Here is a 72089-nt window from a genome sequence, read left to right on the forward strand (position 1 = left end):
TGACGGTGCTGGAACCCGGTTACTAAGCAGGAGGTACCTGTGCTGGAAAGTACTATCAAGGACCAGCAGACGTTGCTGGAACTCGGATACCGAGAAGGAGGCACCTCAGCCAAAGGCACTGCCGAGAACCAGCTGACGGTGCTGGAACCTGGATGGGTAGCAGAAGGTACCCATGAAAAACAAAGTTGCAAGGCCGCGAGCTGGCCGCAGTTACCGAAACCCACAGTCCTACAGGGGGTGCTTGTCCTATTGGCACTACGGAACCAGCCTTTGTTGCCAGATCCCGCAGCCCACATAGGAAGCCCATAAACTGCAGGCACCATAGACTCGGCTAACCCGACCGCAACACGACAGGACAACGTATTGGTGGCAAAGTGACATTAACACTACCCGGAAACAGCAGGCGTGCTGGAACCAGGCTGGGCAGGAGGGAGTACCTGTGCCAAAGACAATGCCGGGAAACAGCTGACGGTGCTGGAACCTAGGGAAAATACTACAAACAGAGTGGAGACAGAGGCCTAATTGGAGCAAGTTTAAAATCTGTAGTTGTGTGAGTGTGGACAGAGCAGGAGAAATTGCCGGACACACATCAAGGGATCAGCTGATGTTACTGAACCCCAGTAACACAGGAACAAGTGTTGATTGTGCAGACGGCACTTCTGAGCAGCAACTGGCGGTGTTGGAGGCCAGGGTAAATATGAGAGACAGAGTGGAACCAGAGGCCTAATTGGAGCAAGTTTGAAATCAGCAGTAGTGTGAATGTGGAGGCAGCAGTAGACATTGCCGGACACACAGCAGGGGAGCAGCTGGCATTACTGAACCCCACTAACACAGGAGCTAGTGTTTTTCTCTGTGCAGATGGCACGTCTGAGCAGCAACTGGTGGTGTTGGAGCCCAGGTTCAATCAGGGTTTAGGCTGAGGCCTAATTAGAGCAAGTTTTATATCTGATGTAGTTTGAAAGTGGAGGCAGCAGGAGACTTTGTCGAACACAGCAGGGGAGCAGCTGGCGTTACTGAACCCCACTAACACAGGAGCTAGTGTTTTTCTCTGTGCAGATGGCACGTCTGAGCAGCAACTGGTGGTGTTGGAGCCCAGGTTCAATCAGGGTTTAGGCTGAGGCCTAATTAGAGCAAGTTTTATATCTGATGTAGTTTGAAAGTGGAGGCAGCAGGAGACTTTGTCGAACACAGCAGGGGAGCAGCTGGCGTTACTGAACCCCACTAACACTGGAGCATGTGTTTTTCTCTGTGCAGACGGCACTTCTGAGCTACAACTGGCGGTGTTGGAGCCCAGGTTCAATCAGGGTTTAGGCTGAGGCCTAATTAGAGCAAGTTTTATATCTGATGTAGTTTGAATGTGGAGGCAGCAGGAGACTTTGCCGGACACACAGCAGGGGAGCAGTTGGCATTACTAAACCCCACTAGCACAGGAGCTAGTGTTTTTCTCTGTGCAGATTGCACTTCTGAGCAACAACTGGCGGTGTTGGAGCCCAGGGTCATTCATGGAGTAGGCTAAGGCCGAATTGGAGCAAGTTTAATATCTGATGTTGGGATGAATGTGGAGGGAGCAGGAGATATTGCCATACACACAGCAGGGGAGCAGCTGGCATTACTGAACCCCACTAACACTGGAGCATGTGTTTTTCTCTGTGCAAACGGCACTTCTGAGCAACAACTGGCAGTGTTGGAGCCCAGGGATTACAGTTCAGGTGGTAGAAACATGAACACAACAGGAGACCTGGATACTGTTGCCAACCAATTATTTATTCTGGAAGAGGACTGGCAAATTTCGGCGAGATCCAGGCCTTGTTCATTTTCAGAAAAGAAAGCCGGTCAACGTTATCGGAGGATAGTCACGTGTGACGCTCTGTTAGTACACCACCTGCGGCACTAAAGACGCGTTCCGATAAAACACTAGCAGCAGGGCAAGCCAGCACCTCCAATGCATACCGGCTAAGCTCTGCCCATGTATCCAGCTTAGAGACCCAAAACTTGAAGGGGGAAGAGCCGTCTAGGAGTACACTGAGAGGGCATGACATGTAGTCTGTCACCATCTGACGGAAACGTTGCCTCCTGCTGACTGGAGCCATCTGTGATGGTGTAGACATTTGTGGTGGGCACTCAAAACTGCCACATATGGGCCATACTAGTCTTGCCTTGTGCTGAGGTGCTGCCTCTGCTCCCTCTTTGTACAGAGCTTCCTCCACTGCCTCGATGCACAGAGCTGCTTTGTAAAGCACTAACAGCACTGCTCTCGGGTGGAATGGAGAACATAATGGAATGCACCAGTGTGTCTTGGTACTCCCGGATTTTACGCTCCAGGTTCAACGGTGTTATGAGGTTTTGTAAGTTGTCCCGGTAGCGAGGATCTAGGAGTGTGTAAACCCAATAATCAGTCGTGTTGAGAATGTGGGCGATGCGGCGGTCGTTTCTCAGGCACTGCAGCATGAAATCAACCATGTGCTGCAGACTCCCAACTGCCCAAGAAACGCTGTCCCCTGCTTGAGGCGTGATCTCTGCCTGCTCTGCATTACCCCACCCTCACTCTACATACTGACTACTACAGTATTGTGCATGTCCCTCCTCTGGAGAGATGTCTTCCTCCTCCATTGACTCCTCCTCATCCTCCTCACAAAGTGTCCCCTGCCTAGGCCTTTGTGAGGAACCACGTTGCGTAGACTGTCCAGAAGCAGATAGCATTTGTGACTCCTCATCCTCCACCTCTTCCAAAACCTCCTCTCTTAGTGCTTGCAGTGTTTTTTGAAGCAGGCAGATAAGGGGAACAGTCATGCTGACTAGTACATCATCTGCACTCGCCATCCGCGTGGAATCATTGAAGGCATGCAAAACGTGGCAGATGTCCTTCATAGAGGCCCACTCAGTGGTGCTGACGTGTGACCGGCGCACAGTGCGACTTGTTTGCGCCTGATGCAGCTGGTACTCCATTACTGCTGCCTGCTGCGCACACAACCTCTCCAACATATGTAATGTTGAATTCCACCTGGTGGGTAGGTCACATATGATGCGATGTTCCGGAAGGCGGAATCGGTGCTGCAGAGCTGCAATGCGTGATCTTGCCATGCTGGAACGCCGCAAGTGAGCGCACTCAATGCGAACCTTGTGCAGCAGTGCATCAAGATCTAGGTAGTCCCTCAGAAAGCTCTGCATGACCAAGTTGAGCACATGTGCCAGATATGGGATGTGAGTGAGGTTGCCTAGGCCCAGAGCCGCCACCAGATTTCGGCCATTGTCACACACTACCAAGCCTGGCTGGAGATTCGCTGGCAGAAACCACACGTCGCTCTCCTTCTTGATGGCATTCCAGAGCTCCTGCGCTGTGTGGCTTCGATTCCCCAAAGAAATTATTTTCAGTACGGCCTGTTGATGTTTGGCCACGGCTGTGCTCATATCGGGTAAGCGTTCACGGGTCCATGTGGAGGTAGACCGTGACAGCTCCTGCAGCGCTGAGTCAGAGGAACTGGAGTATGAGGAGGAGTCAATGTGTACAGCCTGGATTCCTGCAATCTTTGGAGTTGGCAGAACACGTACAGCGCCACTCTCAAGATCTGTACCCGGCTCTTCAACATTGTCCCAATGGGCAGTGAGGGAAAGGTATCGTCCCTGTCCATGGTTACTGGTCCACGCATCGGTGGTCAGGTGGACCTTGCTACTGACAGCGTTTGGTAGCGTATGTTTAATTTTTCCCTCCACATGCTTTTGCAGGGCAGGGACGGTTTGATTGCTGAAATAAAAGCGGCTGGGCACGGTGTATTATGGGACTGCCAATACCATGAAGTTTCGGAAGGTGTCAGTCTCCACCAGCCTGAATTAGAGCATTTCCAGGGCCAGTAGTTTTGCAATGCCAGCATTCAGAGCCTGTGCTCGGGGATGGTTTGCCGAGTATGGCTGCCTTTTCTCCCATGCCTGTGCTACCGATGGCTGTAGAGTGGCCTGGGAGTGTGAGTATGACAGGGAACGTGGTGCTGTGGGTGGAATGTCACTGGGTCTCTGGACAACAGTGCCAGAGGTTCTTCGATGGCGATCCTGTGACGAAGCCGAACCTGCTGTGTGTGAGCTGGAGGAAGAGGCTACAACACGAGCTGAAGAGGTGGTAGGTGGTGCCGTAGGTTGGCCTACGTCTTCAGTGTGTCTTTGTAACTCCACCACGTGCTTGGTCCGCACATGTTTCCACATATTTGTGGTATTGAGGTTGTTGACACTTTTCCCTCTTTTGACTTTATGATTACACAGCTTGCATTTGACAAAGCAAATGTCATCTGCAACTGTGTCAAAAAAGGATCACGCGCTACAAGTCCTGGGAGCACCCGTTTTGGGTTTGGAAGAGGAATGCTCCTAACAGGTGCCGAAGTGGAGGCTACAGGCAACCAAGTCTGCCCCCTCCCTCTCCCTCCTGTTTTGGCCGTTCGGGGAATCTCTTCCTCAGAGCTGCTCTCACCACCTTCCTGTTCTTCACGCCATGATGGGTCAAGTACCTCATCATCTACACTCCCCTCTTCAAACACCTGCTACTCCTGGGTAGTCTCGCCAGCACAGTACGCACCAGAAAGTGGCACCTGAGTCTCATCATTTGATGCGTACTGAGGTGTGCTGACCATAGGCACTGGCCCACCCGCCTCTTCAGATTCCGAGGGACAAAGAAGTTGCGCATCACTGCATACTCCCTCTTCTTCACATTCTAGAATGCTGCTTGGCTGGCCCCCTGTTTCCAAGCCAAGAGATTCAGAGAACAGAAGTAGAGATGGCTCCTGTCCAGGGCTCTCTGACTGCCTGTGCAATTTGGCAGGTGGTGAAGAGACAGATGGTTGCTTTTCAGTGCTCTGGCCCTGAGAGGATGTGGAAGCAATTGAAGTCGATGCGTTAGCTGCCATCCATCCGACAACGGCTTCAATTTGCTCATCCCGCAGCAGTGGGGTACGGCGAGGTCCTACAAAGCTGCGCATAAAGGACTGTTGCCTGGTAAAACTGGGGGATGCTGAGTCACTGGTGCCCGCAGCAGGCACAGAATCCCCACGTCCTCTCCTTGCTGAAACTCCACGCCCACGACCACGTGCCTTACTCCCTGCCTTCTTCATCTTGGTAGACTGATAAAGATAGGCAGAAAAGTACAAAGGGGGGGCTTAGTGTGCTTATTTCTGAACAGCTGCTAAAAGGTATAAGAAACACTAATTTTATAAAGTGTGGACTACACTTTAATATGAGCTAATGTGACCTACACAAGTGTCAAGTGGAGTGTTTGGTGAACTTTATTTACGTGGTTTTTTTTCAAAAAAACTAAAAGGATGTGACCAAAGATGTGAAAGCGATAGTATCACAAACTTTTTGGAGCTATTACAATGCAGGAAGGTAACCTACAATGCAATAGATGGGGCTCCAAAAATAGGCTAATATTAATCTGGCTGCAGCTGCAGGGCACAAGCCAGAAAAAGGCTCCTCTATCTACTCCTATATAGTGTTTGCAACCAACCAATGTAGATGGATACGGATGGAAGCACACTAATAGGAGAAAAAAAATCAGGAAAAATGAGCTGCAATAAAACTAAAAAAGGACTATGTATGAGGCAGTGACGCACGTTGAGCGGACTACAACCAGAGGTGACTGCAGAACACACTACAACATGAGCTGCACTCACACACAGAGACCTCACAGACAGCCGTGAACAGTGCAGAGAGCTGGGCACTAGCACTGAAAGGCTGCAGAAAGGCTCCGCTGTCTACTCCTATAGTGTTTGCAACCAATGTAGATGGATACGGATGGATGCACACTAATAGGAGAATTAATGAAAAATGAGCAGCAATAAAATAAAATTAAATATGTATGAGGCAGTGACGCACGCTGAGCGGCCTACAAGCAGAGGTGGCTGCAGGACACATTACAGCGTGAGCTGCACTCACAACTCACACAGACCTTGCAGACAGCTGTGAACAGCGCTGCAAGGCAAAAGAAAGCTACAGTGATTGATAATGTAGCCTGGGTAAAGCACAATATTATATAGCAAATCGCTATCTCTAACTGTCCCTCAGAGTCTTGAACAGCAGCCTGTCCCTAACTGAATTCACAGCAGAGTGAACCCTAAATGGTGGCGGCGGCTTTTATAGTGCATCATGACATCATTTCAGCAGCCAATCACAGCCATGCCATTAGTTAACATGCCTACATGCCTAACAGGATGTGCCCACACTTCTGAGGATTCCTCATTGGCTGAATCAAATCAAACTGGCTCATAGCATTATGGGAACTTCCGATTCCGGTATTCGATATGCAAAAAGTATCCGAACTCAGTATCGAAATTCCGATACCGCGAATATTGGCCGATACCCGATATTTGCAGTATCGGAATGCTCAACACTAGTCTGCACACATCCATCACCCTTACTCCCCGTACTCTGTCCACATACATTTTTCACACCACTACTCATTCTGTGTCCGCATACATTCCCCCATTCGCTCCCCATACTGTCTGCCCCCATGCACACTCACCATACTGTGCCTGCACCCATCCCCCTATACTGTTTCCTCATACATGCCCCCCATTCCGCTAAATACTGTTTCCTCATACATGTCCTGCATCTCCCCCTTTGCTCATTTTGTGTCCTCAAATCTCCCCACACACATTAAATCCCCCCATTCCCCACACAGCCCATCATCACCCCCACATCACTCCTTCTCCACACAGCCCCTCATTACCCCCAATTCCCCACACAGCCACTCATCATCCCCCTAATCCCCACACAGCACCTCATGATCCTCCTAATCCCCACACAGCACATCATCATCCTCCTAATTCCCACACAGCACCTCATGATCCTAAACCCCCACAGCACCTCATCATCCCCCTAATCCCAACACAGCACCTCATGATCCTCCTAATCCCCACACAGCACATCATCATCCTCCTAATCCCCACACAGCACCTAATCATCCCCCTAATCCCCACACAGCACATCATCATCCTCCTAATCCCCACACAGCACCTCATCATCCTCCTAATCCCCACATAGCATCTCATGATCCTCCTAATCCCCCACAGCACCTCATCATCCCCCTAATCCCCACACAGCACCTCATCATCCTCCTAATCCCCACACAGCACCTCATCATCCTCCTAATCCCCACACAGCACCTCATCATCCTCCTAATCCCCCACAGCATCTCATCATCCTCCTCATAACCTCTTCTCCACACAGCTCCTCATCATCCAATTCTCCACACAGACCCTCATCATCCCCCTAATCCCCACACAGCACCTCATCATAATCTTCGCTATGCAGCCCCACTCAAGTAACAGCAACCCCTTTCCAAAATCCATCCTTAGAGTACTCACACTGAGTCTTGAGTCCTCATTCCACACAGCTCCAGCCCCTCGGTTTTCTCCTCACACAGCTCCAGCCCCCTCGGTCTTCTCACATAGCTTCATGATGTAGCCCTCTCATTTCCTGCTTCTCCAGCAGCCTCATCACAGCATGGACTGAAGGAGGGCCAGCCCCTTCCGGTGACATCATCGCAAGCAAAAATTAACTCTGTTCTGGGAGCTGGCTCAGCTGACAGGCTGGAGCTTTCTGTGGGCTGAGAACGGCCGACTCCCGGTTGGGGGAGCGGCAGGTGGCCGGACTGCGCCCCCCTGCTGGCTGCACCTGGGGCAAATGCCCTGGCTGCCCCCCCTAGATACGCCTCTGAGAAGGGCTGCAACTGCAGTGCGGCGTAGGACACTGCTGCTCGACGACAAAGCTAGAAAGCAAGCGCAATGTCGGACGCTAGCATAGAGCTGCGGTGTGCACAGTGGCCTAAGGCTTGCCACTGACTGGCGCTGACTGCTGAACTAATTGCCTATCCACATACGTAATATCAGAGGGAAGGGGTTTTATAATGAGTCAGTCACCAGAATCATACATCCGTCACCATTCACACATAGCAAGTATAGTCTATACTAGCGCATGGCCGAATGGTCATGCGCGCTTTTTATAGCCGTGCGGGACCTTCCAGATCTCCGAAATGGACCCATGAGATCTGGAGCAGGACCTGGGCACATGACTCCCGATCTCCAATGGGAGATCGCCTTGTGAGCATGCCCAGTAGGAGCACAGAGGGACTTAGTCTCTGGAGCGGTCTGCTGCAGTAGAAAGACAACAGGAGACAGCAGAATGTGAGGCTCTGGATTCCTGCAGAGCAGACGCAGAAACCTGACGCCTAACAATCTAATATATAAAGCTGAATGTCTGTGTGTGTGTATGCTTGTATGTGTGTATGTCACATGTCTGGACCCCGAGCGCATCATAAGCTATGTTGTGAGGCGAAATTTTAACCCTGCGTGTTACAATTCACCAAACAATTTTGCCTATTATTCTTATCATTTCTATGGTGTTATCGTACTTCTGTAAAGCTGGAAATAACACAATTTTTTACCGTGCCAACAGACCACCCTCTGACACAGACTGCAGGGGGAGCCCAGTATCACAGAGGATAGGATTAGCTACATGGCTCAGCAGTCAGTATCACACAGGAGAGGATTAGATACACAGCTCAGCAGTCAGTATCACACAGGAGAGGATTAGACACACGGCTCAGCAGTCAGTATCACACAGGATAGGATTAGACACATGGCTCAGCAGTCAGTATCACACAGGATAGGATTAGACACACGGCTCAGCAGTCAGTATCACACAGGATAGGATTAGATACACGGCTCAGCAGTCAGTATCACACAGGACAGGATTAGATACACAGCTCAGCTGTCAGTATCACACAGGATAGGAGTAGATACACGGCTCAGCAGACAGTATCACACAGGATAGGATTAGATACACAGCTCAGCACACAGTATCACACAGAATAGTATTAGATACACGGCTCAGCATACAGTATCACACAGAATAGTATTAGATACACGGCTCAACAGTCAGTATCACACAGGAAAGGATTATATACACGGCTGAGCAGTCAGTATCACACAGCATAGGATTAGATACGCAGCTCAGCAGTCAGTATCACACAGGATAGGATTAGATACACGGCTCAGCAGTCAGTATCACACAGGATAGGATTAGATACACGGCTGAGCAGTCAGTAACACACATGATAGGATTAGGTACACGGCTCAGCAGTCAGTATCACACAGGATAGGGTTAGATACACGGCTCAGCAGACGGTATCACACAGGATAGGATTAGATACACTGCTCAGCAGTCAGTATCACACAGGATAGGATTAGATACATGGCTCAGCAGTCAGTATCACACAGCATAGGATTAGATATGCAGCTCAGCAGTCAATATCACACAGGAGAGGATTAGATACACAGCTCAACAGTCAGTATCACACAGGATAGGATTAGATACATGGCTCAACAGACAGTATCACACAGGATAGGATTAGATACACGGCTCAGCAGACAGTATCACACAGGATAGGATTAGATACACAGCTCAGCACACAGTCTCACACAATAGTATTAGATACACGGCTCAGCAGACAGTATCACACCGAATAGGATTAGATACACGGTTCTGCAGTCAGTATCACACAGGATAGGATTAGATACATGGCTCAGCAGGCATTATCACACAGGATAGGATTAGATACACAGCTGAGCAGTCAGTATCACACAGGATAGGATTAGGTACATGGCTCAGCAGACGGTATCACACAGGATAGGATTAGATACAATGCTCAGCAGTCAGTATCACACAGGAGAGGATTAGGTACACGGCTCAGCAGTCAGTATCACACAGAATAGGATTAGATACACAGCTCAGCAGTCAGTATCACACAGGAGAGGATTAGGTACACGGCTCAGCAGTCAGTATCACACAGGAGAGGATTAGGTACACGGCTCAGCAGTCAGTATCACACAGGAGAGGATTAGATACACGGCTGAGCAGTCAGTAACACACGACAGGATTAGATACACAGCTCAGCAGAAAGTATCACACAGGAGAGGATTAGGTACACAGCTCAGCAGACATTATCACACAGGATAGGGTTAGATACACAAATACACATGTTGTTTATCAAAAGGCTCTTGAATGAGTTGAAAATAAAATACTATCAATACTTGGGTAATCGTTTAGTTAATTTGTGTTGCAAATCTGTAGTGTTGAATATATGATGTGAAATGTTTTTATGTACAATATAATCATTATAATTTGTTATAACTAACCACAGTTGGTTACTATGCCCAGGCAACGCCGGGCTCTTCAGCTAGTATCTACTAAAGAAGATCCCATACACCACACCCAGCACCTTTTTAAAAAAAACAAAAAAAAACATTAATAATAGTAAAATATGTATATTAGGATTTTGTACAGGTATAAATGATGGCATATCACTAAGAGGAGCCATGGTTCATTAATTGACCATGATCAGGATCCTCACCAATCCTCGGAATCAAGGGTTCACCTGCTGTTCACCATGCCATTACCTGGAATGGAGCCATGTTGCAGGACTCCAGAGAAGGGTGAGTATCCCAAAATTTGTTAATATATTCGCTTGATTCAGCCGGCTGATTTGATTTAGTCCAAATTAAATTATGTGGATCAAAAGTGCTCTGAGACACTAAATAATAGTCAACGGATGGTGGGAAGGGGTGAAAAATACTAAAGTATCATATCCCTCACCCATCCTTGCCACTCACCTAAATTTATGTCATCTCCACCATAACACCCCCTGTCTGTGTCCATCTCTGGTTCTACCATCACCCCCTACTAATGCTTAAACCAGTGATTGGTGTCATATGGTCAGATTTCATTGAGGATTGTCCACAAATGGTAATAATGTTTTACTGCTTACTTACACGCTTGTATTATGGACTTAAAAATAATGTTTGCGGTAAAAATGACCTATTGCCATGAGTTTTTTTTTCATCTTGATTCAGAAATTTGTAAAATAAAAAATTGTAATAATATATTTCCATCAATGGAGCGGTGTGCAGGCTTGTTTTTAGATGGCAAGCTTATATTGGTATCATTCTGGGGTACATACGATGATTCGATCATTTTAATTTTAATTTTTGGAGAATATTCTGCTATTAAAAACATTAATTCTGACTTTTTTATTTTTGTGTTATAATTTTATATTTTCATAGATCAAAAGTTTACAGACACAGTGATGATACCATTTATTTTTTTTTTTTTATTTTAATGTCTTTATTTGTAATGGCGGAAAGTGAAGGTTATTTGAAATTTTGTGTATTTTCATTTCTTTAGTCCCCCATAGGGGACTTGAACCTAATATTATCTCATTGCTTATACTACATACATAGATAAAATCATGCCACCACAATACCAAAATGACAGTCATAGGAAGTATTCAGCAGGGGCATCGCAAAATGATGCACCCCCAGGACCTTAGAAATCAGCATCAGTGGTTAGGGATTAACAGCAGCGACCAAAACTGAGTTCAGATTGCTGCTTTTCCAGGAAGATGATGGCAGTGTAGCACATCACCTGAGCCCTTTCCAAAAACCTGAACCCGACATGTGCCCTGCACATTCGGCAAGTGTCAGGAGGAGGTTAATGAGATGAGTTGTCACCGACATTTGATGGTATGAAGCCACTGGCTTCAGTAACAGAAGAGAGCACTGGAAGAACCGAAGACCAGCGCGGAGAACCAAGGAGCTGCAGCAGAGCTGGCGTAAGGAAAAGTGAGGACTTAGTACAGGTGAATATAATCCACCGTATTATTTTAACCACTTCCCAAAACTCAAAAGAAGATTTAAAAAAATGGAGTCTGGCATTTATTTCGCTGGATTTGTTCGAATCTAATGCCAGATTGGCAGGAATCTAAAATTTTGGGGAAATTTGTGACAATTTTGATGTCATTCCTTATGGATCAATTCAGTCATCTCTAGCAGTACCCTAAATGGCTTATCTATAAGAGGTTGATTGTATGGAAAAAAGTTGAAGCCTTTACGGTGGCCATAGTTGTTAGTGGTTTGGCTTCTCTATCCAATTCCCTTCCTTGTATAAACATGCAAGCTCAGCACTGACTAGCATGTACACTTTCTGTAGGGGAAGAAAGGAGTAAGCCGCTGCCAGACTCCTACAGTTATCTCTCATGAGGACAAAAAGGATAGTGCATGTTGAAATGTGACATGTCCCATCCTTTGTTCTTGCATCTGCTATAGGGTAGAATTAGGACACCCCATGATCAATTGAATTTACCAAAACTAAACACAAAACAAAAATCCTGGGGATATTTAAGCTCCCTTCCTGGGGCCTCCCATGAACTCTTGGTGGTGAATAAATGAACAAGATTGGAGGCCACTTTGACGCTAGCAGTGGAACAGTCCTAGGAGAGGGGTATACAATATTTTATTATAACCACTTTCTTTAAAAAAAATTCTATCTTAAGTTTTGTCTGTTAAATGGTTCTTATACGTTGCTTGTACAGTTTACCAACTTGTGCTCTGGCTCACTTCTTGCTCTAGTATCTTGTACTTTGTACATAAAGGGAACTGTCCCCCTTTTTTGAGCTAGGCATTTAGTGTCTGAACACTCGGACCTGAATCCTGCTCTGACCCCATCTTCATTGAATTAGTCTGACACAAGGTGAGGTTTTCGTATTAGAGGATAGGACCATCCCGATTTGGGTACACCTTGTTGTGGTGGGACTATTACACTTTTTTATATCAAAAACAGTGTTCACTAAGTACCCCATGTTATAGATGTGCACTATTACCATTTACTTACTTTCAGCAGGGTGTATGTTTATTTTATTTTTTATCTTAGGTTTTATCAAAATGGCAGCTGGCTTAGTGTCATTTCACTAGATTCATGCAGAAAAAAAGGCTGGATTCTGGAAAATCTGAAATTTTGGAAAAATTCGTAATTAATTTTATCCCTAATCACGTTTCAGAAACCTCCTGCGGAGCCATTAAATATCCCAGCGATATCATCAAAAATGTCCACCATAATACCTATATCTAGGTGATTTGACTAACTTTTAATTTGGAAAATTGGAAAGTTTATTTTATGAAACCACCTCTCTATATAAGTCAGATATTCCTTTCTCCTCCTCTAGCGATGAGCTCAGCGTTTCTGGAAAATCACGTGTATTGTTGTTGTTTTTTGATTTTTTTCCCCCATTTCTTTCTTTTCTGAAGGAGAAAAAAAAAAAAGGAATAAAAAAGCTGAAAAAAAATGACAGAGGCGTCTGGCCAGACCGACCACGTGAAGAGGTGGGATCCATTGTAGGTGTTGACAGTTTAAAATAAATCCAGGCCCTACCTAACATTTACAGGAAAGTTATAAAATCAGTGAAACAGCGGGAGCGCGTTACCGTGGAGACCAGACACACACAATAAACAGCCACTGTGACAGGCTGCAGCGAGCGCACTAGGCCTGAAATCCATCACTGAGCACAGGCTTTATACGCTGCCTGACGAAAGCGCTATATTCTACAGGCAGCCGCGTGCTGAAGTGGTAAGACCTATTAACCTGTTCACAGCCATGCCTGTATATTAATGTCTGTGAAATAAATATATATATAATATATATATATATATATATATGATACTGTGCAAACGTTTTAGGGAGGTGTTTAAAAATTGCTGTAAAGTAAGAATGCTTTAAAAAAATCTAAGTTGTAATAGATTATTTTATCAATTATCAAATTTCAAAGTGTATGAGCAAAAGAGAAATCTAAATCACATCAATATTCCATGTGAACACTGTTTGGCTTGAAAAATATGTCAATTTTCCCAGGTATACGTGCACATAGGGACTTTGCAGGATAATAATCAGGTGTATGAGTAACCAATTATACCAAACAGGTGATGATAATCATCATTTTCTTAAGTAGGTGGAAACACGGTCATTAACTGAAACAGAAACAGTTGTGTTTTCAGGCTTAAAACTGCATCAGCAAGGTATCTCACAAGCAAAAATTTCAATCCAGACAGAGCTTTTAAGATGTGCTGCTCAAGCAATTTTAACCCCTTCACCCCCAAGGGTGGTTTGCACGTTCATGACCGGGCCAATTTTTACAATTCTGACCACTGTACCTTTATGAGGTCATAACTCTGGAACGCTTCCATGGATCCCGGTGATTCTGACTCTGTTTTCTCGTGACATATTTTACTTCATGTTAGTGGTAAAATTTCATTCAAATAACTTGCGTTTATTTGTGAGAAAAACGGAAATTTGGCAAAAATGTTGAAAATTTCGCAATTTTCCAACTTTGAATTTTTATGCCCTTAAATCACAGAGATACGGCACACAAAAAACTTGATAACTAACATTTCCCACATGTTTACTTTACATCAGCACAATTTTGGAACCAAAATTTTTTCTTGTTAGGAAGTTGTAAGGGTTAAAAGTTGACCAGCGATTTCTCATTTTTACAACACCATTTTATTTTTAGGACCACATCACATTTGAAGCCACTTTGAGGGGTCTATATGATAGAAAATACCCAAAAGTGACACCATTCTAAAAACTGCACCCCTTAAGGTGCTCAAAACCACATTCAAGAAGTTTCTTAACCCTTTAGGTGCGTCACAGGAATTTTTTTGAATATTTTAAAAAAAATGAACATCTAACTTTTTTCATAAAAAAAATACTTCAGGTTCAATTTTTTTTATTTTACCAAGGGTAACAGGAGAAATTGGACTGCAAAAGTTATTGTGCAATTTGTCCTGAGTACGCTGATACCTGATATGTGGGGGGGAACGACTGTTTCGGCGCATGGCAGAGCTCAGAATGGAAGGAGCGCCGTTTGACTTTTTCAATGCAAAATTGGCTGGAATTCAGATTGGACGCCATGTCACGTTTGGAGAGTCCCTGATGTACCTAATCAGTGGAAACCCCCTACAAGTGACCCCATTTTGGAAACTAGACCCCCCAAGGAACTTATCTAGATATGTGGTGAGAACTTTGAACCCACAAGGGCTTTACAGAAGTTTATAACGTACAGCGGTACAATTAAAAAATCATATTTTTTCCACAAAAATGATCTTTTCACCCCAATTTTTATCTTCCCAAGGGTAACAGGACCCTAAAAGTTATTGTGCAATTTGTCCTGAGTACGCTGATACCCCACATGTGGGGGTAAACCACTATTTGGGCGCATGGCAGAGCTCGGAAGGGAAGCAGCGCCATATGACGTTTTTGGCTGGAATTGAGATCGGACACCATGTCGCGATTGGAAAACCCCTGATATACCAAAACAGTGGAAACCCCCCACAAATGACACCGTTTTGGAAACTAGACCCCCTAAGGAACTTATATAGATGTGTGGTGAGAACTTTGAACCCCCATGGGCTTCACAGATGTTTATAACATAAAGCCATACAATTAAAAAATCATATTTTTTCCACAAAAATGATCTTTTCACCCTCAATTCTTATTTTTCCAAGGGTAACAGCACCCTAAAAGTTATTGTGTAATTTGCCCTGAGTACGCTGATACCCCACGTGGGGGTAAACCACTATTTGGGCGCATGGCAGAGCTCGGAAGGGAGCAGCGCCATTTGACGTTTTTGGCTGGAATTGAGATCGGACACCATGTCGCGATTGGAAAACCCCTGATGTGCCTAAACAGTGGAAACCCCCCACAAATGACACCATTTTGGAAACTAGACCCCCTAAGGAACTTATCTAGATGTGTGGTGAGAACTTTGAACCCCCAAGGGCTTCACAGAAGTTTATAACATAAAGCCGTACAATTAAAAAATCATATTTTTTCCACAAAAATGATCTTTTCACCCTCAATTCTTATTTTTCCAAGGGTAACAGCACCCTAAAAGTTATTGTGCAATTTGCCCTGAGTACGCTGATACCCCACGTGGGGGTAAACCACTATTTGGGCGCATGGCAGAGCTCGGAAGGGAAGCAGCGCCATTTGACGTTTTTGGCTGGAATTGAGATCGGACACCATGTCGCGATTGGAAAACCCCTGATGTACCTAAACAGTGGAAACCCCCCACAAATGACACCATTTTGGAAACTAGACCCCCTAAGGAACTTATCTAGATGTGTGGTGAGAACTTTGAACCCCCAAGGGCTTCACAGAAGTTTATAACATAAAGCCGTACAATTAAAAAATCATATTTTTTCCACAAAAATGATCTTTTCACCCTCAATTCTTATTTTTCCAAGGGTAACAGCACCCTAAAAGTTATTGTGCAATTTGTCCTGACTGAGTACGCTGATACCCCACATGTGGGGGTAAACCACTATTTGGGCGCATGGCAGAGCTCGGAAGGGAAGCAGCGCCATTTGACGTTTTTGGCTGGAATTGAGATCGGACACCATGTCGCGATTGGAAAACCCCTGATGTACCTAAACAGTGGAAACCCCCCACAAATGACACCATTTTGTAAACTAGACCCCCCAAGGAACTTATCTAGATGTGTGGTGAGAACTTTGAACCCCCCAGTGCTTCACAGAAGTTTATAACGCCCGGGCGTGAAAATAAAAAATTCGTATTTTTTCCACAAACATGATCAGTTAGTCCCCAATTTTTTGATTTTCCCAAGGGTAACAGGAGAAATTGAACCCCAAAAGTTGTTGTCCAATTTGTCCTGAGTACGCTGACACCCCATATATGTGGGAGAAAACTACTATATGGACACACGTCAGGGCTCGGAAGGGAAGTAGTGACGTTTTGGAATGCAGACATTGATGGAATGGTCTGCAGGTGTCATGTTGCCTTTGGAGAGCCCCTGATGTACCTAAACTATTGAAACTCCCCACAAGTGACCCCATTTTGGACACTAGACCCCCCCACGGAACTTATCTAGATGTGTGGTGAGCACTTTGAACCCCCAAGTGCTTCACAGAAGTTTATAACGCTCGGACGTGAAAATAAAAAAATCATTTTTTTCCACAAAAATGATATTTTGCCCCCAATTTTTTATTTTCCTAAGGCTAACAGGAGAAATTGGACCCCAAAATTTTTTTTGCAATTTGTCCTGAGTAGGCTGATACCCTACATGTTGGGGGTAAAACACTGTTTGGGCGCATGGAAGAGCTTGGAAGGGAAGGAGCACCATATGACTTTTTCAACTCAGAATTGGCTGGAATTGAGATCAGACGCAATGTTGCATTTGGAGAGCCCATGATATGCCCAAACAGTGGAAACCCCCAATTCTAACTCCAACCCGAACCCCAACACACCCCTAACCCTAATCTCAGCCCTAACCCTAACCCTAGCCCTAACCCAAGCCCTAACCCTAGCCCTAACCCTAACCCTAGCCCTAACCCTAGCCCTAACCCTAACCCTAGCCCTAACCCTAGCCCTAATGGAAAAATGGAAATAAATACATTTTTTTTATTTTATTATTTTTCCCTAACTAAGGGGGTGATAACGGGGTGTTTGATTTACTATTTATGGTGGTTTTTATGTTTGGCAGCTGTCGCACGCTAAAAGACGCTTTTTATTGTAAAAATAGTTTTTGCATCACCACATATTGAGAGCTATAATTTTTCCGTATTTTGACGCACTGAGTCATGTGAGGTCTTATTTTTTGCGGGACGAGTTGACGTTTTTATCGGTACCATTTTCAGGCACGTAACATTTTTTGATCGCTTTTTATTCCGATTTTTGTGACGCAGAATGAACAAAAACCAGCGTTCCATGAATTTCTTTTGGGGGAGTGCGTTTACACCGTTCCGCGTGTGGTAAAATTGATAAAGCGGTTTTATTCTTCGGGTCAGTACGGTTACAGCGATACCTCATTTAGGTCGTTTTTTTATGATTTGTTGGTTTTATGCAATGAAAACTATTTTATATAAAAAATAATTATTTTTGCATCGCTTTATTCTGCGAGCTATAACTTTTTTATTTTTTCGCTGATGATGCTGTGTGGCGGCTCGTTTTTTGCGGGACAAGATGATGTTTTCAGCGGTACCATGGATATTTATATGTGTCTTTTTGATCGCGCGTTATTACACTTTTTGTTTGGCGGTATGATAATAAATCATTATTTTTTGCTTCGTTTTTTATTTTTTAAGGGGTTCGATAAAGGGGTTAACTAATGGGACAGTTTTATAGGGCGGGTCGTTATGGATGCGGCGATACCTAATATGTGTACTTTTATTGTTTTGGTTTTTTTTATTTTCAAAAAATGAATTTATTGGGGAATATTTTTTTTTTTTTTTACTAATTTATTTAGAGATTTTTTTAAAATTATTTTTACACTTTTTTTTATTTTTTTTTTACTTTATTACATAGTCCCAGGTGGGACATCACTGTCCTGTGACAGATCACTGATCTGTCACATCACAGATCACTGTGACAGATCAGCAATCTGTCACAGGCAGTTCTGCAGACTTCCTCATGCCTGCGCTTTGCAGGCAGTGAGGAAGTCAGCTCCCTACAGGCCCGCGAAGGCCCCCGTCGCCATCTTGGATCCGGGGGCCTGTAGGGAAAGAGTCCCCCGCAGCAGCGCTGCACATTGCGCTGCCGTGGGGGGGCTCAGGGAAGCACGGAGGGAGCCCCCTCCCTGCCGATGCTTCCCTTTAACTCCCGGTACACCGCGATCGTGTTTGATCGCAGTGTGCAAGGGGTTAACGTGTCAGGGGCGGTCCGTGACCGCCCCTGACACATTGTGCCGGGTGTCAGCTGTGATAATCAGCTGACACTCGGCCGTGATCAGCGGTGCTCACCACGTGGGCGCCGCTAATCGCTGAGACGTACTATCCCATCCATGGGCATAGGGGCCCAGGTCCCATGGACGGGATAGTACGTCGGATGGCAGGAAGGGGTTAAAGAACTAGCCAACATTGAGAATCATGGATGCAGTGTTCTGCCGTGGTCAGCTACATACTTGCATGCTTACTTCACTTCAAAATTGGAAGATGTCCAGCAGTGTCATCAGCTCAAAACTGACAGCAATCAGTGGGACAAAGTTACTCCCATCTAGTGTTTGGAGAAGTCTGGCCAGAAGGTGGTCTTCATGGAAGTATTGCAGTCAAATGTCATACCTTTAACATGGAAGTAAGGCCAATGAACTCAACCAACAACTGGAGTCCAGTGTATGCAGACAATAGTGAAGTATGAGGGAGGATCCCTGCAATTTTGAGGCTGAATTTTAGAACATGGAGTTGTGGATTTGGTCAAAATTAATGATTTCCTTAAGGCAAGGGTCACACCAATGTATTTTCTGTCATCTGAGAGAATCAGGCCGATGTCATCCGAATGCAGTTTGCTTTTTCTACGAAACCAGGGTCTTGCATGGCTGAGTAGAATATGAACATCGGATGCAAACCGATGCTTGCTGTGATTTTTTTCTTTGGACAGATCTTGTCCGAGGAAAGAATCAGACTTTTGCCCTGCCTCATAGAATAACATTGGTCCGAATGTGATCAGAAGTTTTCTCAGATCGCAATGGGACCAAAAATACGGTCGTCTGCAGGAGCCGTGATGCTGAGAAATACAGACAGATACTTATGAATCATTTAATGCCATCAGGGAGACGTCTGATTGGCTCCAAATTTATTCTGCAACAGGACAATGACACCATTAAGAACGGTCTTCAGCGTCACCAAATATTGATTTCATTTAACTTCTCTCTTTTTTGCTCACTTTTGCTCTTACTGTACAGCATTTTTTACACACCTGCCTAAAAATTTTGCACCGTACTGTAAAAGAGCCTGACATCATGTCCCGATAATCTAGTATAGTGGGTCCCGATAATCTAGTGTAGTGGTTAATGTGTCAGTTATTCTTGAGTACAGATAAATGAGCCATGTTGATCCAGAGGAAGGCAGATCTACTTAGCAGGATGCCTGCCAATTTCTCCTCACTGGAGGCATCTTTAAATAAATGTTCTTCCGTTATTGAGAACCATTATGTCCCACTGGGTATATATCACACATAGCAAAAGTGGTTCTGCAATGTGTCAATTTTACTTTTGGAGATCTTTTCCACTGGAACTACCGGCTATAAATACATATTGGAAACCGTTCTACCATAATACAAAAATATTCGGTATATGTGTATGTTGGATATCCGTGCGCCATTGTATATCTTACCCAGTCTCCTAACACGTGTAATAGACAGATTAGCGGTAAATCTTTACAGATGGCACGTCTTCCCTCGTCCCCTCGCTGCGTGTTTTCATTTACCATTTTAACTAAATCTACATCAAATTTCAGCAAGAACCCACAGCAAGAAAAAAAATGTAAATTGCAAAACTGCAGGCGTCTGAACAAAGTCTCCCCCCGGACTAGTAAAAGACTGTTATGCAGACAGGAAAGAAAATAAATCATAAAATTAATACCTTAGCTATATAATGCATATATATATACTTCATGTTGTTCAGCTGTCCCATGCCCAGAAGTCCATAATGTTTTCCCCATTGCACTAACGCTGTCATAAAGAGCTTATAGGTATGAAACATGGATGGCATTCAGAAGTTAAAAAAGTGATGATACCACAGCTTATCTTTCAAGCTTTGTGATAGGACAATTAAACATTTTGCTAATACTATTATGAGTCAGCTAGATCATGTGGTACCGTCTCCTCACTTGCACCAATATAATGTTCCGCATCCCCTGGAGACAATTCTGGTCAGCTTGGTACAGTTTTACACACACACCCACACAGGTCCAGGAAGGCACGGGGAGTGAGAGGATGTGGCTCACGCAGTCACTAATGTGGCACCACACTTGCTCACAACCCTGACAGGCTGAGAGGCTCCTTTCACTAGCAGCAGTGAAACAGAAGGCTGCCAGTCTGGTAGGACTGCCATCAGTTCCTCATTAGATATAAGCCCAGTCTATTAACAGGATTTTATCGGGCCTGAAATCAGCCCCAGTTGCATGGAAAGTTAAACCGTGAAACAGGCGTGTAGATTCGTAGATGGAGATGAAAGGACAGCCCAAGGTTAAATTATATATTTAAGGCCGGTTTCACACTAGCGCATTTTCAACGCGCGCACGGCCGGGGGTAGCTCCGCCCCCGATCCGGCTCTCTGCCCGGCGTGCCCGCCCCTTCCTTGTAGCGCCGCCTCCTAGCGGACAGCGGCGCCTGCGATCGGCGCACCCTATCTTTAGCATAGGGTGCGCCGATCGTGCACAGGCCGTGCGCTAGTTGCGCTTTGACCTGCGCTGCGCACTTTTGACGGTGCGCCGTGCGCGCCAAAATCCGAAAAGTTTGATTTTGGCGCGCACGGCGCACCGTCAAAAGTGCGCAGCGCAGGTCAAAGCGCAACTAGCGCACGGCCTGTGCACGATCGGCGCACCCTATGCTAAAGATAGGGTGCGCCGATCGCAGGCGCCGCTGTCCGCTAGGAGGCGGCGCTACAAGGAAGGGGCGGGCACGCCGGGCAGAGAGCCGGATCGGGGGCGGAGTTACCCCCGGCCGTGCGCGCGTTGAAAATGCGCTAGTGTGAAACCGGCCTTAGGCCTCTTTCACACTTCAGTTTTTTACAATCAGTCACAATCCGCCATGTTTGGAAAAAAACGAATCCTCAATTTTCTTTTGAGGATCCGTTTTTTTCCCCCATTGACTTCCATTATTGGCGGATTGTGACGGATTGCCGTCCGTTGCATCCGTTTTTTTTGAGGATCCGCCAAAAGTTGCTGTCCGTCACCATCCTCAAAGATTTCAAAACGGAGCTTGTAACGTTTTTTTCTCTGGCGGATCCTCCAGACACTGATTTAACCCAAAATTCTTTCTGGGTGCTGGTGAAAAATCTCTCTCTCTCTCTCTCTCTCTCTCTCTCTCTCTCTCCCCGGCCAGCGATTCCTTTAAATTTCCTCATTTTCAGGATCCGTCTGAAAACGGACCCTGTGCCATCCGTTCACATCAGTTGAGAACGGATCCGCTTGTCTGACTTTTTGGCGGATTTGAACTGATGCAAAAAACTGAAGTGTGAAAGAGGCCTAATCACACGATGTACATGATGGTTTCACATATACAATGGTCAAATATGCAAAAATAGATAGTGGTAGGACAAAAGATATAAGCAGAATATATGTCAATTATCGTGTGATATCAGATCATGGGTACGCTGAGTCACAGGGGGCATGGGCTGCCTGCTGACTCCTAGGTGCTTCAAGCACGTTACTCGACATGGCCCCCAATGTCAAAGTGGACCGCGTGCATAACAGAGACAGACCACAAGGCCTTACACTAGTCTTTATCCCCTTTGGGTCAATCCTCTCCAGCCCTATGAGCTTAACCTAAATCCCCTCCCTTGCCTCTGCAGCTAAAATTTCCAAAACCTATGAAAGATCATAACTAGAGAAGGGCGAACCCGAACAGAAAAAGTTTGGGGTCCGTACCGAACACCTTCTGTTCGGGCACGGACCCCGAACACGGACTTCACCAGGAAGTCCGTGTTACTGTTCGGGTTCAGCACAACGAACACCAGGTGCACATGACAGCGTGGCAATCACTGCATATGATTGTTGGTAAAATCATTACCGCCGGTCAGAGAGCCGCGGTTCCCATACTGTCAAGTGACAGCTTGAGCCCACACCTGTGATCGAAGGTAAAAAGTTTACCTCCTGTCACTGGCGTCGACTGATGGGACTACTACTCCCATCAGCCTATGCATGCTTCTGCTAATAAATAAATTTTAAAAAGAATGGCGTGAGTTACCCTCTATTTTTGATTACCAGCATGGCAAAACTGAGAGCTGCTGGCAGCAACCCTCAGCTTTCAGCTTTTTCATGCCTGGTAATCAAGAATAGAGGGGTCCCATGCTGTTTTTTTTTTACTATTTAAATAAATAATTTAAAAAAATAGTGTGGGCTTCCCCATTTTTGACAGCCAGCCAAACTAAAGCAAACAGCTGGGGGTTGGTATTCTCAGCCATGGATATTGGATCCCTCAGAAAAAAATAACAGCCCTCAGCCGTCCAGAAAAGGCACACCTATTCTGGTGCTTTACCCGTCTCTTCCCACTTGCCCTGTGGCGGTGGCAAGTGGAGTTCATATTTGTGGGGTTAATGTCACCTTTATATTGTCTGGTGAACTCAAGTCTATAAGATGCATATCCATTGCTAATGCTACAGTTATATTGTATTTAAGCACATGGCCAGAAAAAATCCTTTATATGAAATAAAAAAACATAATTTTACTTTTTTATTTAAAAATAACAAACACAGTTATACTCACCTTGCTGAATCTGCAAGGAAGTGAATTACAAAATAATCCTCATTTTGGCAAATGCTGATTTTTGCAAAATTCAAGCATAATTCAATTTTTTTTCTTAAGGATGTGAATCAAACTTAGTTGCTGTGTTTAGAGTATGAGCACCTTGACTATTAAGCTGATCAACTTTACATCCATGATGACTGCTAGTTAATGCGATTTTGATTATATTTTCCAGCTACTCTGCATTTCTATGGACAGGAAGCAGTTTTGGAATGATTTTTTTAAAGTAAGTGATAAAAAGTGTAGTTCTATCTGAATGATATCATAATTAAATTAGCCTGCCGTGTATTGGATAATTTGAGAATTCAAAAAGGACAACAACACCTGCTTAAACCAAGAATATTGATTTATTCCAAGGTTTCCGACCTTTGTGACTTTTCTATGTGACTGGATTATCGACTAGCAGTTTCCAACTTTGTGATCCAAAGTAATTCATCTTTACTTTAAAAAAAATTCCTTGCAGGAATTTATTTTCAGGGATGACACATGGGCAATAAAATAGCATTTAATTGATATAGCAAAAACCAGACAGACTGCGTGGAAACTCACAGAACAAGTCACACAGAAAGTATGGGATATGTACACTAAAAAGATACATTATTCACTGAGCAAATATACAGAGAATTGTGATGAACATCTGTACTTTTTACACTTAAAGATTGGAAAATACCATCCTTCTGGGTTTATTTCTACATGTTTAAAGCTTATGTCTCAGATGGTCCACTCAACTGTATATGTTTTGGTATGTGGGAGGTAGACACCCAAAGGAAACCAGAGCAAACAATGGACAACATGTAGTCTCCATGATGATGGTGCCATGTTTGCAATCATAACTACTAGTCTACAGCTCACCACCATGCTAGCTTACCATCCATACCTTGAGGAAGCCTACAATGAATACAGATGGTGGGTTTCCCACTTGGAGTCCAACATAGGCCCTGGAGTTGTTTGCCCAAAGTTTTAAATATAAAAGTAACTCCTGATCAACAAATTGTCAATTCTTGGTCATAGCTGAAGACTAGATGAAAGTGGTATCAAGGAGCAGACAAATGTAAAAGTCATAAACCATAGCCAAGGTGCAGGAATGGATGAGATGTTACCACCAGAGATGAATGCACGGACAGGAATGAAAATCATCAAGACTAGAGGTAGACTTAAAGGACAGTTACTCAGCTCCTTTGTAGACAACATCCCAATTTCTTGCACCTTAAATAATCATTTGCATTTAAACTTTACACTCAAGTTTCAAGAGGATTCAGCATATGCCAAGAGATATACCAACTGTTCCAAAAGATGAGGTCTTAACTTTTTCCAGGAGCCTCCTGGACATTGGACCAGTTTGTAAGTATGGTTAAAGCCAATTTAAAATAAGGAATTGAATTGAGAGGAATGCCTAAATAAAAGAATCCTTATACCACATCAACAGAAATGCACATGATAGGCATGCGCACATCCCCTTAGTATTGATGCACGTGCAGAACAGGCAGCTGATGGCCCAGTCTAGAAGAAAAGCTGATTTGCGCATATCCTGAGAGATATGCACAAGCGTGGGATATCAGTTGGGGCAATTTTATCAAAAAGCCAATGCTGTCAAAAAAGGAAGTGCTGGACAAAGCTGGCCAGCCTGATTGACTGATGCATAATGCTCTGGACCTTGTGGCCTCACACATGGTGTACCAAGTACTTATTTTGCATAGTACTTTAAAGAACTTTTCTAGACATCTAAATCATGTCTAGACATCTAAATCATGTCTAGAAAATAAATTATGATTTTTCTTAGGGCAAGCTACCTACATGGAAATGTCCTCACTTTACAATATAAGTTTGTCCTGACAGTCATTCCTCCATGACATTAAATGATTATCCCCTGCTGCACAGGATATACTATAAATGTTCCTTAGACATGTTTCCAACCTTTGTCCACGCATAACTATGGGGTGGGGTCCCCTTACTTCTGACCCACCAAGTGAGATGGCCATTGGTAAATGATATCCAGCTTGTAGGCACTCACCGAAATATAGGGACTATGCCCAATGGTTTTAATTTGGCCAAAAAAGTATTATATATATATATATATATATATATATATATATATATATATATATATAATTTTATTTCTATAGCGCCAACATATTCCGCAGCACTTTACATTTCAGAGTGGACTTGTACCGTCGATATATGTATATATATATATATATATATATATATATATATATATATATATATATAGATTTATATATATTCTTTTGATAAAGTTTATATTACATAATTGTTGTAGTTATTACAAAAATGACTGAAAAGAAGTGTGAGAGTCTTATATTGAGATCTAATTTTGCCATATAGTAGCTTTTCATCCTTTTGTTGTCTAAAGCATTAGCATTTCATAATATTTTGGACTGATCAGATGCATTATAGTGAAGTTTTGGACCATTGTGTTTCTCTTGTAGTAGACCACAACTTCATATCTGGAATCACAAACATCAGCCAGTGTTGGCACAGATATTTCCCAGTGTCCTAGTAGTGCTTCCATTGTACCTTTAATTCACTCATGTTTTCCAAGAATTGGAAGTCGTTCACTAGGATTGAAGGAGAAAATACAAATGTATAGGATACATAGTGTTATTTCAGATGTCAGCACCTGCAATATGGGCAATGTTCCTGAGAACCTCGCTGGCTTCTTCTTCATACTTGGTGGACAATAGTTTAGCTTTCTCTATGTTCTTCATGTTCTCCTCTAGGTTTTCCACCAGACGTATCTGATCCAGATATCCAGGATTGACCTCCTTTATTTTGTTAGCCATTTCTTCTTGTTTCTGACACAAAGAGAACACCATGCCCCCCAGCTTGGTCTGGCTTCCAATAAGAACTTTGTTTGCCCTACTCAGCTCTTTTATTAGTTCTTGTGATTCCTGTAAATTTTCTGGGATATCCTCAGTCGGTTCCACAAGTAGATTAAAGTTGTATCCTTTCATTTGTATCTGGATGTTATAGTTGCCTACAAAAGAAGACCAGAAACCTATAAGATCTAAGGTGAAATGGAATGTGTGTAGTACTCTGGGAATTTATTGCACCTTAACTTTATATTTAAGGTGTTGTCCAGCAGATATGGGTTTTCCAGAATTTAAAAAAATGTTGCCAAGAAAATGGCATAGGTTAAATGAAAAAAAGAAAAGATTAAGTGGTGGCATTCGAATGATGGAGGGTTAAAGAGATCACTATAGGTTGTTTTTTAAGTAGTCCATTCCCTTCTCCTGACTTAACCTGAATAAGGTAAAACTAGGAAAGGTGCTCAGATGTTGGGATATCAGTGCCAGCCTTAGATCCTCAAGGTTCAACTTGTGCTTTAGTGGCAACACAAGAGAAAGCATCACACCCTTCCTTATGTCAGCACATGATCAGTGATGTGTGTAAAGGAGGCTGGCTTGCTAATTTTAATAGCTAAGCCAGACCTATTTTCTGTAAGACAGGCAGCCACCTTCATACATGACACCAACCTAAGGAAGGAGAAAAAGTCCACCTGTGTGTCAAGTTGGACTCAAAAGTGGACATGGGACCAACAGCGATATCTCAACATCTGGATAGTAGAGTCGTTACAAGTCCTTGAATATTGGCAGTGAGAAAGCCAAATGTTTTGTCCAGTTGAGTTTATTTTTTTCACAGGTTTGAACTGGTTAAAATAAAAAAGAATTAACGCTTAACTAACTAAGAATTAATTGAATGTATTACTCTAACCAATCTTCCACAAGTTACCCAGCCACCACTGGTCTCTACTTCCTGGTCTCATCTAGGTACACCAGAAATGTGTGCTTGGCAAATCACATTTTTTTGGCTGATCAGCATTTCCATGGTGTTAAGACGGGATCAGGAAGAATAGAACATTGAGGACGGAAACAGTAGCTGTCAGGTATCATTCAGTTTGAGTATTCTTTTTTTTAACTACACTAGATTTTAACTTGAGATCTTTCTAAAAAAAATAACCATTGTCTACTGGCCAATTCCTTAAAATTGAATTATCACATAGTATGCCTGCAACTTTATGTATGATGAACAGGTACTTATCGGGGGAAATATTGGGAAAAGGCTGCGCCTACGTTATCTACCCTGAGGCCTCTGTCTTTTCAATCACTATGTATAATTAATTAGTCGACCGGTTAGAACGTTCTCCTTCATGCATTAGACCCTAACCTAATGGAATTGCCTCATGATTCGCCTAGAACTCTGCAGGCTGCTGGTTTATTTTTTTTAATGCGGGTTTGTTTAAGAGTCGTATGTATTTTGGCCACATGTTTGCCTCTTTCTGTGACTGGCCGGAGAGATTTATGGCCAGCGAGATGGTTTTGATTTGCACACACCACCTACAAAATATATCCAGCAAACTGGACTGGGATGAGGAAAAATTGAGAAAGTCTGAAAGCGTCCCTTAAGTCTCTTATGGAAAAGTTATGATACTGCCGTGTTGCCCATTAGATCGAAAAACATACCTTCAAATAAAAAGTGCAAACAAATATAGATCTCTTCTAACTAATTATTGAAGAGGAAGAAATGAAGAGCAGCAGCTTCCTGCCGAGAATACATGGTTATTGGCATTGCTATCAAAATGAAAGCCTCACATCCCTCTACTAGATTTTTCAGCATTGCACCAGTCAATCATCAAATCTTATTTTTTCTTTTCACGAACTAATTTCCTAACCTTATTTCACTTTTCATTTTGAGGAAAATAACAGAAGGAAAAAAGTGCAGCGTTCTGGGTGCCACAATCAATAAATGATCGATGTCAATTCAACAAAATTTGCACAAATAACTAGTGCAAGCAAAAAAAAATTTTGGGGTACATCTTATCAGAGAGATCTGCTTCTTTCTTCAACTATGAGCCACTTCTTCCTTTCCTCATGCCTCCTAAAGTCATAATTCACTTTGAAATTCTGTTAAAGCCCTTTTTGCTCAAGATATGAAGAACTGCCAACTCACTGCGGGATCAGGCTAGAGCTGTTTGTTAAAGGAGAAAACAGAGTGACTGAGAGACATACATAGATACACACAGACTCTTCTGCTGCTTTTAGCTTATTATAGAGTTGGATTCACATCTACACAGCTCAGTACATCTTTATAAAGTGTTCTATGCTGCTACTTCTGAACATGGGCTACATACAAGCAGGAGAGTAGGAATTCCTCCTGTCTGTACGTGCAAGTTATGGATGATATCAGAGTAGATAGTCTCCACCGACTAGCTCAGAAACAACTGAACATTAAAACCTTGCAGAGGGGTAAATTGAAAAATGCAATATATGAGTCATTTAATGGCTGGAAATTGTGTTCTTCTTAATGTACACATATGACACTTTATTTTGAAAAGTCACCTTAAAGAACAAATGTGCTTTAAAATGACTAGTATGAAGAGTGGTGCTCTTGAAAGGTAATTGCAATGCATTTTTTGGCAGATCTAGCCCCTTCTTGTGGTGTTGAAGCCCCATGAAAGGGGTAGGTTTTTCCCAACCTATGCATGCCCACATTTTTTATTACAACGACTCTCGCTCTGATTCCAAGATCTAGGGATATTAGGTAGAGAGGGAGGTGGTGAGCTCCAGAAGAATGTTCAATTATATGATTCAGTATTTTCACTTACTGTACTTTTCCTTTATTTTCTCTATACAGCTGGTAAGGTTGGTAGAATCATTGACTTCGTTAAGTTGGGATAAAGATTTTTTCATACTTGTGTAACTTTCCACCTGGTTGTTGTACAGCTCAGCAATCTCAATAAATTTATCATCGTATTCCTTGACATTTACGGTTTTTACAGCAAGTTTCTTGCCTTTATCCAGCACTAAAAATAAGAGGAAAAATGTGAGCTTTGTAGTCATCAGGATTTGTAGTGTCTGTGTTGTGCATACAGAAAATTACAACTTGAAACATAACATATCAAACTGGTAACAAATAATGGTTGCTGCCATTGAAGTGAGCAGTGCAGCCATTTCTTCATTAATTCTCCACTTGGATGTGGCCATCACTAGAAAGGTCAATGTTCATGGGATCGCCATTCTCAGGAATAGGATTCACATCTACCTGATAAGTCTGTTGATCAAGGTGGGAAGAGCCCTTTGAAGGCCACAAAAAAATTCAGTAAGTTCCCAATTCAATGTTCTTCTACACTAAATAGAAGTTCTCTTATCTAATTGGTGCCAAGGTCATTCTTCACATTTTCTTACGATGCAGATTATACAATGGGGATATTTAGGGTGGATAGATTAGATAATCTGAAATATAATCCTTAAAGGGTTCTCAAATCAAACTCATATATTAAATCCCTAAAACGATACTTTATTGTTTAAAAACCACAAATGTGGTACACACCAGAAAAAATGTGACAGAAAATGAAAAAATAAAAAAATAGGTGTTCAAAAATTAGCCCACACTAGGGTAACCCCTATGAGTCCCTATTTGTTTACTGAGCTGTACCCTGCCTGGCTGCGGAGGTTGGCACCCTAAGGGGGGAACGTTGTGGCGCCCCCGCTCACGATGGCTATCCCTGGGGGCCCTAACAAACCCTACAGCCACTAGTGGTCCCTTCTACCCGATATAAGGGAACCCCTAGTTCTATACAGAGATCAAGCCTGCTCTATAGAGGACCCTGTGTCCCAAGAAAAGAGGTTAAAAACAATTTAGAACACACATGGCATGGGGTGGCATGTTAAAGTCCCACAAAAAGATACAGACAACTTCAAGGCAGCCCAGTGGGATAACTCAGTTCAGATCATGCCTAAATCTTATACACAAGATAAGGAGAGGCATCTTTTACTCAATTGAAAGCCATAGCTCAAAATTTGATTGAGAAATGGCTAAAAAATGCCATCAATAGTCTCCCACTAATAGAAATATATGGGGAACGCAGAGCTGCAACAGCGGTACTTATCTGCGTTTTTCGCCACCTGCCATCAAATCATGAATGCCTCAACGCGTTTCGCCTTCCAGGGCTCATCAGGAGGCCCGATGCTACGATAATTCGTGTCCCATAAAGGTGCAAATAGCTTACCGATGTTCCATACTTCTCCACTCTTATAATCTGCCGCGCAGAGCCTAAGCTCCGCCCACTCCAATCCCATTGCCTCTCTCAGCACCACCCATTTGCTGCTGCCCCAATCGGTTAACAGATCTCTGATGCACCGTCATACTGACCAATCACGTGTCCTCACACACAGGGTTCCCCATAGCTCCCCTGTCATCCTGGCTTAGATTGGTTTCTGCACCTAGCCTGCATGCAGCGTCACTGCTGACTCACCGATCACATGTCCTTAGACGGAGAGTCTCACAGCAATCACCAATCACTGCGCCCCAGGCATATTGTCATCTCTGCGATTTAACCCCATATGTGCAGTAAACGCTCCACACACCAGGCGTATATACCCACATCGCTACATTTAACCCAAAGAGCTCATGTCTGACGATCTCATTTAATATGTTACCTACATTATATTGATAATGATAATTAGCGTTTTGCTCGATATATACAAAACCGCATCATCGCCTACAACAGTGTGAGCAGGCGTCTATAGCTACCTATCTCAATATATGTAATCACCATATGACACTCATACTTCGCAAAAAGATAGATATAAATCGCGTCACAACCTTTAATAATGTGAACAGGCGTCGATATGCAACTACCCCATCAAGTTCAAGGTATCTGCTCTCCCAAGATAGTCACTGTGAGGCAAACATGTACAGATATCTTACTTCTTTCTATCTTCAGACAGTCTACGCATTCTAAAGATGATCCACACCATGGATCACTTAAATATTATGCAACTGCCCCGTCAAAGTAATATATTGAGAGCCTTATTAAGAGGCAACAAGGGTTCAGATTCAAAATGCTCCTAGATCCTATAGGGATATACGTCTGCGGCAGTAAAGAGGGACTTTCTATATATGCAATATTCCACGCCAATACATGGAGATTCCACTATAACAGGGAACCAACAGAACAAAATCAAGGAGGCTGGTATCCTCTAGAAAAGGAACATATAATTCAATTGTGGCTCATAAGAAGCAGGCATATGACAATTGCTCATTCAGCCCTCTCGGTTCGAGTGACTCCATCCTGAATATCCATTCACACTCTCTCCTAAGCATCACCTTATCCACATTTCCTCCTCTTGGGTTTACATGGACTACCTCTACAGCACAGAATTTTATGTCACCGAGATCACCATTATGATACGTCCACATGTGCTTTGCAAGCGGGGTTTCTCTTTTATGTCTGATGTCTCCAAGATGTTCTCCTACTCTTCTTCTGAATTCTCTCCTGGTCTTTCCTATATAATTTTTTGGGCATGAGCATGTAGCCATATAGATGACCCCTGTGGTTTTACAGTTTGAGAAGCCACGATGAAAAAACATCCTACCAGTGCTCGCACTGCAGAAAGACTTCCCCGGTCTCATATATTTGCAAAAACTGCAGTCCCCACATTTAAAAAAACCACATGGTCGCCTATCCAACCAGGTACCACCAGCCAATGGTCTCCTATATTGGCTGTGGACCAACATGTCCCTAATAGATCTACCCTTTCTAAAGGTAATGTTGGGACGCTCGCCAATTATATTCTTCAGATCTGGATCCAACCTGAGAACATCCCAATGCTTAGATAGGACCTTTCTGACCTCCTGATGGTTAACGTCAAATGTCCCAATTACTCTTATTAATTCTGTCGAGTCTTTAATCTCACGTTTCTGCAGCAATTTAGCCCTATCTGCTTTTCTTGCAAAATCATATGCAGTGTCTAGAACATGTTGCGGATATCCCTTGTTCTTAAACCGACAAAACATATCCCCAGCTTGCCTTTGGAACAGGTCATTCCTGGAGCAATTCCTCCTCAACCGTAGGAATTGTCCCTTCGGAATACCTCTCTTAAGAGGGACTGGATGGTGGCTCTGCCAATGTAGCAAGCTATTCGTACTCGTAGGTTTCCGAAATATACTTGTTGAGATGCCTCCCATCCTATCTTTTTGGATTTTAATGTCCAGGAATGGTATTTCCGTTTTCTGAATTTCTGAGGTAAATCTCAAGTTAACACTATTTCGATTCAACTCTCTCACAAATTCTTCAAATTGGTCTTTATCCCCTGTCCATACCATAAAGACATCATCTATGAACCTATACCACAAGGAAATCAAGCAGTGCCACCACTTCTCCTCTCCTCCAAAAACAATAGTCTCCTCCCACCAGCCCAGAAACAAATTTGCATACGAAGGGGCACAGGGGCACCCCATCGCGGTGCCCCTGAGCTGGTGGTAGAATTTGCCATCAAAACAGAATGCATTGTGGGTCAATATATACTGCAAAAGGGAGGTCAAAAAACTATTGTGCCCTCTACAAGCTATTGACCTCTGACTAAGAAAATGTCCCACGCCTTTAATGCCTACATCATGTGGTATGTTACTGTAGAGTGCTTCTATATCAATGGAGGCCAACCAAGCATTCCCTTCCAGATGAACGCCCTCCAATTTTAGCAGTAAATCTGAAGTATCCCTCAAATATGACGGCATACAAACCACAAAGGGACGTAATATCTGGTCAATATACAGGCCACTATTCTGTGTCAACGAGTCCACACCTGATACAATCGGCCTCCCCTTCAGGGGATTCAGGCCCTTATGTATCTTTGGTAATGCATAAAACGTGGCCACCAGCGGGAACTTAGGAAGAATAAAGTCAAATTCTGTCTTTGAGACCACACCCTCTGCTAAGGCCCCACTGAGGATCAGCTGCAGTTCCTCTTTATAAGAGGCCATGGGGTTCTCTTTTAGCACCTCATATGTTGAATTGTCCTGCAGAATAGCATAGCACATTTCACGATATTCATTGTGGTTCAGAATTACCATATTGCCCCCTTTGTCGGAGGGTTTTACCACTATTTGATCATTTTTCTTTAAAGCCTCAAGTGCTAATCGCTCACTGGCCAACAAGTTATCCTTATTTTCCCACTCTGGTCCTGCTAATTTCTTCAGGTCCCTCTCCACCAAGCTGGCAAATATATCGATATTTCCCATATCACCTACAGGCGGCATCCTTTCACTTTTATTTCTCAAGGTAGTAAAGGGGCCCTTCCCAGCATGGTGGTTTAGTGGTAGTGGTTAATAGGTCATGCTTTAAATAACGTTGTTTTGTTTTTGATACTTCCTGGTATTTTGCTTCGACAAAACCTTACTGACAGACTTAGGTGCAGATTAGGCCTGTTTCACATTTCAGTTTTCTGGCATCAGTCACAATTCGTCATTAGCAGAAAAAAACGGATCTGACGGATTTGCCTGGCAGCTCCGTTTTTTCCCCCATAGACTTGTATTAGTGACAGATTGTGGCGGATGGCCTTCCGTTTGGTCCATCGTACAATGGATCCGTCAGAAAATAGCTGTCCGTCGGCCGAAAAAACGTCCCTAGGAACGTTTTTTGTCTCAGTCAAAAAGGCGGACAGTGACGGATCCGTCGTCGTCCGTCGTTAGCTAGAGTGGTAGCCTATGGGCAGCTGATCCGTCGCTGGCACCAAAAAATCTCTCTCTCTCAAGAATCGTGTTCCTTTAAATTCCAAAGTCTGCAGTTTCGACGGATCCGTCAAGAAATGGATGAAAAGAACGGATGCAATTGATTACAGATCCATTTTTTTTGGCGGATCTGCCAGAAGGATCAGTCGAAAAAACTGATCAGTTGCATCCGTTTGCATCCGTTTTTCAATAATTTCGACGGATCCGTCATTCTGTCAAAATGGCGGATTCTGAATGACGCCAGAAAACTGAAGTGTGAAACAGGCCTTACATGTATCTTTGATGCATTTCCACAACTGAAGTGCACTTAAAACGCATGTGTGGTTTTTGCCTGTGGAATTTTCACAAATAGTGAAGAATAATAAGGAAATTCCACATGGAAAAACTCAGCGTACCTACAAATGTAATTGACATGTTGCGGATTTGCAACACACACCGCAGGTCAGTTAATGCTGGATTTAAAAAAAGCACAGTAGGCGTAAGAGTTCTATCAATCCCATCCACTTTGCCGAAACTGTAAGATGCTGCGTTTTTGACACAGCAAAAAATATGCAGCGCCAAAAGCGCACCTCAAGCTCATTGTGAGAATGTAGCCTTACACCGTCCATTAGGATCTGCACTAGGTGAACCATTCTTTAAAGCAAAATCTAAAATCTAAATTTGCTGTCATTGACCACGCATGCTGTACTAATATCTTGCAGATATAGAGGAACTACCCCTTTCCTAGGACGGCTAAGATTGGCTTCCATGATGAATAATCTTCATCTTCCGCTTCCCTTTATTTTTTCTAAGGGCATGTGCACATATTGAATATTTGCAGTAGATTTTTCTGCACTAAAACACTTCTTTTAGCAGAAAAAATGCCGCATATAGTACTTGGTGTGTTTTTATTTGCAGTTTTTTGAATGGGTGAAAAACACTGAAAGAACTGACAAAATGCAGATTTGAAAAAACACATTGATGGATCAAATATGTAAGGAAAAAATAAGTAGTGCGGGCATGTGACTTCTGAAATCTCGCTCATTTTGCTGGTATTGTAAAATCCGTAGATTTTTTACTAATGAAAGAATCACTGAAAAACGCTGCAAATACTCAAGATGTGCACCAGCCGTAGCTTCTTTGCTAACTTGCTACCATGATAGGTGAGAGGACACAGTTCAGAATACAGAAATATTAAACAGTCATCTGAAGGTAATCTCTACTCATTCCAACACCCCTAAACTACGTTCCCACAATTAGCTTTTGGTGAGTTTTTGATGTTACAGATCTTTTACACCGTTTCTACATTCAATAAGTAAAATAGGTTACTTGCATTTTTCAATAATACGCAGAGTAAAAAATTCACCAAAAACTCATTGTGGGAACCTAGCTTAAGGACATTATTTGCAGGTGTTGTGCATCCTAGACAGCACCCCATTTGGTTGACTAGGTTCTCCACTACCTTGGTTGGCACTTAGATTTCAGTACTGTGCAGATATCTATCAAGGTCACCAACTGGATGCAAAACCAGCCATTCCCCATCCCCTGCTTTATAAAGAACAGTATCAGTCATGGTCAATAGTTTTGCTGCACAGAAAAAAGAAGCCCAGCGGGACATTGTGCTCTTTCCTGGATTGTTTCTGTAACAAAGGCCAAACTACGTAACAGTTTCCTACTCAACATAATTATAATTTTTTTTAGATTGTACTTCATAGTAATTACAAAAGGTGATACATAAATCAAGAGAAACCCTAATCATAACAGCTTAGAAGACTGAAGAAATGTGGAGTCAGACACTTACCCTTCACTTGCTTTGGGACCTGGATACTTTTAGAAAAAGGTACAGTCTGCAAAAGAAATAAAATTGAAACATATTTAATGGAAGACAGAAGTTAATGAAGCGTAGAACAAATCTTAAGGATTCTGATGTCAATACATCATCTGATTGTCAGAGTAGATTTGCAGGAGTTTTTCCTTTCAGATTTCAAAAGATTCCCCTTTAAATAATAAGTATAAGTCCTACACTCCACAAATGGAATATTGATGTGAAATATAGTGGGTTTTGCAGCTAATGCAATGCTATCAGGGGCACATAAACTTGTATATGTTTATTTGACAATGTAGCCAAGGCCACACATGGCCCTTTTTTCTTCTCCTTTCTTCATATAGGACTGGCAGAACCCACTTGTTGGTTACTAATTTCATACAAGGCACTAGAGCTTGTTTGTTGTGATTCACTCGATAGTTTAAAGTTGGGGCTGCACAAGTAGCAGTTTGCCGTGCGATATAGTTGGTTTTGCCAGTAGTGCTGCTCTATCAGGGGCACGTAAATTTGCATATCTATATATGACAATATAGTCAAGGGCTCGCATGGCTTTTTCCTTCTCCTTTTTTCACATAGCACTGGTCGAACACACCTGTTGGTTATAAATCTCATGCAAGTCTCTAGAGCTTGATTATTGTGGTTCAAGGCCGAGGATGCACAAGTGGTAGATTGCGATATTTTTTGATTATCTCCAAAAGTGCTACTCTACCATGGGGACATTAATCTTCATATGTATATAAAACAATGCAGCTGAGTCCTCACCTGGTCCTTCTTTTTCTTCTTTCTTCAGACAGCAGTGGCAGAACATGCTTGATGGTTACAAATCTCATATAGGCACAATAACTTGTTAGTTGCAGTTCACTGTAGATACTGCTATTGCTTAAACTTTTTTAAATACAAGCTGAGCAGATTTCAATATCCAACAGATGAGGATTTTTTATGGCCATTGTTGATTTTACAAGGTCTTCAGGACAATGTTACTTCACACAGACCTCAGTACGGTGTTTGATTCATATCATCACAGTGCCGCATACATGATACGACCCGGTCAGGATCGCTGGTGCATCGCTAAATGGTCGCTAGTGAGCTGCCACACAGGCAGATCTCACAGCGATGCAGCAGCGATACAACGGTCGTTACTTACCTTTCATACGCGGCATCCTGACGTCCTCCCGTCCGTGTCCACGCGTCGCTCGTCAGCGCCAGCAGGAAGCCAAGCAGGAAGCGCCCGACGAGAAATGGAGCTGCGCGATCAGCGACAGACAGCGGGGGAGCCAGTCGGAGGTAAGTATCACACATAGCGATATCGCTAGCAATATCGCTGCTGCGTCACCAAATCGGTGATGCTTTAGCGATATTGCTAGCGATATCGCTATGTGTAAAACCCCCTTAAGTCCCTCACATGCAATCTAATACATAATAGGAAGCTGCTTTTAATATTATAGTCGGTCCACTCATACTTCGGGCCCCTGTGTAGCTGCATAACTCGCACCTGTGTTAGAGTATGCCTCTGCCTGGAACAAAATCACTCTGCCCACCTGCTCACAAACTCTCCTTCAATAGTCAGGCCTCAAGTTTAATAGTCTACATAGGCTAACAACAAGTCTACTTGGCACCATGCATGGACCATCCGCTCATTGCCCACTTAGTGCCAAAATTTTATTACCTCCACTTTGCCCCTCCCACATCAGCAAGAGGTTACTCCTTGGTCTGTGCTGACACTGGCGCTTCCATCCTAACAGTTGAGAAAACATTCTTGCTCTCAGCTACATTGACCCACCAGTCAAACAGTCAGTGCATTGCAACTAAAGATGAGCGGATCTTTTTTAATTCATATTCGCCGACTTCACCAAATATTTCCAAAAACTAGATTTGCAGTAAATTAATTTGTGCAAATCTCAGTACTGGAAACCTTGTATTTACTTCAAAAATACACATAGGGTAGAAGAGAGAGAGAGAGAGGACTCCGTTGACTATAAGAGGAGAGATACAGGAGATATAATAAGAAAGAAAGAGAGGGTGAAAGAGATCATAACATCATAAGAGTTTATACTCTACAGGAGAGAGAGAAGACCCTGTTGAACATAAAAGCTTATATTGTACGGGAGAGAGAGAAAAATCCACTGACCATAAGGGCTTACACTCTACAGGAGAGAGAGGACGCTGCTGACCATAAGAGCTTACACTCTACAGGAGAAAGATGATCCTGCTTACACTATACAGAGGAGACAGACCTACCTGGTGACTTTGGAGATACTTTAGAGATGGAAAATAACTTTGCCGTACAACCTGTACTCCACTGGGAGCGGCTGATCAGTGATGACCCAGCTGTTGATCACCACTGTACAAATTATGATAAGCCATAAGATGTCACAGCTATAAGTCAACGTGGGGTAGCCCACATAGCAGCTCAAAATGATGCTAGCCTGCCATCTGATGCTTCAGCAGTGTGAGAAACCGTGCTGACAAGGTTTTTTAATGTTGCAAACTTAGAATGAAGTCTCAAAATGTTCGAATTCGCGTGAAACCGCAAATTTCAGAAAAATCAATTTGAGCTGGAACCTCCATGGATTGATCCGCTCATCTTTGATTGAAACAAATGATAATGAATGTAGGCAACAATAATCTCATAGTATTGAATGTTTCTCGATTGTAATATTATGGGTGCTCTAACTTGTCTGCAGCAACGTGGTCACATTCACTATCACTAGTTATGATAATGCCATAATAGAAGTTGTCATGTCTTATTACTGATGCACCATTCTCCACTACAGTATCTTTCACCTAAGCTGCAAGATCACATCCATTACCAGACATTGTAATGGTGTCAGCGCCTTCTTCCATACATACATTTCCACATGAGGAAGTTATCAGTGTTTGCATAGTCAAGCTCAACCTTGTTTACTGTAGTCATGTGACAAAAAATACCATTTGATTGCTGTCATTATGTTCTCTACCTCTTTCCACTCCACAAATCATTGAATTTATTAAGGGTTACCCAATGCAGGACCGAAGGCTATTATTATGTGTTGTGTCTCTCCTGTTTTGAAATTACATGGCAAATACGCAGTTATGTACAGTATTTATTACTAGGCTGCGGTTAAGATAAGCAAGAAAAGTTTGCTTTGTTTTTTATTAATTTATTCTTTATGATTTTTTTTAATCTTTTATAAAATAATCTGATTTTGCAGCTTTCATATACCCTCTAAATAGATTATTTTAAACCCCAGATCTTAAGGAGCGTCATTGATAAATGGTGAAGTCAAATTGCAGCAATTAACCCAAATTACAACCAATAGTATCACAGTCCTCACTTTATGATATGCCCCTAGAGAAATTCATGCTCACATGCACCATACCTGATGACATAATTCACTCTAGGATCGAATCTATATACATCGTCATTGTATTTGTGCCTAGTATGACTATATCTTTTTAATGTGTAATTACAATTATTTTTCATAGGGTCTGGTTAAGATGAGGAAATAAAGAAAGTTGTATGTGGTGCATTACAGCGACCATGGTCACTATTTAAAGCAGAGCAGGCTTCTGTTCGCCCCCATTACTGTACCATGGACAGGTATCATTTGCTGGTCCCAAAGCTTGGCTTCTCTTTAGGCATTTATAGAATATATTTGACCTCAAAGCAGAAATCATAGTGTAGCCCCCTTCTGTTTTTGCTTCAAAGCAGAACACACTAAGTAATGCCAATTAGTGGCAGTGCTTCTTTTGCCCCTTAGACCTTTCTCATTCTTTGTTGTTGTTACTTGAAACTTTTAGTCCCCAATGCAACATATCATAAAGGCCCCCCACTATCCAAGGTATTTAATAGTATTGATCTTCTCAAATGGGTCAAATAGCCTATTTGAACTCTTCTAAACTTCAAGGCCTGGGTGTGACTGCACTTTTATACTGACTATAGTTATGACCCTGCCAAAAGGGCAGTATGTCCCTACTGACTTTCCTACTACCCTTGTTTGCATTGCAAGAAGAGCAGTTTAGGGGAATCTGGCAAGCTATTGTGGTACCATGGCCCACCTTCCGTATCTTGTTCACTCATTCACTTCGGATTGGACAGTAATGGTAGTGGTGCTATGAACATTCATTTGGTATGTGATGCATCTTTTTGCCTTGCTCGCCTCTAGAGAAAAAAGATGGAACTAATCAACCGAACCACTGCTGGATAGGCTACTACCCACTGGCAGACATAGATAGAGAAGGGCCCCGATGCTAGAACAATATATGGTCATTTTACAGTCTAACATCTGATCATAATGCACAATTCCACCTTCTTTGGAGGTGGAAATGGGCCGCCTTACCACATGAGCCACTTTGTGGCTGCACAGGTTGCACCAATGATATATCCGCCCCTTCTACTACATTTTTCATCATCAGTACATGTCATATATGCCATTATAAAGGTGCAAGTTATAAAAAGAGTGGCTGATGTTAATCATATTAATAGATGTAAAACTTTACAGAGGGTTTCGTCATAAAATATTGGTATGAAGTTGAGTTGTGTTCATGAGGAAAGGAAATTTCCCTGATCTCCTTATCTTCCTACCCGAAGACCAATACAGCCTAGACTGAGATGACTGATAACAGTGAACTATAGACAGCATATTTATGTTCTTTAGTTTGGAGACATGGTCTATAGTGAATTAGCAATAAGTGTGTTCCTACCTCGTCCTCATTATCACTGGCTTGTACGCAGCAGCAGAAGACGGACATGCTTCACACCCCACAAGACTGCATGTGAAAGAATACTTCATGGAAAGATTCAGGCTGGCAACGAGATCACAAGACTGCACAAAGTGAAACAACTGAGCACTCGTGACGTGACGTGCACTGGACTTTGTGGCAGAAAAAGTTGTTTAACCAGTTCCTTCTCATAGATTCCTTCTACTTTTCTACTGAAGGGGGAGGGACTTGATCAAGGAAGAAAGATAATCATTGTAATCTTATTTTTTCTTGCACTTAAAGGGGCTATCTCATTTCTCCTGACATGTAAGTTTTAGTAAATTATTTAAATTTTCAAAATATAGGAATCCTGGGACATCTTTTCTTAAAGCTCTTTGTTGCACCGTTCTACAGTTATTTCTCTTGAAATATATCAATAAATTGACATTTTAGTATCTCCAGTTGGGGGCGTGTCACTGCCCACAGTGTCATTGTCCAATCAGTGCTAAGAGTGCCAGACTGTACAGTCACACCTCTAACTGGTAAAATTAATTTGTCCATTGGCGGTAATCACAAATTTCTAAGAGGAATAATAGAGGAATGACACTACCGAGAATTATGAGAAAAGATGATCCAGAATTCCTATTCCATGGGGTAAACAAGGATTTATTTAAACAGACAAGGCAGGAGTGGTGACAGACTCCCTTTAAAGGAGGCCTGCAGATTTTTAGTTTTTATATATTTTACTTCCACCCCAAGACAAAGCAAAAAAACAAACAAAAACTTTACAGTGGTAAGAGTCACTTTAAGAATTTAAGGATCTAGATATGGGGTGTGATGCAAGTCAATAAAGTATTTGCTGCATACATTTAAGTTGAAAAGAAAGACACAAGAAGATTAAAAAACAGAAAAGATACTGATGATGGGGCTATAAGGTGGGCTCAGAGCAAAGTAACATTTATTTGGGCCAGATTGGCCAACATTCAGCACTAAACCTGTTTTATTTTTTGTGTTCTATTGTTAATTAATTTACTGTTCAATGTGTCACCTAAATGCTTTATCAAGTATGTATCTCACTGTGACGGTGGTCACTGATTTACACGTGCTGCAACTTGTAGTGCACGCAGTCACTTTTCTTCATAACTTAATGGATATGCTTGCTCCACTCCAAATTGACTTAAGTCATTGAGATTAGTGATAAGCGAGTATACTCGTTGCTCTGGTTTTCCCGAGCATGCTCGGGTGTCCTCTTAGCATTTTGTTGTGCTTGGAGATTTAGTTTCTGTCGACGCAGCTGCATGGTTTGTAGTTGTTAGACAGCCTGAATACATGGAACGTCTGTTTGTTAGGGAATTCCCACATGCTGTCCAGCAGCCATAAATCATGCAGCTGAGACGCGAAAAATAAATCTCCAAGCATGCCAAACTACTCGGAGGACACCCGAGCATGCTCGAGAAAACCCGAGCAACGAGTATACTCGCTAATCACTAATTGAGATATCAAAATTGACTTGAACACTAAAACATGTATGAATCGGAATTTACAGAAAAGTGATGTTTTATTAGATCGCGACTAGCTCCGCTCTGTCCTCAGACACCAACCTTTCGTTATACAGATAACCCTGATGAAGACCATAAAAGGTTGAAACTTTGGGAACATATATCTGCGTTCTGCTGTAGATATAAGGTTTGCATGGTGCCAATGGTGGGCATTTTGGAGTGTAACGCAGAAGAGGACATGTGTGTATGAGCAATCCGAGAGTGATGAGTGGTAGTAAACCAATCCTGTAATGGAGTCAGGACAGAGATGGTGCTGTACTTCTGGTCAGGGTGAGATCTGAATTAGATAGACAAGGTGGAAGTTAGCACGCAGCATGCCGATACAGTTAAACTCTGTGGTGGACCTGCACTTCCACTCTACATTCTGTAGACCACAGGTCAATTTAACTTGTGGTCTACAGAAAAGCAGGGCATCACACAGATGAGGCAGTGGCAGGTGGAATGATGACGTCATCACATTGGGACTCTGTGTGCCCTGGTGCAATGACATCACTGCATTGGTCCACCCATGCCTCAGTTGTGTCAGCAGACTCCTCAGGATCCATGGTTCGGTGAGCATAAATTTTTTTTTATATTACTTTCATAGTGCACTATGAGGGGAATAATGGGGGCCATCCTTACAGTGATGGGGGAATACTGGGGACCATCTTACAGTGTGGGGAATCCTGGGGGCATATTACACTGTGGGGTGGACTACTGGGGGCCATCATATAGTGTGGAAGGACTACACAAGGACATCATACAGTGTGGAGGGAGTACTAGGAGATATCATACAGTTGGGGGGGACTACTGGGGACCATCATACAATGTGGGGGGACTACTGGGGGCCATTATGCAGTAGGGAGGCTACTGAGGGCCATCATACAGTGGGAGGCTATTGAGGACTGTCATACAGTGGACAGAAAAAACTGACGGCACATCCTAGTCTGAATAGGTGCATACCAAAAAAACAGCTTACATATCAAAATAAGGAAATGGTTGCACTCAATTGCATTAAGGCATGTCAATATGAAATATATGAAATGTGAATAGCATAATGGCTTTTGGAATTTAGAAAAAACATATGAGATACTTAGCACAAAACTTGGCCAAAAGATGTGAGCCCATTCACCAACGTCAAGGTAATCTCATTGAACGGGTCCCTATTCTAACTGCCTCGTGTGAACTACTGGCTAATAACAAGATAAAGCCTATATTTATAGGAAGATAGGAACCAAAATGTGATTGGATGTAATTAAAATCACAGCTTGATGAAGGGCGGAGTGCTCAGTCAGAAAGCTAACATAGAAATGACAGAAAAAACTGACGGCACATCTAGAACTAGTCTGAATAGGTGCATACCAAAAAACAGCTTACATTACATACAATCACTTTTCACATGAGGCAGTTAGAATAGGGACCCGTTCAATGAGATCACCTTGACGTTGGTGAATGGGCTCACATCTTTTGGCCAAATTTTGTTCTAAGTATCTCATATGGTTTTTCTAAATTCCAAAAGCCATTATGCTGTTCACAGTTCATATATTTCATATTTGATATGCCTTAATGCAATTGAGTGCAACCATTTCCTTATTTTGATATGTCATACAGTGGAGGCCTACAGTGAGCTATCATACAGTGGAAGGGTGCTACTGTGATGCCCATTGTATTGTGGACCCAACATGTTGTGTATGTGGAAGTGGTGGGAGGGCATCATACTGTGTACAGGGGAACTATAAATGGGGGGACTTGGGACATTATTAAATATTAAGTGAGCACTGAAGAAGCATAATTGTTATAGGGCACTCAGGGTATTGGGACTGTCAAGTGGGCACAATGGTGGCATTAATACATTCTGGGGCAAAATATTCGTACTGTTTTCTAGGGTATTTGTACAGGGCGTTAATATTTTCTAGAGCATAATTTTACCAGTTAAAGGGACCAAGGAGGCATTTTACATTGTAAGAGGTACATTGGTGGGCATTATTATATGGTGCACTAAAGATCAGTAATAGGGAGACATATGGCAGCAGCGACTCGGCATTGGGGTGAAAGAGAAGTTTGTGCAGGTTGGGAATAGATGGGGATGGAAATATATGAAGTCAAATGTGTCTTTGTTGTAATCTCTGCAGACGAGTAGTTGCTGGAGAAGTCGTGATATGTAAGGAGGTGGGGGGACCCTCACGTGCCTCCTGTCCCCTAGTGACTGCTTGCAGGATTGCATGCGGCACCTCAATGCTTATTAATGTAATGTGCAGTTTCTTAATGTTATTGTAATGTACTGTAATGTGGTGCATTTGTTATGCATTGTGCTTAACGTTAGGGATAGTTAGGGATAGTATAGGACCATACATGATTAGAATAGAAAGGGGATGCAGGCCATGCGGTTGTATGCTGTCACGTCCACCGACCGCAACAAAATGCAACTTGTTGCATTCGGCGCAGCTTGGCGCAGCGTGAAAACGACGCATGTGGATGCGTCAGCATACATCCGCATGGCCTGCGTACCCAATGTTAAAGATAGGGTATGCAGGACGCATGCAGACGTAGGCGGAGCTGAAGGAAGAGGTGCGGAAGTGGGCGGGGCTTAACGGAGAAAGAAAGAAGAAAGTAGGCTGCCATCTGCAGAGCTACACAACGCTAGCGTGAAGCCAGCCTTTGACCTGGATATTAGTCCTCTGGTCTTTCCAGTATTGCAGATTTGCTTTCTGAACAGTTATGGTGGCAAATCACTCTCTAATAATTTAGACATTTCAGCCTAAGCCCTCTTGGGTTTTGTCATTTGTCGCATTCTTGGTGACTTTTCTTGCTCTTGCCTTTCTTGGGTGGTTATCAGTTGCTCACTGGTGGTAATACTTTGCCTATTTACACCAACTCATTCATTTCACAGCTTGCTCTATATCTTAATAATAACAATAAATTTTATTTCTATAGCGCCGACATATTCCGCAGCACTTTACATTTCAGAGGGGACTTGTACAGACAATAGTCATTACAGCATAACAATAATCACATAGATCATAACAGATACCAAGAGGAATGAGGGCCCTGCTCGCAAGCTTACAATCTATGAAGAAAAAGGTAGACACGAAAGGTGGGTGGTAACAGTTGCCCTGATTGTATGGACCAGCCATAATGATAAGTGTGTAACAGTACAGACACAGAGGGCTAATGGATGCATAAAGCATGTGGGAACATGATGCTGGGAACCTGGTTATGGTAAAAACTTTTGGCTGTGCCACATAGGGATAGATTAGGTTAAAGTGTTGAGGCGGTAGGCCAGTCTGAATAAATTAGTTTTCAGGGCACGCTTAAAATTGTGGGGATTGGGGACTAATCATATTGACCTGGGAAGTGCATTCCAAAGAATTGGTGCAGCACGTGTATAGTCTTGGAGACGGGAGTGGGAGGTTCTGATTATTGAGGATGCTAACCTCAGGTCATCAGCAGAACGGAGGGCGCAGATAGGATGGTATACTGAAACAAGGGAGGAGATATATGGTGGTGCTGAGCCATGAAGAGCTTTGTGGGTGAGGGTAATAAGTTTGCACTGGATTCTGGAGTGGATGGGTAGCCAGTGTAATGACTGGCACAAGGTAGAGGCATCGGTGTAACGATTGACGAGGAATATGATCCTGGCAGCAGCATTCAAGACAGATTGGAGGGGGGAGAGTTTGGTAAGAGGGAGACTGATTAGAAGAGAGTTACAATAGTAGAGACGAGAATGAATAAGAGAAACAGTAAGAGTTTTTGCGGAGTCAAAAGTAAGAAAAGGTCGAATTCTAGAGATGTTTTTGAGGTGCAGATAACAAGAGCGAGCCAGTGATCGTATGTGGGGGACAAAGGAAAGCTCGGAGTCAAGTATGACCCCCAGACTGCGGGTATGTTGCTGGGGAGTAATAGTAGAACCACACACGGAAATGGCAATGTTGGGTATAGGTACATTAGTAGCGGGAGGAAACACAAGGAGTTCAGTCTTTGACAGGTTCAGTTTCAGATATAGTGAGGACATGATGTTAGACACAGCGTTTAGACAATCGTCGGTGTTTTCTAGAAAGGTTGGCATGATGTCAGGAGAAAAAGTGTATAATTGGGTGTCGTCAGCATAGAGATGGTAGTGGAAACCAAATCTACTGATTGTTTGACCAATAGGGGCAGTATACATAGAGAAGAGGAGCGGGCCTAGGACTGATCCTTGAGGAACCCCAACAGTAAGGGAAAGATGAGAGGAGGAGGAGCCAGCAAAAGATACAGTAAAGGAGCGGTCAGAGAGATAGGAGGAAAACCAGGAGAGAACGGTGTCCTTGAGGCCAATGAAATGGAGCATAGTGAGGAGCAGCTGATGATCGACAGTGTTGAATGCTGCAGAGAGATCTAGCATTAGCATGGAGTAATGACCATTTGATTTAGCTGTTAGTAGATCATTAGAGACTTTAGTGAGGGCAGTTTCAGTAGAGTGTAAAGAGCGGAAACCGGATTGGAGAGGGTCGAGAAGAGAGTTATCAAAGAGATAGCGGATAAGACGGGAGTGGACCAGGCGTTCCACGAGTTTAGAGATGAAGGGAAGATTAGAGACAGGTCTATAGTTAGCAGCACAGTTTTGGTCGAGGGATGGTTTTTTAAGTAGTGGATGTATGACGGCATGCTTAAATGAGGAGGGAAAGATACCAGAAGAGAGAGAGGTTAAATATTTTAGTTAGGTGAGGGGTGACAGCAGGGGAAAGGGGCTGGAGTAGATGTGACGGAAATGGGTCACTGGTGCAAGTGGTTGGGCGAGAAGATGCAAGGAGCCTGCTTACTTCTTCTTTTGTGACTGGTTCAAAATCAGAGAGTGAGCTAGATGCAGTGGGGGAGGGAGGACAGTGCATGGTATGAGGTGATTGGGAGATAATTTACTGTCAGATCTGGTCAGTTTTTTCTTTGAAGTAATTGGCAAGATCGTCAGCTCGAAGCTCCGTGGTTGGGGCCTGTACTCTTGGGTTGAGTAGAGAATGAAAAGTGTCAAAGAGACATTTAGGGTTATTGGACAGTGAGGTGATGAGGGTGTTGAAATACGTTTCTTTTCAGAGGTGAAGGGTAGTGTTGTATGTTCGAAGCATAAACTTATAATGGATGAAATCTTTGGGTAGGTTGGATTTTCTCCACAGACGTTCGGCGCACCTGGAGCACCGCTGCAGGAAACGTGTTTGCAGGGTGTGCCAGGGTTGTCGCCATCTGTGTTGTGGTGTTCTATGTATAGGAGGTGCAAATTCATCCAGGGCACTTTGAAGTGTTTCGTTGTAATGCTTCAATGCAGAATCAGGACATGAGAGGGAGGAGATAGGGGCCAATGAAGACTGCAAGTTCTTCAAAAGTTTCTGGGTGTTAATGGCCTGTATGTTTCTATAAATATGGACAGTGGGGGTGACCTGAGCAGCCTGGCAGTTCTTGATAGAGAATGAAAGAAGGCTGTGGACAGAGAGCGGGAGAGGGGAGTTTGCAAAATCATCCACTGCACAAAGCCAAGAGAAGACCAAGTCGAGGGAGTTTCCGTCTTCATGTATTGGAGAATTAATAAGCTGCAAAAGGCCAAACGAGGAGATTAGAGATAAAAGGTGAGTAGCAGATGGGGAGAGGGGAAGAGCAATGGGGATGTTGAAATCACCCATGATGAGGATAGGGATGTCACAGGAGAGAAAATGTGGAAGCCAAGTGGCAAAATGATCCAGGAACTGATGGGAGGGGCCAGGAGGACGGTATACCAATGCCACTCGCATGGAGAAGGGGGTGTAGAGTCTGACGGCATGGACCTCAAAAGAAGGGAAGACAAGTGAGGGTACTTGAGGGATAACCTGAAAGTTACATTTTGGTGATAGGAGCAGACCAACGCCTCCACCTGCTCTATTGTCTAATCTTGGGGTATGAGAGAAGTGTAGTCCACCATATGAAAGAGCAGCAGCAGCAGTAGTGTCTGACTGTTGGATCCAGGTTTCAGTAAGAGCCAGAAGGTTAAGAGAATTAGAAAGGAAAAAGTCATGAATGAAGGAGAGTTTGTAACACACTGAGCGAGAATTCCAAAGGGCACAATTAAGAGAGACAGATGGCAGGCTGGGAATATTAATAAGATTAGAGGGGTTTCTGACTGTAGCAGTTGGGGGGTTTGACTTTCTTGATGTGACTGCAAAGAATATAGAAGATATGATTTCATGCCAATCATTTGTATCTTAGTTGGCATGGGATTTTTAAACCTCCTTCAGTTTGCAGCTAGTTCTGCAGGGGGATCAAGCCTCAAAGGCAATGAATCACAGCTCTCACACCTCAAAGTTATCTCAGAGGAGAACAAAAGGCTTGCGTGCCATGTGGAAATAAACCATGCCATCTAACTGCTTTGCTGAGTCAGCTGTGCATTCTTAAGGAGAATATGGACTTACCATATGTCTTGGCCAGACATCGGTTATATTTCTAAAATCCCCAGAATATGGCGAGCTTCTGGCTTGGTCTCAACCCCTTCTAGCACCCAGGGGTATGGAGATACATAGAACAGCCAATAGAAACCATATATCAAAACTGTATCTGTTCTTAATGTATTGCAGGGGGCCAACTGAATCTGATGTCACCAGATCCGCATACCTAGGAACATCCAGAAAGCAGTTATGATCTTTCATGTTTTGGAGTTTGCAGCTGCAGAGGAAAAGGGAGGGGATTTAGGTTCAGCCAAGAGGACAGGAGGGGAGTGACCCAAAAGGGATAAAAGCTAGTGTACATCCATATGGTCCCTCTTTCTGTTATGCATGCAGTCCACTTCGGAAGTGGGAGATGCTTTGAGTATTGTGCTGAGAAAGGACCAAGGAGTCAGCTGGCAGCCCATGCTCCCTGTGGCCCAGCGAACCCATGATCTATCATCACATGGTAATTGACATAAAACCATTGTATATGTGTAACCATACAACCATATTTACACCATCATGTATATAGTGTATTGTCTAGTGTGCCCTTAAGGCAATTAAATATATTATTTAACTTTGGACTGCTGTTTTATCTCGATCCATGAATCCACATGTCCGTTTCTCAGTTTAACTTCCCATGCTACCAGGAATGATTTCTGGCCCGATATAATCCCATTAATAGACCTGGCTTATATCTAATAAGGAACTGATGGCAGTCCTATCAGGCTGGAAGCGCTCTGTTTCACAGGTGCTAGTGAAAGGGGCCTCTCACCTTGTCTGGGTTGTGAGCAAAGGTGGTGCCATGTCAGTGACTGTGTGGGCTACATCCTCTCCCCATGCTTTCCTGGACCTGTATGGACAGGGACTGTGTGTGAAAAACTGCGCCAAGCTAACATTGCGTGTCCCCAGAGGATGCCGATTGTCACATTGGTACAAGAGAGGAGACCATACCCTATGATCTCGCTGATGTAATAGTGACGTCAGGTGAGGTGCGAGTTCGTCACATTTTGTGGCAGCAGAAAGATTCTGCGTGACCTCTTTGATGTCATCCTTCACAGTGGTGGCAGCAGTGGGATTCTGTGTGATCTCTCTAGTCTCATCCTTCACAGACCATTTCTCTCACTTGCCCTGAACACTCTCTTTACAGGGGCAGCTTCCTTACCACTCCGCTCTGGAAGGCACAAATTCCTCCACCAGGGACAGTACAAAAAAGGAAACTTCACATGTAACCCAATTGGCATGAATGTCCATCCCCACTTTACAACTTATAGGCTTTTAGGATGCAAGAAGCTCCAACCTGCTCACATGTCCTCTGCAACTGTCCATAGTGGTGGGAAGCCAATGCCTAAATACCCTTGATCACATTCTACGATGTGTTCTGCACAGCTCCCATGTTTCTGGAACACTTACTGCACTATTTCCCAGTGATGTAAGCAAGACGCTCCAGCGGCTTGGATTCCCATTCCTGCTATTCTTGTAGGCTAATTGGATAATTCTAAAAAGCCTTGGATTTCTCTTGCAGATGCTAACATACTTTTAATGGCAGGAGTCCAAGTGGGACCCAATCTGATCCCAAGAATGAGGTTTGTCTCTCCTTTAGTCTTGGCAGATGCACAGTCAATCTACATATGACAGAATGTCAGATATAGAAATAGTGCAGTCAGGAAACTTAAAGAATTTTCTATTATAGTGAACCTGACTGCTGATGCATGCTGCCCGATCCATGTGCACATAGAGACCTATAAATCCAAGGCAGTGTGTAGGGAGAAACTGACGGGGAATCCGCCTGTGCTAGTAGTCTCCAATTCTTCTTGTTTCACCACGGTGTTTCAGAGACAAACAAACAAGGCTGAGAATATAGAATTAGTGCCTGGTATATGGTGCCCGAGGATTGGGCAACAGCTATCAGCTATGAGGTTCCCTTTAAGTAAGCAAAGTTTGGAAAGTCTGTTCAATATTTTTTCTTAGGATGGATTCACTATAAACTGGCACCATTATTGGGAGCACAGTGTCACCGGCTACTATATTCTTTTCACAAAGATACTGCCATCTTTCAGGATCAGAATTTCCTCCATTGTCCACAGTTCACAAGGAAAGAGATGGGGTGACGCAGACAGTAATCATCTGGTAGGTGGGTGGTTGCTGATAACTTTTGACACTTTGTGATGGTTTTGGACATCGTCCAGGTTTTGCATACGTATGTACAAAAAAAAAAGAAGACTGGCAGACTTAGATTAAACAATCTGGTCTTTACAGTGTGGTTAGTTCTGCGGCTGTGTATGAGTGTGCACAAGCCATGTTCCAGTTAGATGTAACTAGGACTCCAACAGTCGCCTCCATGTCAGGGAAATTTGCTTGTGGTTTCTACACAATTACAATAACATATTATTATTATGGACTTTGACGAGAGTGGCAACCAGCTATAATAATGGAATAAATCATGGAGAAGTGTGAGTCTTCCTTAAAGAGGTTGTCTCATAATTTGTTAGAAATCGGTTAGTGAAGAATGAATTGATTCATTGTAGAATTTTTAGAAGTTCACTGAACCTATGGAATTCTAACAAAATGGAATTATTGTGATTTGCCTAAAATAGCCACTTCCGTATTATACATTGATAAAGATTGTATCAGCTAGAGAGTCAGAGATGGAGCCCAACATCGTGGGTGGGTTTCCCTATAAAACTGTGCAGCTCTCATATCACATGGTATAGCCACAGACAATCAGGAGGGAAATCAGTACCCATATAAAAGCAAAGGTAGGGAATGCAGAAGCTATTTTGTGGTGAATCTGGATAATGAGAGGACATCACATCTCACCTCTTAGGCCTCTTTCACACATCAGGTTTTCGCCGTCAGGCGCGATCCGGCTCTTTTGACAAAAACCGGATCCGGCGAAATGCAATGCCGGATCCGGTTTCCCCCCCATTGACTTGCATTAGCGCCGGATCGCGCCAGATGGCCTTGCGTTTCGTCCGGTTTTCGCCGGATCCGGCAATGTGTCGCAATCCGGCGTCTGGAAAAAACGGCTACTGTAACGTTTTTTGTCTCCGGCGAAAAAGCCGGACCCACGGGATCCGGCGCGTCTGGCTTTTTCACACAATGAAAGTCTATGAGCGCCGCAATGTGCCTGATCCGGCAAAAGCCGGATCCGGTGGCCGGATCCGGTTTTTTGGGTCTGAGCATGCTCAGTAGCTCTGCCCACAGCACACATATATAAAACCATGACAGTGGGACCCTCAGCCACACCCAACATGCCACCCAAGACAGGAACCAGGCGCAGGAGAAGGCACGGGAGAACTTCACCACCACCAGCACCACCACCACCCCAAATGGAGCAAAGCGACCATGCTGAACAACCGGAGGGGAGTCCACCAGCAGATGACAGACGGTAATTATCAAATCCCCCATTCCTCAAAACAAGGGCCATGGAATATCAAGATATTCATTGGCCTTTTGTTTCTCTTTATTCAACAGCCACCTAAGAGATGCAGCAGCAGCAGCAGCACTGGCAGCACTGGCAGCAGCAGCACCACCCACAGGCATGGAGTCTGGCCAGGAGGAGGACACCACATCTTCTTCTGAGAGCCCTCCCTCGCATCGTCAGCGTTTGACGGTAAGTTTTTATTTCCAAAATCCATCATCTCTGTAATATATGTCTATTCATTGGCTTTTATTTCAAAACAGGAATCACAAGCTGAAGAAGAGCTCCCAGAAGAAGAAGGAAGGGGTGGACAGATACCTGGAGTGGGCTCACAATTGGTAAGTTTTTTTCATCAAACGCAGAAACACAACATCACACTACACACAACACATAGAAAACAATGTACCGCAGACATCACACAGCAAACAAATATGCCAACATCCAAACACATAAATTTTTTTCTTTTCTTCTCTAGTCTTCCCAATCTGGTGCTCGGCCAAGAGGTCCTCGCAGTGCCTCCCAGGGTCGTCGGCGACAGCAACGCGGCAGTCACCAGCGTGTAAGTATAATATTTAAGTTAAATTTTGGTACACTTTTTATTTCATGTCTTAAAGTGTGGTGCCTAATTTTGCTATTTTTCTCTTTTACTTTAACAGCCTTCACAGCGTGCTCCCGACTCTGACGGTGAGGATGGAGGAATTGATGTTGACCAGCTAATCGATCTCATCAGAGAAAGGGAGCCGCTATGGAATATGGCTGACTGCCGCCATGGTGACCTGATAGTTACCCGACGGCTCTGGGAGGAAATCTGTTCGCTCCTTGTGGACCGCTGGGAGGACCTCGATGCTTGGGCCCAGATTAAAGAGCGTAAGTATATACAGTACCGGTTGCTTGATGTAAACCAGTGTTTCCCGAACTCCAGTCCTCGTGGTCCCCACGGATCATGTGTTCAGGATTTCTATTTACTATGGAAATCATGAAAACATGACCCCTGGGGACCACGAGGACTGGAGTTTGGGAAACAATGATGTTGTATACTAACCACTTTGTCCTTTCTCGTTTCAGGGGAGAGAATTGTGAAGCGGTGGCGGCCTGTGAGGGATCATTTCAAGAAGGAGTACAATAAAGAGATGCGGGCCCCGAGTGGATCTGGAGGAAGCAGGAGTAAGTACAAGTATGCACGAGCCCTGTCATTCCTCCGGGATACAATGGTCACCAGAAGGTAAATATTACACACCACATGTAAAAAAAAAAATGTTTAGATGTAACTTTTTTTTTTCAGCCAGGGCCATGCCATGTCACTATTTTAATTGTTTTTTTTTCTCTTTATTCCACAGCACGGTGAGCAGCACTCGGTAGCCTGCACGGTTGGACCCTTCTGAGGCAATCCCTGAGGAGACCGGCACCGAGGGACACTTTGACCGCCCCGGTACATCTGCACCTTCCCAGCCTTCCCACACATTAGACCCATCTGTCCCATCCACCAGCGCAGGAGCATCGTGGCCGACAACATTACATGGAGCTGCTGGTGAGGAGATCGCTTTCCCTTTACCCCACCCTTCTGCCCCTGCCACCTCTAGTACACCTGCGGGTACTGGGCGGCAGCGGCAGAGGGGTCAGGAAAAGACTTATGCTCCAGAGTTCTTGCATCTGAATGCATCTTTCCAGAACTGTCTAAAAGTCTTGTCAGAGCAAATCTCCGCAGGCTTTCAGCAGATCAACTCCAGCATTCTGGAGGTAAAGACACTTCTGCAAACCATGCATTCAGAAGCAAGATCTTCGCCAAACCACACCTTTTTCAGGTCTGTTGTGGAGCGCATGGAAACGCTCTCTCCTAGCCAGCAGATGCATGTAATGCATTCGTGCCACGGTGCTCTCCAGCACATTACCTCCCAACCTCCTCCTCCCACCTCAGTAGTTCCTCCACCTGCACCCCCTCCAGCCACTTTCCCTCCTCCCCCTCCTATTACATACCAGCCACCTCCCCAGTACCAGCAACCTCCCCATTACTAGACATCTCCCCACTTCCAGCAACCTGCCCCGTACCAAACTCCTTCCCCGTACCAAACTCCTTCCCCATACCACTTTCCATCCACATCATCTGCTCCTACAGTCCCTGCCCAACCCTCCACTCCACCAACCACCACCTCTTCTGCCTCCCACATGTCCACCCATTCTCTAGCTTTTTCCACACCTTCACCTCTAACTGTTCCTTCCCCACCACGATCCCAGTCCTCTCTCCACACTCCCAGTGTCGAAGTGTCCTGCAGCCCCTCCAGCAGTATTTCCACCCCACACTACACAAATTTATAAAAATGTGTGTTTTTAAATAAATGACTAATTTTATGGTTTCAAAGGTTTATTAAAAAAGTTTATTTAAATTTCAAAAAAGTTTTATAAAAAAAAAAATTTTCAATAAAAGTTTAATTATTGTTTTACACTGGTTATCTGTCATTTCTTTCTGCGGCGAAGTATGGTAAAAAAAAGGTTAAATACAAGGTATTTAAAAGGTAAAAAGGTTTTCAAAACCAGGTATATAACTGTAGGTAAAAGGTAAATAAATTGTACCTTTTTGCCACAGTTGTGTTCCTGGTTGTGTTTGAAGCAAAGTATTTCACCAAAAAAGTTATGTATCTTGTTGGTGATTTCCTAACAATGTACACAACTTTTGTTAAAAGGAGAAATACTTTGCATAAAACACAACCAGGTACACACCTGTGGCCTAAAGGTAAAAATAGTTAAAACAGGACAAGATAGCCAACTTTGGTTGGCAAAGGTATATACTGTTGGTACAGAAGGTACACAAGTTTGGTTAGGGCACAAATCTTTCACACTCTGTCATCCTGCCAGTCTATTCTGCCTTGAGGCGACATAAAGTATTGTGCAAAATTGTCCCTCATTACTGAAACCGTCACAGAACTTCTAGTGGTAACGTTCTGGTAATCTTGCAAGGTGGTTTCTTCAGAGGTGTCCTCAGTGGAAATGGGTTCCTTGCAAATAACAAAATTGTGGAGTACCACGCAAGCTTTGATCACCTCGTCAACAGTTTCTGTCTTGAGGTTGATCGCAGTCAATAGGACCCACCATGTGGCTGTCAGAATACCAAAGGTACATTCAACCATTCTTCTTGCTCTTGTGAGGCGGTAATTAAAAATGTGTTTTGTTCTTGACAATCCTCTGCTACCATACGGTTTCAAAAGGTGTTCTGACAGCTGGAAGGCTTCATCCCCTACACAGACAAATGGCATAGGTGGACCAGATGTTTGCGGCAGCGGTCTAGGGGATGGTAACTGGAAGGTGTTTCCATACAGTTTACGCCCCATGGTAGACAGTTTGAAAACTTGAGAGTCATTTGAGCGGCCATAGGCCCCAATATCAACAGCAATTAATTTGTATTCCGCGTCAGCGATGGCCATGAGGACAATTGAAAAATATTTCTTGTAATTAAAATATTCAGATCCCGATCCTGCTGGCTTTACAATGCGGATACGTTTCCCGTCCACAGCGCCCAAGCAGTTCGGAAACTGACATATCTGTAGAAACTTTTCAGAAATTTCAATCCACCTCTCTGTTGAGGGCTCTGGTAAAAACTCTTCAGCTAAGGAGTCCCACAGTGCACGGCATGTGTGCTTCACTATTCCAGATATGGTGGAAATCCCGAGTCTGTACTGGAAATGCAGTGACGAAAGGGATTCTCCAGTTGCAAGAAATCTGTGGGGAATTAAAAAACTATCAATTAGTTTAAAATCACAGCATTACATACCAAAACTGAGCTATAACACTTGGAGATACAAACTACCACCAACAAGATTGCAGTGAAAGTGTGCTCTGATGCGAGCATATCCAATAAATGTGGCATACCTTAAAGTCACCATCAGACGCTCTGCGGGTGAAACAGAGAAGTGGCAAAAGGTGTCCGATTTTATTATGAAATTCTCCATTTTCATCCGAACATATCCAAAAAATTTCTCCGGGTTTCGTCTAAGGTCCATGCAGAGTGTAGAATAGACCCCACGCGTCATTCTCTTGGCTGTGATTGGGTGGATCCACAAACGTCGTCTACGATGCCTGATGCGCTGCTGTCTCGCTCCCTCCTTCTCCAGAACAATCACCCTCAAACGATTCGCCTGTGCTGTAAAATCCGCCAAATTCTTCAAAATATTTCCAATCACAACATCCATCTTCACCAGTCACTTGCTCTTCTCTCCAACCTGCACTTTCTCCTCTACAACCTGTCAAAGAAGGGCTGTAGGAACACGGTATATATAGTTTTTCAGTAGCCAATCCCGTTCGGAAGGCCACAAGGGGCCTTTTTAAAAACCGGATCCGGCGTAATCCGGCGAAAAACGGATCGAAAAACGGATGAACCGGATGAGACGGATCCGGTTTTGGCTGTCATGCGCAAGATGGATCCGGCAGAAAACCGGATTCATCACATCCGGTTTTACAAAGCATTTGCCGGATCTGGCGCTCCGGCACGACGCCGGAACGCGCCTGATGGCCAAAACCTGATGTGTGAAAGTAGCCTTAGCCATAGAGATATGGAGAAATTGTACAGAGAGTGTGCAACTGCACAGCAGCTAAAAAAGATTAGAGGGTTAGGACTAAAGAAGACATTTGAAGGCTTTATAGTAACTTTGATTTGCAGCAAATCCATTCGTGGTGAATCCAGTTTTTTTGAAAAAATATTGTAGAATCTCATATGTTTGAATTTTAATGGCTTTGCGTATCTCTACTATTTAGTTGATAATAAGTGCATGATCAGTGTTGAGTTTCCCACTAGTCATAAAAATTAAGGTCTCAAAGGCCCTCTATGGACCATTGGCAGGTTTTCCTCATTGCAGTAAAGTTTCAGATATGTGGATGAAATGTAATCTACACGCTGCAGTTATATAAAATTAAAGTCACTGCAAATTTGACTTCTGAAGCTTGTCAATGTTTGCTGCATCTATTTACAGCAGAATTCATCCTTTGCAACATATGGTGATGTTCACATGTTGCATATTCATTGCATCCACCAGCTCTGTGATCTTGTCATGGAGGAGGGAAGAGGATTCCAGTGGCAACCTGTGAAGTTCTACCAAACTCCATGCCCAAGAGAGGTAAGACAGTGCTTGAAAATAATGGTGGCCACCCAAAATAACGACACTTTGGACACAGTTTGGCCAGTTTCAATTGGGGGGGTGCACTCACTTTTGTTACCAGCAGTTTAGACATTAATGGCTGTGTGTTGAGTTATTTAGAGGGCACACCACATTTACACTGTTATACAAGGTGTACACTGACTACTTCACGTTGTATCACAGTGTCATCTGCAGTGTGTTGTCCCATGAAAAGATATAATAAAATATTTACAAAAATGTGAGGGGTGTACTCACTTTTGTGATATACTGCATGCCCGAGGATGCACAGTTCTCTCATAATCAGGTTGTCACAGTGATTCGCACACTAGAAAAGGAAATAATAAATATAATAATACATATACCTGAATCTTGCAGTTTGCGAGCAGTTATGTGTCACCTCCCTACTGTAAAAGAAAAGTTTCACTGCAGAGGGAGGTATTGGTTCTCCGAAGATCTATGTCAGCCCCATCAGTCCGGTGAATGAGAGCCATATGCCTTGGGCTCTGTGGTTTCTGTGCACACCACAAACACCCATACGAGCTGTCAGTTCCCTCACACCCTGCGCCTGGGCTCGTGAGCTGAGCAATCACAGGCTCTCATGTGACAAAATGTTGGGTGATTAATCAGGTGGCCCTGCAATCAAGATACAGATTTTCTAATTTGTTTAGAAAAGATAAAAGCCTTTATTCATTACACTGGCATGGCAACCATGAAAACAGCCAGAGATGGATGATGACCGGCCGACCTCCAAATTATTAACTCCGAGAGTCCAATAAAGTGGATGTAATGTAGATCTGGAATCATAACTTATCACATGAAGCTTACGAGCCCCAAAATAATCAGAATCCCAAATCGCATTTGGATCATTTTCCTAATAAATGTAAATATCTTAGAGATGACCACTTGGTGGTTTCTACTCAAAGAGCAGCTTTGTCCATTCCTGAATCTTCACTAGTTTGTCTACATGGACCGTAATGGATAAGCAAAGGCTGCTTATTTAATCCCACCTTTCTCAGTGGGCATAGTTGACCATAGTCTCAAATTTTGTGAAGCAATTTCAGCAAATTTTGTTGGAAAAGAGGCAGGGATAAGGTAAATTTTGACTTTTTGTCCATTTATGGGTTGTTCTTTCCATAGCAATCCTGGTGTAGAACTTGCAACTCCTTATTTTAACCACAGAGATGTTAGTAGGCAACAACTTTCACTTAAAGGTAATAATCCCATTTTTTAATTTGCTTCAATTTTTGATGCAAAATTCACATCATGAATTTGCAGGATAATCCCCTGCTGGAATTTAAGTGTCTGCATTGAATGTGTCAGCAACTTTGCAGAAGTATTTAGCCCATTGATTGGAGCATATATGTGGCTAATCTGTGGCTACGCCCTACAAAATGTGCAAGAATGGATGTGCTCATTCCTTTCAAGGCTCTTTTTTTTACATTAATATAGACTTTGTAGTTGCCTTGAATGTGAAATTGCAACAGTATTGTGAAATGCACAACTACGCTGCTCAAAAAAATAAAGGGAACACTAAAATACCACATCCTAGATATCTCTGAATGAAATTTCAGTTGCAATTTTCTATTTCTATTCATTGCATAGTGGAAAGTGTTCAGAACAATAGAACATTATCAATGTAAATCAGAATTAATATCCCATGGAGGTCTGGATTTGAAATGATACTCAAAATCAAAGTGGAAAATCAAATTACGGTGGATGGTCTCCTCCAAGACCTGGAATAAAGCATCCGCCAACTCTTGGACAGTCTGTGGTGCAACGTGACGGTGGATGGAGCGAGACATGATGTCCCAGATATGCTCAATCTGATTCAGGTTTGAGGAACGGTCATGCCAGTCCATAGCTTCTATCCCTTCATCTTGCAGGAACTGCTGACACACTCCAGCCACATGAGGTCTGGCATTGTCCTGCATTAGGAGGAACACAGGGCAAACCACACCAGCATATGCTCTCACAAGGGGTCTGAGGATCTCATCTCGGTACCTAATGGCAGTCAGGCTACCTCTGCCATGCACATGGAGGGCTGTGCAGCCCTCCAAAGAAATGCCACCCCACACCATTACTGACCCACTGCCAAACCGGTCATGCTGAAGGATGTTGCAGAAAGCAGATGGCTCTCCAGATGGCTCTCCATGGCATCTCCAGACTTTGTCATGGATGTCACATGTGGTCAGTGTGAACCTGCTTTCATCTATGAAGAGCACAGTCCGTCTCATGCTACCACAAGTGTGAAAGCACAACCAACATTCAAAAGTGACCAAAACATCAGCCAGAAAGCATTGGTACTGAGATGTGGTCTGTGGTCCCCACCTGCAGAACCACTCCTTTATTGAGGGTGTCTTGATAATTGCCAATAATTTCCATCTGTTGTCTATTCCATTTGCACAACAGCATGTGAAATTGATTGTCAATCAGTGTTGCTTCCTAAGTGGACAGTTTGACTTCACAGAAGTTTGACTTACTTGGAGTTATATTCTGTTGCTTAAGTGTTCCCTTTATTTTTTTGAGCAGGGTATATTCTTATACACTTAGGCTCCAGGCGTAAAAAAAAAACCCGCTTGGTATAAACTGGGTATCATAGAAATTTGTGGACGGATTTCATCTGGCTTTTGTTCATGTTGAGTACTTTGACATAAAGGAATATTGTACTGAAATTTGTCATTTAGAGAATTTTTTCTAATTGTCCTAAGTACGTTCAATATACATGGATGCTGGCACTTTAAATTGAGATGTCAAAAGAATCCTATCAATTATCGACCAGTATCTGCGACTTTTCATTTATAGCAATTGCAAGTGGCCATGCATATGTTTACTTATTTACTATACTCGCTGATACAGTTGTGTGAAAAACTTTTTGCCCCCTTCCTGATTTCCTAATCTTGGCATGTTTGTCACACTTAAATGATTCAGATCATCAAACAAATTTAAATATTAGACAAAGATAACACAAGTAAAAGCAAAATGAAGTTTTTAAATGAAGGTCTTTATTATTAAGAATGGCCGGCCAACCAAAATTGCCAAAAGCTCAGAAGAACCCACAACAACATCCAAAGAACTGCAAGCCTCATTTGCCTCAGTGTTCATGACTCCACCATAAGAAAGAGACTGGGTAAAAATAGTCTGCATGACAGAGTTCCAAGACAAAAACCACTGATGTGCAATCTAATATATAAAGCTCAATGTGTGTGTGTGTGTGTATGTTGTGTGTATGTCCGGGATTGGAATCCGCACCGTCGCAGCTACAGCCACAAAATTTGGCACAGTCACACGTCTGGACCCCGAGAGCATCATAAGCTATGTTGTGAGGCGAAATTTTAACACTGTGCGTTCAAATTCACCAAACAATTTTGCCCCTATCTACATAATGGGGAAAAAGTGTGTGTATCAAGCCCCGCCCCTCATTATAATGTCATAATGGTTGCCATGGCGACACTGATGTCATCATAGGTTGCAAGCCCCACCCCTCATTATGATGTCATAATGGTTGCCATGGTGACGCTAATGTCATAATAGGTTGCAATGGCGAAGATGCTGTCACAATGGTTGTCATGGTGACGATGATGTCTTAATAGGTTGCAATGGTGACGGTTATGTCATAACGGTTGCCATGGTGATGATGATGTCATAATGGGTATATGGGCACGGGACTATGGGATGGAGGATGTGTGATGGGTATATGGGCATTGGACTATGGGATGGAGGATATGTATGACAGGTATATGGGAACGGGACTATGGGATGGCGGATATGTATGATGGGTATATGGGCACAGGACTATGGGATGGAGGATATGTATGATGGGTATATGGGCATGGGACTATGAGATGAAGGATGTGTGATGGGTATATGGGCACTCGACTATGGGATGGCGAATATGTATGATGGGTATATGGGCACGGGACTATGGGATGGAGGATGTATGATGGGTATATGGGCATGGGACTATGGGATGGAGAATATGTATGATGGGTATATGGGCATGGGACTATGGGATGGAGGATGTGTGATGGGTATATGGGCACTCGACTATGGGATGGAGGATATGTATGATGGGTATATGGGCACGGGCCTATGGGATGGTGGATATATATGATGGGTATATGGGAATGGGACTATGGGAAGGAGGAGAATTATAATTTGTTATAACTAACCACAGTTAGTTACTATGCCCGGGCAGCGCCGGGCTCTTTAGCTAGTAAGAACATAAAGGTTCATCTCAGTTTTGCAAGAAAACATCATCATGATCCCCAAGACTTTTGGGAGAATAGTCTGTGGACTGACGAGACAAAAGTTGAACTTTTTGGAAGGTGTATGTCCCATTACATCGTGTGTAGAAGTAACACAGCATTTCAGAAAAGGAAAATCATACCATCACTAAAATATGATGGTGGTACTATGATGGTCGGGGGCTGTTTTGCTGCTTCATGACCTGAAAGACTTGCTGTGGTAAATGGAACCATGAATTCTGCTGTCTACCAAAATTTCCTGAAGCAGAATGTAAGGCCTTCTGTTTGTGACCTCAAACTGAAGCGCACTTGGGTTTTGTAGCAGGACAATGATGCAAAACATTCCAGCAAGTCCACCTCTGAATGGCTTAGCAAAATCAAAATTAAAACTTTGGAGAGGCCTAGTCAAAGTTCTGACCGTAATGCAATTGAGATGCTGTGGCGTGACCTTAAAAACGTTCATGCTCGGAAACCCTCCATTGCGGCTGAATTACAACAATTCTGCAAACATGAGTGGGCCAAAACCCTCCAGAGCATCGTAAAAAACTCACTGCCAGTTATTGCAAATGCTTGATTGCAGTTGTTGCTGCTAAGGGTGGCACAACCAGTTATTAGGTTTAGGGGTCAATCACTTTTTCACACAGGGCCCTGTAGGTTTGGATTTATTTTTCCCTTAATAATAAAGACCTTAATTTAAAAACTGCATTTTGTGTTTACTTGCATTATTTTTGTCTAATATTTACATTTGTTTGGTGACCTGAAACACTTAAGTGTGACAAATATGCAAAAGAATAGGAAATCAGGAAGGGGGCAAGCACTTTTTCACACAACTGTATTGCCATTAATTCAACAGAGCTTTACAGAAATCATTATTGCTGCCTTTATTGGGGCTCACAATCTAAATTCCATATCGGTATGTCTTTGGAGAGTAGGAGGAAACCGGACACTCCAGGGGAAACCCACGCAAACACAAGGAGAACATTCAAACTCCTTCCAAATGTTGTCCTTTGTGGGATTTGATTCCAGAACCCTAGCATTGAAAATCAATAGCGCTAAGTAACCACTGGTCCACTGTTCTGCTCTATGTTGACCCACATTCACTAAAAACAATGCATTTAACTATTGACTAAGGGCAAACTAAGAGTTATTACATTACTGGACCATCTTCATTTATGAGTTGTGGTCCTTTTTATAAAATCTTTTATGGAAAGACATTAAAGAGGCTTTTCACTCAAGTGAATATGAGAAAGCTGTGCTACCATGGCCACTACACAATGTATGACACTACGTTCTGTGGTCTGTCAGCTGATTGGTGGGAACACTAACAGTTGGAACTAGAAATGCACAAATCTTTTCATATTAGAATTTTTTTCACAAATTTTTCTCAAATGTTTGATGTGAATCAAATTGATTCAAAGCTAATGAAAAGTATTGCAAAGTCTTGAAATGCCCCGAAAAACATGGATGACACTATTCTCTCTTTCTCACACCCTAATCTTCACTACTGTGTTGTCACACATTGTGTAACTGATTCACCTAGACTGGCTTTGTGTATGGAAAGTTTCAATGAAGTGCTTGCAAGAGTATGATACAGTCAATGTGAAAAGAAAGGTGCCCAGAAATGCACCAATTGCCCTTTCACTTTGAAGGTTATGTCCATCCATGATGGAGCTGCTACTGGACAGTCTTCTTGTACTCTAGGGATCCAGTCTAAACCTGAGGGTGCTCAGACACAAGATACTCTGGTGTGGTATCCCAGTACAGCCCTAACAATGCTCTAACTGGTACACTGATGATGCTCCAAAAATGGCTGACAACATGAAGAAACCTGAAATGTAGCTTTTGCTAAAAGGGAAAATAGCCTTGGAAGCATATTTGAGGGAAAGATATTACGAAAATACTTCAATAATATTCTTGAATACAATCAATTGGATAGAGGTGAAGTATGAGATAATATATTGGTTATAGTAGAATTATCAATGTACCAATCTAAAAATTACACTGAATACACAAATAGCGTATTCATGGTGCCAGTCGCACACATAAAAGCAGATCTCCTCCACATTTCGAGCTTCTGCCAAAGCACAAGCAAACAAGAAGTCATTTCAAGCAAGGACGTAAGGTCCCTTGGTTAACTTGACAGCTCTCCACATTTATGATGGGGGAAGCCAAAGAAATAAGGGGATTAAATCAAGGATTAGCAGAGATTGCCAAAAAAGAGCCAGAGCTGCATTATAGTGAAGAGAAACAATCATAACTTTGAAAGGAAACATTAGGATAAAGTTACTTTCCATTAGGGACTGCTCACAGCTCAAAATCTACAAAACCACAGGAGTATAGGGGAGAAAGAGACGTTAGTAATGAACATCAGTCATTTGGGCGATTAGAATGAGGGCGATGCGTGCCAAAAAAAGTCGGAGCAGACTGTGCTACCATTTTCCATGGTCTCTCAAAATTTTCGGAGCCTTGCGCCTGTTACTGCTTGTGGGAAATAAATGAGTTTTGGGAGATTTAATAAAGTCTCCAGTGAGTGCTTAATGTCACACACACATGGAAGACGTAATGGCAGTGGGACCCAATGCCTGGGATTGGGGTGGTATTACAGGTCAGACTCGATGTTCTCTGGCACGGTTCTTCTTTGGGAATTTTATTTGGCTACTTATGTGCTACTGCTATTAGTTTCATATGTGTCGACTTCGCTTTTCCATTTTACCTTCAAGCCATCCAGTCTTCAAACAGCACATATTTTATGATTAGCTGACACTGGGTAGCGCGCCCATATCTTATACTGGGGGGATGAGAAACCTGAACACCAACGTAACAAAATGAAGGGTAGAAAGGGGAGATTAGTGGTGAGGAGGGATTGGCAACCAGGCTCACAACTGTCGGAGTATTTGATTTCAGCTTCTGTAGAGCAAAGCCACAATGTCAGTACATGGCAGAAGTCAGGAGTACAGTAGAGCGGGACATTAACATCGACGCAAGGTAAATGCATGAGGCATGGCTTGGTAGGGTTAAAAGAAAATCCTATCGAAGTGCAATAGAATCTTCTTATAACTAGGGCGATTGTGAAGAGGGTCGTTGTTACTACAAATTCAATAACTTTTGATCACATCATGTCATGAGGACATGTCAGGAGTACTTCAAAGTTACTGCTCATGACTTTTTCTTTACTTCCAGCCATAAGTTTTACCCAAAGAGCCTGTAAAATAAAGGGGATAGGTAATCCCCAGATTTGCAAGTGCACTGGCGGAATGACAAAGCACAAGGACCTCTTCTGTCAGATTCATTGACATGCTGCCCTTCTTTATGTATTTAAGTCCTGGTGGTTAGCCAATTGCTAGTGAGGATTAACAGACAATGAGTGCCCTACTTAAATTCCCATAGTCCATCCTTTCACTATCTAATTATCACCTCTTGTAAAATAGCAGGTCCTGCTAGGACCAGAAAATTACAGACAGTCTGGTAACTGGAGCCACCAATGAGCAGGTGATATATCCAATGTATAGAAGCATCACACTGCATTTAGAAATCAGTGCGTGTGCAATAAAGGGAATAATTTACCAACTTTTACCACAGTACTTCCCAATAGTGCCCCCTCTGTGCCCAATGTAATAGTGCTCTTTCCGTATCTTCACACTGTAATAATACCCCACATATTAATAGTGACCTTTCTGTATGCACACATGGTAAGTGCCCCCTCTTTACCCAAATATGGTAATAGTTTCCCTGTGTGGCTCCACTCTGTAATATTGCTCCCCTGTGGCCCACCACATCTACTGAATATAGTCCTCACAGTCTTCTCTTCACAGTGTGACCCCTGAAGCCCTCCAGCGCTCCAATAATGAATTCTTATCTAATCTTCTATACCAGTATGTTGTAAAGCCTGACAACCTCCTCTGCACACCACTTTCCTTTGCAGTGGAAGTTGTCATGTAATTGTGGTGTGTTCACATCATTATGCTGTTGTGTCACTGTGTCATCTTTAAGGCCTTTACTGGCAGCCAGCAGTGGAGACCCCAATGTTACAATGGAGTCTTATCCTGCAATCTTCACCCAAAAAGGTCTAACAAGCTCATCTTTAATGATACCAGCCCATAGTAGAACCCCACATGCACCTTGCTGGTGACTGAGTGGAAGAGGAGGTCTATGCCCGTTACCGATCCAGCCATGGACCCATCAATATGGTCCATCAAGAGTCATTCTCATCTCATCAGTCCATAAAACCTGTTAACAATCTATCTTCAAATATTTCTTGGCCCAGTCTTGACCTTTCCTTTTTGGTGTCTTACTCAGTGGTGGTTGGGTTTCAGCCTTCCTCACCTTGCCCATGTCTCTTAATACTAAACACCTTGTACTCCTGGGCCTCCAGGGAGGTTACAGCTCTGGAATATGACAGCATTGGAGAATAATGGCTTTTTGGTCACTTTACGTTTAACTCAAATTTTTTCACAACACTATTTTGTGACCCTATTGACTAGTTGCAACAAAACTTTTAATGGATCTTTGATCTCGCCCCAATATCTGAATAGTTTCAGAAGTGATGCCTCCTTTGGTAAGACTTGCAACAATTTGTGAAATTTCAAAGTCAGTTAAATATCTTTTTTGATGCCTTTTGCCTGAGGAAATCAAGCTGCCTAATAATTCTGCACGCCCTGAAAAGGATTTGTATCCTTATGTTGTATCCTTAGGCCTCATCCCCCTCATTACTCAAATACCCATCATCTGATCTGCTTCAACCAATAAGCATTCAAGTTTATAGAGCTCGGACATGGAAAATCTGTATAAAAATAATGAGTCAAAAACTCACTTGCCTAATAATTCTGCACACAGTGTCTATATAAACTAGTGAGTATACTGAAGCATAGTCAGGTCACTTCCTTTAGCCATTTCTTGGCTTTCGGAGCTTAAAGTGGTTAAAAGAATATCAAAAAGACTGAATGCACAGCAGATTGTTTTGACTTTGCTGTGCACTATTTTCCTTCTTTCTCCCATTTTTTAAGACCTTGTTCAGGATGATTACAGGTCGAATTGGCCTGAAAAAAACATTGTGTGCACATACCCTTACAACAAAAATTAGCTCAAAATAGCTACATTTTTACTCTGCCAAGGCTGTTCAGGTGCAAAATTTTATTTTTTAAGTTCTAAGAAGTTTTGTTTCCTTTCTAAGAATCAGAAGGAAATGTTCTGTCTTCCCAGCTATCACTTGCACTAAATGCCAATCTCCGGGAGGATTCCAGAATATGTTCCATGAAGCTGTGGTGCGGTTTGGGCAGGAAGATGTTACCCTGTGTTTGCTCTACTGGAATAGTCTGCAGTCACTGGGAGGCAGCACAAGACCCTCAGCTAATAGAAAATACACCGTGGAGTGAGCGTTACAAGTACTCCACCTTCTGTCATCAGGGCTACGCTGATTTTGGATCTACTTGATGGTAATTCCGCTAAGTGGAGTTACATAAGTGACTACATAATAGATGGTGTTTTATTCCTGTTCCAGAAAATTAAATTATTGGATTGTTAAAGGGAATCTGTCACCAAGATTTCATCCCCCTCCCCAAACTATGTATGTGTGCATGTAGCTCTTTCAAAGACAACTCCAGCAAAAACTTTGCGTGGCCAGTCTGTTAATCTGTTACTGAGAAATCAGTGTTTGAATTAATATGCAAATGAGGCTGAAGAGCTATGGTAGCTCTGAAGTCTCTGTCACTCCAGCTCTATTCCCTGAAAAGTGTCGCCTCATCCTGCGATGTACATTTTTGGGGTCTGTAATTAGTTTAGCAGGTCTGGTCTGGGGTCTGAATTTATTTGAGGCTCTGGTCTTAGTCTGTACTGAGGGAATCTAGTCCAGCGTCTGAATATATTTAGGAGAGCTCGTCTGTTTTTTTTTATTTTTGGAGGTCTCTTATTGTTTAGAGGGGTCTGATGTCAAGTCTGTGCTTGAGAAGTATAGTCTAGGATCTTCATTTATTCCTGAGCATGAGATTTGTTCTAAGGTCTGAATTTTGTAGGGGTCTGGTCTGGGGTCTATTAATTAATGGGTCTTATCTAGGGTCTTCACAGTCTAAATAAATTCAGATGAAAATAAAGAAGACAGGGGGCACCTTATGTGAAACTGATGGGGTAAGGTTGAGGACTAGGGACTCAAGGGAGCGCTCACATGATAAATGTGTACAAATTGCAAGCACAACACTGCATGAGGCATGGAAATTGGTAAGGACGTGGCTGCTCCTTCAGCCCATGAACCAAACAAGGTCAGACATGAAACTTGATAAAAGAGATAGCTGTAAGATGTGGCATTGTTGTTGCTGCGAAGTCCAGAAGAAACAAGTTACCAAGAGAATGAAGAAAGGGGACTTTATTGACAAGACGTTTTGGAGTTGATCTTACTCCTTCATACCGGGCAAAGGAGTTAAAACAAAAACTGAAATGCATTGTCAATAAAGTCCCCTTTCTTCAGTCTCTTGGTCACCTGTTTCTTTTGGACTTGGCAGCACCCACAAAGCCAAGTATTTTCAGGTGCTCAATCTGCAGTCTAAATTAATTTAGGGCAGCACATGTCATTAATACCTAGACTGTGAGATGAAGCATGGCAGTTGGGATGCTGGGAGATGGATATCATAAATGTTTGCTCTATCTGCATCTAATTATTCATGATACCAATCTAATACACATTAATCACCTAATCGAGGTCCTTCTTGTTGAGTAAATCTGCTTAGAGTGGTCGGCATATTGGCTTTGCTGTATTATACTAGGGTAGTGCTCTACCCCCCAAAATACTAATTAGATTTTCTGTAAATCTCCTACTTTGCTCATATTTGGGTTAGGACCACCATTTTCTCATCTAATTTTGGCCATCGCTCATCTAAAAGTCAAGGCTGTGATTAATTGAATGAATTGGACGTCCCCGAATAATTTTACTAGAATAATCACCTTCAGTTGATCTGCTGATTATATGATGTTTTCATAACGGGAAAAAGGAAATCCTTTAATCAGAAAGCAAAATTGCAAATGACCATTCACAACTGGAATTGACAGGCTTTTTACTACCCTGAGAAGGAGCGGCAAGAATATGTCCAAGAGAGAGTTACGGTTGTGACTGTACAATTCATTTGACTCTGTTTCGTTTCATAAAGTGTTATATAAGTGGGTGTTATCAGAGAGTTGCTGTAAAAAAACAGCCAATTTCTCAATTTATTGTTTATTAAATTTGTCAGCTGTTCTTGTGATATTAACACTTTTCTAATTTTTTACAGCTCATTACCATGGAGACCGACCATCACTGCTAGACAGTAGAGCATGAACAGTGCTCACAAGCTCTTTTATATTAAGACTAGCTGATGAGCCCGGCGTTGCCTGGGCATTGTAACCAACTGTGGTTAGTTATAGCAAATTATAATGATTATATTGCACATAAAAACCGTGCATCTAATCCTATCCTGTGTGATACTGACTGCTGAGCCGTGTATCTAATCCAATTCTGTGTGATACTGTCTGCTGAGCCGTGTATCTATTCCTATCCTCTATCCTGTGTGATACTGACTGCTGAGCTTTGTATCTAATCCTATCCTGTGTGATACTGACTGCTGAGCTGCGTATCTAATCCTATCCTGTGTGATACTGACTGCTGAGCTGTGTATCAAATCCTATTCTGTGTGATACTGGGCTCCCCTGCAGTCTGTGTCAGAGGGTGGTCTGTGTTGGCACGGTAGTAAATTGTGTTATTTCCAGCTTTACAGAAGGACGATAACACCATAGAAATGATAAGAATAATAGGCCTCAGTTACCACAACTGTCTACAAAGAAAACTGTTGCTGATAGCAACCAATCACAGCTCATTTTTCATCTTATAAACAGCTCTGGGACAGCGTGGCGAATTTTGAGTGGTGACTTTTGTGTTTTGACTTTTATGTGGCGAGGTTGGTGTATGTGTGGTGAAATGTGTGCTGAGGGTGGTATATGTGTTGAAGCACATGGTAGTGTGTGGCGCATTTTTTGTGTGTGTTCATATCCCCGTGTGTGGTGAGTATCCCATGTCAGGGCCCCACCTTAGCAACTGTATGGTATATACTCTTTGGCGCCATCACTCTCATTCTTTAAGTCCCCCTTGTTCACATCTGGCAGCTGTCAATTTGCCTCCAACACTTTTCCTTTCACTTTTTCCCCATTATATAGATAGGTGCAAAATTGTTTGGTGAATTGGAATGCGCGGGGTAAAAATTTTGCCTCACAACATAGCATGTGACGCTCTCGGGGTCCAGACGTGTGACTGTGCAAAATTTTGTGGCTGTAGCTACGACGGTGCAGATGACAATACACACATACACCTTTTCCCCATTATATAGATAGGGGAAAAATTGTTTGATGAATTGGAATGCGCGGGGTTAAAATTTCACCTCACAACATAGCCTATGACGCTCTCGGGGTCCAGACATGTGACTACAAAATTTTGTGGCTGTAGCTACGACGGTGCAGATGCCAATACATACATACTCTTTTTCCCCATTATGTAGATAGGGGCAAATTTGTTTGGTGAATTGGAATGCATGGGGTTAAAATTTCACCTCACAACATAGCCTATGACGCTCTTGGGGTCCAGATTAGTGTTGAGCGATACCGTCCGATACTTAAAAGTATCGTATCGGATGGTATCGGCCGATCTAAAAAAAATATCGGGTATCGCCGATTCCGATACCGGAAGTCCCATTCAAGTCTATGGGACTTCCGGTATCGGAATAAGAAAAACCCTATTTTTGCCTTGTACAGCCTCTCTGGGGTTTGTGCGGGCCTTTCGGGGGGCTGTGCCGGCCTGCCGGGGGGTCTGTGCAGGCTCCGGTGGTCTGTGCAGGCCTGCTGGTGGTCTGTGCAGGCTCCGGTGATCTGTGCAGGCCTGCCGGGGGGCTGTGCCGGCCTGCCGGTGGTCTGTGCAGGCTCCGGGGGTCTGTGCCGGCCTGCCGGGGGGGCTGTGCCGGCCTGCCGGTGGTCTGTGCAGGCTCCGGGGGTCTGTGCCGGCCTGCCGGGGAGCTGTGCCGGCCTGCCGGGGAGCTGTGCAGGCTCCGGTGGTCTGTGCCGGCCTGCCGGGGGGCTGTGCCGGCCTGCCGGTGGGCTGTGCAGGCTCCGGGGGTCTGTGCAGGCATCGTCCGATGGGACTACAAGTCCCATCGGGCGATGCCTGCTACCATGACAGTGATTGACACATTAGCCAATGATGGGACAGTAGTAGTCCAATCATCCGGCTAATGCGTTGAATGTAAAAAAAAAAAAAAAAATTACATGCTACATACATACAACATGCATACTACATATATACTACATGTAACATACATACTACATATATACTACATGCAACATGCATACTACATACATGCTACATACTACATGCATGCTACATACATGCTACATACTACATACATACTACATACATAATACATACAGTGGGGAAAAAAAGTATTTAGTCAGTCAGCAATAGTGCAAGTTCCACCACTTAAAAAGATGAGAGGCATCTGTAATTTACATCATAGGTAGACCTCAACTATGGGAGACAAACTGAGAAAAAAAAATCCAGAAAATCACATTGTCTGTTTTTTTTTCATTTTATTTGCATATTATGGTGGAAAATAAGTATTTGGTCAGAAACAAGCAATCAAGATTTCTGGCTCCCACAGACCTGTAACTTCTTCTTTAAGAGTCTCCTCTTTCCTCCACTCATTACCTGTAGTAATGGCACCTGTTTAAACTTGTTATCAGTATAAAAAGACACCTGTGCACACCCTCAAACAGTCTGACTCCAAACTCCACTATGGTGAAGACCAAAGAGCTGTCAAAGGACACCAGAAACAAAATTGTAGCCCTGCACCAGGCTGGGAAGACTGAATCTGCAATAGCCAACCAGCTTGGAGGGAAGAAATCAACTGTGGGAGCAATAATTAGAAAATGGAAGACATACAAGACCACTGATAATCTCCCTCGATCTGGTGCTCCACGCAAAATCCCACCCCGTGGGGTCAGAATGATCACAAGAACGGTGAGCAAAAATCCAAGAACCACGCGGGGGGACCTAGTGAATGAACTGCAGAGAGCTGGGACCAATGTAACAAGGCCTACCATAAGTAACACACTACGCCACCATGGACTCAGATCCTGCAGTGCCAGACGTGTCCCACTGCTTAAGCCTGTACATGTCCGGGCCCGTCTGAAGTTTGCTAGAGAGCATTTGGATGATCCAGAGGAGTTTTGGGAGAATGTCCTATGGTCTGATGAAACCAAACTGGAACTGTTTGGTAGAAACACAACTTGTCGTGTTTGGAGGAAAAAGAATACTGAGTTGCATCCATCAAACACCATACCTACTGTAAAGCATGGTGGTGGAAACATCATGCTTTGGGGCTGTTTCTCTGCAAAGGGGCCAGGACGAATGATCCAGGTACATGAAAGAATGAATGGGGCCATGTATCGTGAGATTTTGAGTGCAAACCTCCTTCCATCAGCAAGGGCATTGAAGATGAAACGTGGCTGGGTCTTTCAACATGACAATGATCCAAAGCACACCGCCAGGGCAACGAAGGAGTGGCTTCGTAAGAAGCATTTCAAGGTCCTGGAGTGGCCTAGCCAGTCTCCAGATCTCAACCCTATAGAAAACCTTTGGAGGGAGTTGAAAGTCCGTGTTGCCAAGCGAAAAGCCAAAAACATCACTGCTCTAGAGGAGATCTGCATGGAGGAATGGGCCAACATACCAACAACAGTGTGTGGCAACCTTGTGAAGACTTACAGAAAACGTTTGACCTCTGTCATTGCCAACAAAGGATATATCACAAAGTATTGAGATGAAATTTTGTTTCTGACCAAATACTTATTTTCCACCATAATATGCAAATAAAATGAAAAAAAAACAGACAATGTGATTTTCTGGATTTTTTTTTCTCAGTTTGTCTCCCATAGTTGAGGTCTACCTATGATGTAAATTACAGACGCCTCTCATCTTTTTAAGTGGTGGAACTTGCACTATTGCTGACTGACTAAATACTTTTTTTCCCCACTGTATATACTACATGCATGCAACATGCATACTACATATATACTATATATACTACATGTAACATACATACTACATACTGTATATACTACATGCTACATACATGCAACATACATACTACATACATGCTACATACATACTACATACATAATACATATATACTACATGCATG

General features: G+C 43.1%; 1 protein-coding gene across 1 annotated transcript; it reads right to left on the reverse strand.

Moving 5' to 3' along the window:
* Positions 1–23451: 23451 nt before the first annotated feature.
* Positions 23452–40279, reverse strand: LOC141072850 (uncharacterized). The gene is made up of 4 exons (XM_073560037.1): positions 40141–40279; positions 35434–35479; positions 28747–28944; positions 23452–26118 (listed from the first exon to the last, which is right to left on the reverse strand). Exons 1-4 carry the CDS (start codon positions 40186–40188, stop codon positions 25748–25750), a joined length of 663 nt encoding a protein of 220 aa, XP_073416138.1. The 5' UTR covers positions 40189–40279; the 3' UTR covers positions 23452–25747.
* Between the last annotated feature and the right edge of the window lie 31810 nt (positions 40280–72089).

The sequence above is a fragment of the Dendrobates tinctorius genome, unplaced genomic scaffold (genome assembly GCF_039654945.1).
Source record: "Dendrobates tinctorius isolate UK_male_01 unplaced genomic scaffold, ASM3965494v1 ptg000014l, whole genome shotgun sequence".
NCBI lineage: Eukaryota > Metazoa > Chordata > Amphibia > Anura > Dendrobatidae > Dendrobates > Dendrobates tinctorius.

Excerpts from the sequence above, each read along its gene's own strand:
- LOC141072850 (XM_073560037.1), bottom strand. The coding sequence starts at position 40,188 with ATGTCCGTCTTCTGCTGCTGCGTACAAGCCAGTGATAATGAGGACGAG. Across the intron at positions 35,480-40,140 it reads CCAGTGATAATGAGGACGAG|ACTGTACCTTTTTCTAAAAG; the intron begins GTAGGAACACAC and ends TTTCTTTTGCAG. Across the intron at positions 28,945-35,433 it reads GGTCCCAAAGCAAGTGAAGG|TGCTGGATAAAGGCAAGAAA; the intron begins GTAAGTGTCTGA and ends TCTTATTTTTAG.